Below are 72,089 nucleotides of genomic sequence, written 5' to 3' on the forward strand. Positions count from 1 at the left end.
TTTGTTACACCACATCGAGCCTACACTGACTGTGGGGAGGGTCATCACTAATAGCCTCTGTGTTATTGCTATGTGCTTATGTAATATCTCCCATGCTGATGGGTGTGTGCATACCTGTTTCTAATAAGACCCTTCAGCTCAGAAACCCGCTAGCAACCCCCACTATCCTTTGATGCTTTTCATCTCCCTTCCTGAGATGTCAGGGCGCACATGATTATCTCCTTTTTAGTGCTTTCACCTCCCTTCCTGAGAAGTCACCAGGATCACCTCCCCTTGGGGGCTCTGACCTCCCTGAGGAGTCAGGGATGGCATGACCACCTGTGTTCTAAAACAAAAGAAAGCGGGAGATGTAATGGGCTGAGGCTCGAGTTGATGCACTGAGGTCCCAAGCACGTGAGGCTAAATTATATTTGGATCATACTCTATTAATATATATGCTTGGAGAAAGAATGGCCCTGCCACTTTTTGTGCAAGTCCTGATGTGTTATATAGGAAAAGACAATTTTGGTGGGTGGAGGCAGGGGAGTGAAAAGGGAAACAGAAAGAGAGACTGCTGGCTGGCGTCCTGTCACAGCTGCTCGCATTGCTATCACGACCGCCCTTCACCTCCAATCCCTACTTCACCTGCAATCCCCCTTCATCTCTGCTAGCTGGCTTCCTGTCATAGCTGCCCATGTTGCTATCACAATCCTTCTTCATCTCTACTGATAATAAAGATTGAAGATTTTTCCCTTAACCTGAATTCCTGACTCTGGCTGGTTTTAAATATGTGGTCATCACAGCAATTCATGAAATTATTTACTAAAATAATATGGAGATATTCTGCTCTGTGCTACTAAACAAGGATTTAAATAAATTTTGATACAATGATGTAATTAGAAAAAACTATATTATAAGATGAGAAATGATCCATGTCATTGGAAATGAGGAAAGTCAGTACATTGATGTCACTGTTCATACTCTTATTAAATTATTGGCATTCTTGATAAAATTAGATATGAGTTTTCATTGATAAAATAATCATAATTTTGGAACATAGAAAATCACAAGAAGGTCGCATAGTCTTTCCTTATCAGTAAATAACACCTATTCTAAAGGATATTTATGCCTTCATGAATCCTTTATTCTAGAGCATCTGTTCATGTCTGGATAATGAATCAGCATGTTCAATATTAAGGTGTTTCAAATTGTGTAGGTGGCTTCAATTAATTGGGAATTTAGCTGCTAATCATTTCATGTTTATATTGTATTTTGGTAATTATGAACTGAACTCAGAGGGGTTTTGTCAATGGTAACATTAAAAATCAATAAGTGAATAAATTGATATAATGATTTTTATTTAAAAGATGTTACCATAAGCTTTCAATTAAATACATTAAGACAATTTTCAAGGCAATAAGATAACTGGAATAATATGTGATCCTTTAATATATGTTTTAAAATATTAAAATAAACTTTTCCTGAATCATCATTTGGTTGCAATAAGAAATATACATATATCTAGATCTATGCATGTGTAAACTAATTCATGAGGATTTGATAATTTTAATAATGACACTGACATAATAAATTTCATATTAATTATTGAAAATAATATTTTTATTATTTTTGCCTCATCTTCTTTGAAACATAAATAAGACTGTCAAAATATAAATTGTGTTCAGATTTGTTTTCTACCACAGCAGACTTATTATATCATGTCTCATGAAGGCAGTTCTTAGAGAGAGTATGATTTTTACCTCTTTTGAAAAACTTTTCAAGAAGATAGAAATTATGCTTATGCATCATGGTAATATTTTTTGTTGTCAATTACTTGGTAATCAGTCACCCAACTAGCATTTATCAAGCACCTACTATGTGCTAGATACAGTATTGCATTATGGAGATACTATTATCAATGCATATTCTGAGTAAACCCAGTATCACATTAATTCTTTTTACAAAAACATAGTTTCAAAAACCATAACATGGAACAGCTATGTGGTGTAGTGGATAGAGCACCAGCCCTGAAGTCAGGAGGACCTGAGTCCAAATCTGGCCTCAGACACTTAATATTTCCTAGCTGTGTGACCTTAGGCAAGTCACTTAACTCTAATTGCTTCAGCAAAATAAAACAAAACAAGCAAACAAACAAAAAACATAACAGTCCCTGGATTTATACTATGAATAATATTTAAAAATCATTACATATTTGTGTATTCCTTTAAGTTCTTTGGATCATAAATGGTCAAAGAATATGAACAGATAATTCTCAGATGAAGAAATTGAAACTATTTCCAGCCATATGAAAAGATGCTCCAAGTCATTATTAATCAGAGAAATGCAAATTAAAACAACTCTGAAGTACCACTACACACCTGTCAGATTGGCTATAATAACAGGGAAAGATAATGTGGAATGTTGGAGGGGATGTGGGAAAACTGGAACACTGATACATTGTTGGTGGAATTGTGAATACATCCAGCCATTCTGGAGAGCAATTTGTAACCATGCCCCAAAAGTTATCAAACTGTGCATACCCTTTGATCCAGCAGTGTTTCTACTGGGCTTATATTCCAAAGACATTTTAAAGAAGGGAAAGGGCCTGTATGTGCAAGAATGTTTGTGGCAGCCCTCTTTGTAGTGGCCAGAAAATGGAAACTGAGTGGATGTCCATCAATTGGAGAATGGCTGAATAAATTGTGATATATGAATATTATGGAATATTATTATTCGTTAAGAAGTGACCAATGGTTGAAATATATGAACTTTGATGTCTATTCTAGTTGTAGATCTTTAAATTCGTGAATATAGTAATTCTACTTGTGCTAGAATATATTTTTTAAAAGACCTGGATTAGGAATCAGGAATCAAATCATAGCTATAGCTATGTTACTTTGGAGAAGCTACTTCTCTCTACAGCCATATATTATCTGTAAAATGAGGTTTAAGTTACTTGACTTCTAAATTTCCTTTTGAAAAATGTAAACCATGGCTCTATTTATCTGGAAACTTCATTTATCTAGAACATAGCTAGAAACCAGGAACCTAGCAGATAAAGGTGTTGAAGAAGTAAAGAAAAAAATAAAGACAGGACAATAAAATGTTTCTAAGATAATAAAACTTACTCAAATTAATCATCAGGCAACTTCTTAAGCATTGCATGAAGACTATTTGCCCTTCCTTTGCAAATATTTGTAACCAATAATGTTCATCTGATTACCAGCAGAGTAGAAAAAGGAAAGATATTGGATGAAGACAGGATGGAAATATCAAGAAATAATAACTGACAGCTTACACTTCTATATGCAAACAATTACTGTGGGCTTCACTATATTTAAAGAATAGCATAAGAATGAAGGCAGCTATATGGCACAGTAAATAGTACTCTGATCATAAGGCAGGAACACCTGAATTGAAATCTGGCCTGAGATACTGATTACCTGGACAACTCACTTAACTTTCTTTGCCTTAGTTCTTCATCTGTAAAATGAACTGAAGAAGGAAATAGCAAACCATTCCAACTCTTTCCAAAACCTCAAAGTGGATCAGAGACAATTGAACATTACTGAAATGACAACAACAATATAATAGCTGCTATTCATAATGATAGTCATGAATTATCATGAAAAGATTAGTTGTATTTAATATCCTTGATTAAATGTTAGGAAAATATGTAATATATTTTACTATATCTACAGTAATTATGCTCACATATACATAACACTTATATAAATAACACATATTTTATATATACACATATATACAATATACATATATATACATATAAATATATGAATGCATACAATACATTATATATGTATTTAAATTTTTGTTACTTTATGTGGACAAAACTTCATTAGGCATCTACTAAGCACAAAACTGTAACTAGGTATTATAAATATGAAAGATAATACAATATGTTTATATGGTATTTTGGATATAGATAGATGAAGCTTTAGTCTTCTGGCAAATCTAGCTATGGATTTATCTAGTAGCCTTAGATATTATATCCTTAATCTCCTTTCCAGATGCCCTTTCTTGTCTCTCTTGTTATTGATGTCAGATTATATTGCAAACATATATAGGTCTCTATTTGCTCTGCACTGCCAGAGTAAAGTACATTAACCTAATGGAGTAGAGATTGAATCTTATAGAAAAACAATTCTATTGTGCAGGGCAGATTTTTGTCCCAATATGGTTTACATGGAAAGTCTTAGAAAGTTGATTGTCTAGCAGGAATGTGAAATAAAAATGCTCATAATTTAGCCCATTGAAGAAAACATTCAGTCTGAATATTTCTGTTGATAATTTTTGTTGCTGTTTTTAGTTTTTTACTAAACTAAAACAAACAAACAAAAAACCACTTCATTTAGTGACCAACTTTGTGAATGGACAGTTCCACTGATTGTGAAATATTATATAATTATGATAACAAAAATATCTTAAATCAGGATATTTTAACCCAAGACATGACCATTCTCAGAAGTATAGGCAATTTCCTAATTTGGCTCTTCTGAACACTTGGGAGAATAAATAATTAAGGGATATATAAGGGAAATAATTAAGGAAATAATTTGGGGTAAGTATAATAAAGCAATGAGATCAACAGGAGATTCTAGGGTAAAATTTAGACAATGTTAGAGTAAAGTTATTTGATTAATTCCTGCAGGACTTTTTTGTCCAGAACATTGGCAGCATGGAACATTGGGAAAAGTAAATCCCTCAGCTAGTTATCTCCTTAAATTTGATTCAATGTCATTTAACAATATAGAAAATGTAATTCACTATTAGATCCCTTTTATACAACTCAGTTGCAATACATTGCATAAATCCTCCATTTCAATAAATAATGAGACTTAGTTAAGACAATTTGATGATTATATATCTCTATAGTCATTAGAGAAATAAGCTATAATGTCAAAAATTCAAGTTTATATTTTAATAACATTTCTGATATTATTTTAAAATATAAAATTCTGATATATAATATATACATATATACACATATTTATATACAAGTACACACATACACATGCACATATTATATATATATATATATATACATATATATATATATTACAGAGATAAAGACAGAGAGAGTTTATGAAATAATGTAGAGATATGATTTCAAATCAGAAAGTCCAAGGTATAAACTTTATTTCTAATCCATAATAACCCTTTGTGATCCTAAGCAACTTGTTTCATTTTTTAAAATACCCAGATAATACTCTAAGAACATTTTAAAAAACATATTATTCTAAATGTATTTGCCATAAAGACAAATCTGTGACTTCATTCATTAAAGAAATATGTAAATAGTTAGGTAATAGGTGACAAGTAGATAGGTGGATGATGGAAAGATAGGAATATAGGGAGAAAGAAAGAAAACTACATCAAATGTTTGATCGTATTGTATTGGTAAAGGGAATATCAAGACGTCCATAAATAGATGCATATCGGCAACTTATCTAAAATATATAATCTTAGAGTTTTCTATGATAAGAGTAAAGCTTAAAGCTTGGCTAACTTGTTCATTGTCTTAAATTGAGTTTTTGTTCTCAGGAGAACTTTTTAAACTAGATAAAAATAAACAGTATATTTGGCAAAAACTCTAATTTGTAATTAGAAAGTACTTCAGTAAAAACTAACTGCAAAGAAAAAAAAATAGTATATGTGTGTACTACATACATATTTACACACAAATATATATGTGTGTGTGTCTCAGGAGTACAAAGTGAATATATTATATGCATTATATGTCTATGTGTATATAGAAATAACAATTAACTATGAGGTAATTTGTGAGGGAAATTACTAAGGTGTGGAGGGATCCAGAAAGTCTTCAAACAGAACACTGCTTGAGCAGCATTTTAAAGGAACAGAAAGAATACTACTAAAGATAAGGCAAGAAGAGTGCATTGCAGGCATATGAGATAGCCAGTACAAAGATAAAAGAGGAAGTTTCATCTATGAGGAACAGAGAAAAGACAAGTTTATCTGATTCTCAGAGTGCAAAAGGAAGAATAACATCCAATGAGCCTGGAAAGCTAGGGTAGCATCAGGTTATGAAGGGCTTTAAATTTTTATCAAAGGAGTTGACATATTAACCTAGTCAATGGGAAATCAGTGAAGTTGAATGCATAAGGGACTCACATGGACAGGACTTTGATTGAGAATAATTACTTTGGGAGAATTTGATAGAAGTGACTGAAATGGTGAAAGATCTTATAGAAGGAAATCATTTAGGGACAGTTTTGATAATCTAGATGATAACTGATAAAGATCAGGGTCAAAGTGGTAACTGTGTTAGTAGAAAGAAGGTACATGATGGAAATAGTTTGGTTTGATATGTGAGGTGAGGCAGAATGAGTAATAAAGAAGGATGTGAAGGTTACATATCTGGAAAATGGAAAAGATAATAATACTTTCAACAGAAGCAGAGAAAATTTAGGACAAGGGAATGTTTGGGGAAAGAAAATAATGAGTTCATTTTTATGTGGGTTTTCTTTCTGCATTTTAAATTCACCATTATTAAGAATAGCAATGTTGATTTGACATCTGTTCTCTGAAATAATATGGAAATGGTGGGCATGTAGAGCTATATGTCAAGATGACATGGAGCTGACCAGGGAATGTTGTTTTATATTTAGGTATGGAAATGTATATGGTGAATGGTCGCTAATCAGATTACAGCATCTATCAAATAGGGTCTTTAGTTTTGGCTAGAAATAGAAACTGATGGTCAGTAATATCCTAATTGTAGTTATAGAGAAATTTCCCAGGCACACCACAATGCTAGTACTATTCTTTTACTCGGTCAACACCCTACTATTATTGCTATTACTTTATTCTTATTTAAATCACTCTATCTATCCATTTAACATTAAAGTTGTCCTTTTCACAAAGGTATAGTAACCCCACAAAAAATGGAAATACCGTATAAAAATTTTGCCCTCAGAAAAGAACTCTGAATTATTATAGTATTAAAATATGATATATGTTGTTATTATACAATACCATACATATATGTTTTGTGACTTTCTGAGTGTCTAAACTTTTCCTTTTTTTGTCTGCTGACCTTCATGTGTTGTCTGTGGATTCCACAAAACTCCCCCCAAATTCCCATTTATTTTTGTATGCTTACTTATGATATATCAGAAACATTATGAGGAAAGCTGCAATGTAGAAGGCATAACTGTACCCTTCCTTATAGGATATAGGATGGAAGCTTGTTAGACTAAATCTATTATATTGTAAGATCATTGGAAATAGATATCACTTCATTCTTGTATTTGTGCTTCAAGAATTTTAACACAATATTAGGAGCATAACAGGAATTTAATAAATGAATGAATGGGTGCAGCTCTGTGTGTGTGTGTGTGTGTGTGTGTGTGTGTGTGTGTGTGTGTATGCATGCATGTAAACACAGGGAGTTCCTTAGTCTAATGGGTAGTCAATGGGAGTCTGTAGTAGTAAGCAAACTAGTCTGTAAGACTAAACAAAAATGGTTTTATACATTAAATAAGTAGAGGCCTTACATTAAGGCTATACATTAAATAAGTAGAATCCTTTGAAAGGATTCTAAAACATGTTTAGAGTAATATTTTGAGATGTAAATATGTGATTTGTGGGGATTTTTTTATACTAAGAATATCAAAAGAAATGCATTTCACTTTGAAAACTAGCTTCCCACATTAAATTATTTGGTGATTCAACAAATAAATAAACCTGAACCAATATCAGTCATCTTCCAGGGTGGGAAGCAGCATCTAGGCTGACAACCTGTGTTTCAAGTTTCAGACCAATGCAATTTGAAATGGTTGAGATATTAAACTCTGACGATTAGCTATGGCAGCCCTGCTAGATGTCACCAGAGTGAAGATTTGATCTGTAAATAAATTCAAATTACTTGCTTTCAGAGTGTGCCTGGACTTCCAGTAATCTGTTTTTCCTCCCCCTTTATGCATACTTAGTATCCAAAGTGATATTGCAAACCTATTTTTTTCTTTTTTTCTTTTGATGTGATGGCTTATATTTCATCACTTCTCATTATTATGTGCTAGGAGTTAATGTGTTAAGACACAGCATCCTGTGCTATTTGTGCCTCCCCCAGATGCTACTGTGCCCCACCTATCAGAATCAAATTAAAAGGACATGCCATATTTCTACTGGTGTTTGGTTTTGTTGATTAAATATGACTAATGAAAGGGCTGTTATAAGCCATACCCAAAGTACTCTGTAGAAATGTTTTCTAAAGCAAGATTTTTCTCTTGTATTAATATGTTGTTCACATCCAATAAGAGTTCATTTACTTTTTCTAAGAAACTGTATTTTTTTGTGTCTATTTACATTTAGTTGAGTCCTAAGGGCCTGTTTGTTTGAAAAATAGACTTTTGTTCTCTTCAAAATAGAGGAAATTCACTTATTGGCTGCAAGCCTCACTTTACAATCAGATTTAGTCATATTCTTAGGTCTACAGTCAGATTCTTGGCAAATTCAAGCCATATTCATCTACTGAGAGAAAAGAGACCATAGGTTAGCATGCTCTAATTCATTTCATTTTTTTTCTATTTTTTTATGTTGGTTAAGGACATGGTAAATATCAGCTATCAGGACAGTTAGGTGACCTACTTTTAGAAGCTGTAATGGCTGACTTCCTTTCCCTCTTTTTTTTTTCCCTCTCCTTCTCCCTTTCCACTTCACTCTCCGTTTCCTTCTCTCTGTCTCTTCATTTCTCTTTCTATCTTTGTGTCTCTGTGTCTCTCTCTGAGTGTCTCTGTCTCCCTGTGTTTGTTTCTCTGGCTTTGTCTGTCTTTATCTTTGTATATTCCTGTCTCCCTGTTTCTGTTTCTGTCTCTCTTATGTCTCTGTCTCTTTATCTCTGTCTTTTCTTCTCTGTCTCTGCTTGTCTCTCTATTTGTATGCCTGTGTATTTCTGTCTCTGCTTCTCTTAATCTCTGTCTCTTAGTCTTTCTCTTTAATTACTGAGTACAACTGTCTTTTTTTCTGAAAATGACCAAACATTAGATGTGAAATTGTCTAAGAGGATGCAGCAATAACAGTTGCATTCCCTGGATAAGATCATATGAATTAAACATCAAATAGGATTATCCAGTGTCTAGAACATTAAACTCTCAAGTTCTCAGCCGAAGGATTTTGTAATTTTTTCAGATATCTTTATTCTATTTATGTACCAAGCCAGTTCATAATAATTGCAGAATGCAATGATATTTCTGGGTTACTAATAAGGCTAGGAACATGTCCTGTATGTCATTGATATATAGAACTCCTACAAAAAAAAAATCCTTTACTAATACAAATCAGCATCTTCTTGTCAACTGAGAATCTTAGAAAATTGCTTAGATCACAAAGCATAAAGGACTTGTCTAGGGTCACAAACCTAGGCTATATCAGAGTCAGGGTTTGAAACAAGGTTGTTTAAGTAACAGGGCTAATACTTTATCCAGTTTGCCAATTCACTTCTCAATTCTGAATTATTTATATGAAATATGTTATTTCCCCCTTCCTCTACTAAAATTCTATTTTGTTTCTCTAAGTCATTTCCTATACAAGTTCAGGTAAAAATGAATCAAAATTGAAAGACTATGAATATATATCTGGTATCTATCATGTTATACCCATTCCAATTCAGTTCAAGAAATTCAATAAATGGCAGGGAGCAGAGCCAAGATAGTAGAGAAGATACAGGTTTCCTTCTGACCTTCTTCCATGACACACAGGCTAATTAGCAAATCTAGCCTCTGAATTAGTTCTGGACTTGCAGAATCCACAAATATTGGGAATGCAATAAATTACCAGCAGAAGGTAATTTTGAAGCTCTGTAGAAAAGGTTTGTTTCAATTGGGCATGGAGGGAGATGGGCCAAGTGCAAGCAGGCTGAGCACAGACACTTCAGGGCAGGCTCTGCACTGAAAAATTTACAGGGAGGAATCTACAGCAGTTTTGGCTACTTTGCCCTAGTTGCAAGCCAGTAGATCATCAGAGAAGTTATAAAACATCCAATACAAATACAAACAGTAAATAGTGAGCCCTGAAATGTCAAAATTCCACAAGACCTGGCCACACCCACCCAGCATCTGAAGTCAGTCAGCAAAGCCACAGGAAGCTTGGATAATCTCCCTTGCCCTAAAAGCAGATCTCAACTTTCCAAAAAAAAAAAAAAAAAAAAGTAAGATAAAAAGCAGAAAGAACACTGATCATAGTTTTTATGGTGAAAGAGAGGAAGAGATTTTAAGCACTGGAGGAGACTAAAAGCAGTTTGTCTTCAGATGAAGCCTCAAGGGGTGATATAAATTGGTCCCTATAACACAAAGCTCTCTTAGAAGAAATTATAAAAGATCTTAAAAGAGAGCTGGGGGAAAAATGCAGAAAGGAAATGAGAACTCTACAAGAGGGTTTGGAAAGGAAAACACAGAAATTATCTGAAGAAAATTCATTTCAAAATAGTGAAATGGAAAAAGCATATAACTCACTAAAATCGATTTGACAAAATGGAAAAGAAAGCAACCCCTTGAAAAACAGAATTTGTGAAATAGAAAAAAAGTAACTCCTTAAAAAAATAGAATATGTGAAATGGAAAAAGAAAATAACCCCTTAAAAAACAGAATGTGTGAAAGGAAAAAAAAATCCATAGAACAAAACAACTCATTTAAAAATTCAATTGAACAAATACAAAAAGAAATAAAAAAGTAAATAAGAAAATAATCAAGAATCAGTCAAGCAAAATCAAAGGAAAAAAAAAGAAAATAAAATGGAAAATACCTACTTGGAAAAACAACTGACCTGGAAAATAGATCTAGGAGAGACAATTTAAGGAATTTTTGGACTTTCTGAAAACGATCATGAAAAAAATAGTCCAGATATTATTTTTCAGGAAATCATCAAAGAGAATTGCCCTGATTAGTCTAATCAGAAGGTAAAATAGCCATTGAGAGAATTCACTGAAAACCTCCCAAAACCTAAAATTTAAACTCCAAGGAATATCATGGCTAAATTTTAGAACTATTGGTACAAGGAAAAAATATTGCAAGCAGCCAGAAAGAAACAATTAAAACACCAAGAACCCAAAATAAGGATTACACAGGACATAGCAGCTTCCACATTAAAGGATTAAAGGGCCTGGAATCTGATATTCCAAAAGTTAAAGGAACTTGGAATGCAGCCAGGAATAAATTACCATGCTAAACTAAGCATTTTCTTTCAGGGAAGAAAATGGACATTCTATGAATTCAATTTATTTCTGATGAAAAGCCCAGAGCTGAACATAAAAAAAAAAAATTGGCTTCAAAATAATAGAATTCAAGAAAAGCATATAAGATAATAATAATAAAAAAAAGAATTATTGAGAACAATATCTCATAAATACATAAATGGGTATACATAAATAATGCATATATAATTTTATTTTACTGTATAAACAGTAAACTAGAGGTGGAAATGGGATTATATCAGAAAAAGGGGAAAGTGGAGGTAAAGGAAATTACATCTCACTAAGAGGCAAAGAAAGGTTATTATAATTGAGACAAAGAAGGGAGGTGGATGAACATTGTGTGAATCTAAGTCTCATCAGGTTTGGCTCAAAGAGAGAATATTAGACATATTTGGTTACAAAGAGAAAGTTCAATCACCTTATAGGAAAGGGGGATGGGAAAGGGGAAAAGGGAAGACAAAGGCTAGTAGAAGGGAAAAACAGAAATAGTAGGGGAAAAGTATAAGAGGGAGGGGTTCCAAAGAGGAAGAGCTATTTGAGGCAAGTAGTGCTCTTAAGTAAAATACTGGGGAGGAGGGAAAGGGGAAAAGAACATTGAAAAGTATAATTTGGGATAAATAAGATGGCAGGAAATACAGAATTAGTAATTTTAACCATGAATGTGAATAGGGTGGACTTTCCCATAAAGTGGAAGCAGATAGCAGACTGGATTAAAGGCCAGAACCCTACAAATATGTTGTTTACAAGAAACACATTTAAAGTAGAATGATACATACAGAGTGTAAAGATAAAAAATTGCAGCAGAATTTATTATGCTTCAGGTGAAGTTTAGAAAAAAAAAGAGCAGGGGTAGCCATCCGTATGTCAAATCAAACAAAAACAAAAATTGATCTAATTAAAAGAAATAAGGAAGGACACTACATCTTGCTAAAGAGAATCATAGATAATGAAGCAATATCAATACCAAACATGTATGCACTGAGTGGAATAGCATCTAAATTCCTAAAGAATTTAAAAGAGCCTCAAGAAGAAGTAGACATACAAAATAAACCCACATAAGTCATCCGCATTCTTATATATCACTACCAAAACCCAACAGTTAGAGTTACAAAGAAAAATTCCATTTAAAGTAACTACTGATTGCATAAAATATTTAGGAATCTATCTGACAAGGGAAAATCAGAAACTTTATAAGCAAAACTGCAAAACGCTTTCCACACAAATTAAGTCTGATCTAACCAACTGGAAAAATATTAAATGCTCTTGGACTGGGCGAGCAAATATAATAAAGATGACAATACTACCTAAACTAATCTATTTATTTAGTGCTATACCAATCAGACTCCCAAAAAACTATTTTAATGACCTAGAAAAAATAACAACAAAGTTCATATGGAAAAACAAAAGGTCAAGAATTTCAAGGGAATTAATGAAAAAAAAAATCAAATGAAGGTGGCCTAGCTGTACCAGATCTAAAATTATATTATAAAGCAGCAGTTACTAAAACCATCTGGTATTGGCTAAGAAATAGACTAGTTGATCAATAGAATAGGTTAGGTTCAAAGGACAAAACAGTCAATAACTTTAATAATCTAGTGTTTGACAAATCCAAAGACCCCAGTTTTTGAGATAAGAATGCATTATTTGAGAAAAATTGCTGGGGAAATTGGAAATTAGTATAGCAGAAACTAGACATTGACCCACACTTAACACCGTATACCAAAATAAGGTCAAAATGGGTTCATGACCTAGGCATAAAAAATGAAATTATAAATAAATTGGAAGAGAATAGCATAGTTTATCTCTCAGACCTGTAGAAGGGGAAGGCATTTATGACCAAAGAGGAACTAGAGATCACTATTGACTACAAAATAGAAAATTTTGATAATATCAAATTGAAAAGTTTTTGTACACACAAAACTAATGCAGACAAGATTAGAAGAGAAACAATAAACTGGGAAAACATTTTTTACAGTCAAAGGTTCTGATAAAGGCCTCATTTCCAAAATATATAGATAATTGACTCTAATTTATAAGAAATCAAGCCATTTTCCAATTGATAAATGGCCAAAGGATATGAACAGACAATTCTAAAGCAAAGAAATTGAAACTATTTCTAGTCATATGAAAATATGCTTCAAGTCATTATTAATCAGAGAAATGCAAATTAAGACAATTCTGAGATACCACTACACACTGTCAGATTAGCTAGAATGACAGGGAAAGATAATGCGGAATGTTGGAGGGGATGTGGGAAAACAGGGACACTGATACATTGTTGGTGGAATTGTGAATACAACAAGGCATTCTGGAGAGCAATTTGGAACTATGCTCAAAAAGTTATCAAACTGTGCATACCCTTTGATCCAGCAGTGTTTCTACTGGACTTATACCCCAAAGAAATACTAAAGAAGGGAAAGGGAACTGTATGTGCCAAACTGTTTGTGGCAGCCCTGTTTGTAGTGGCTAGAAGCTGGAAAATGAATAGATGCCCATCAATTAGAGAATGGTTGAGTAAATTGTGGTATATGAATGTTATGGAATATTATTGTTCTATAAGAAATGACCAGCAGGATGAATACAGAGCCGATTGACGAGACTTACATGAACTGATGCTAAGTGAAATGAGCAGAACCAGGAGATCATTATATACCTCAACAACTGTATGAGGAGGTATTCTGATGGAAATGGATTTCTTTGACAAAAAGAATATCTAACACAGTTTCAATTGATCAAGGATAGACAGAAGCAGCTACCCCCAAAGAAAGAACACTGGGAAATGAATGAAAACTGCTTGCATTTTTGTCTTTCTTCCCAGGTTATTTTTACCTTCTTAATCCAATTCTTCCTGTTCAACAAGAGAACTGCTCGGTTCTGCACACATATATTGTTAGGATACACTGCGACATATTTAACTTGTATAGGACTGCTTGCCATATCGGGGAGTGAAGGGAGGGAGGGGAAAAATCAGAACAGAAGTGAATGCAAGGGATAATGTTGTAAAAAAAATTACCCAGGCATGGGCTCTGTCAATAAAAAGTTATTAAAAAAAAAAAAGAAGTAGACAGAAAAACTATAATAGTGGGGGATTTCAAAATTGCGCTCTCACATGTGGTACCTCCCACATGCTGTGAACTGCATTCCTTGTTCCCAGAGGCTTTGTAACCCTTACACAGGGGGAAATGTGATACTAATACGTTGTTGGTGAAACTGAAAACAGATCCAACCAGTTTGGGGAACAATTTGGAACTATGCTCAAAAAGTTGTCAAACTGTGCATACGCTTTGATCCAGCAGTGTTATTACTGGGCTTATATCCCAAAAAGATATTAAATAAGGGAAAGGGATCTGTATGTGCAAAAATGTTTGTGGTAGGCCTTTTTGTAGTGGCAAGAAACTGGAAATTGAATGGATGCCCATCAATTGAAGAATGGCTGAATAAATTATAGTATATTAATGTTCTGGAATATTATTCTTTAAGAAATGACCAGTAGGAAGATTTCAGAGAGGAATGGAGAAACTTATATGAACTAATGCTAATTGAAATTACCAGAACCAGGAGATCATTATATACTGGGAGAAGAAGATTATATGATGATCAAAACTGATGGACATGGCTCTCTTCAAAAATGAGATGATTCAAACTAGTTCCAATTGTTCAGTGATGAACAGCCATCTACATCCAGAGAGAGGACAGTGGGAACTTACTGTGGTTCACAATATAGCATTTTCACTCTTTTTGTCTTCTTGCTGTTGTTTGCTTGCATTTTACTTTGCTTCTATTTTTTTTTCTTATGTGGCACTATAACTGTATAAAGATATATGCATATATTGGATTTAACATATATTTCTACCATATTTAACATATATTGGACTAATTGCCATTTAGGGGATGGCATGAGGAAAGGGGCCAAATTGGAACATAGGGTTTTGCAAGGACTAATGTTGAAGAATTGTCCACTGTTTTGAAAAATAAAAAAGTTTTAATTTAAAAAAATTAAATAATGAAATGGTTGGCCATGGTGTAAGTATTTTTATCTTATAAAAAGATGTATTTAAATGGTCTGCTAGGGACAGAGTTGCTCTTATGTGTGTCAGAGTAAAGGAAAAGTCTGTCCCATAACTTGATCAAATTTTCAAGCATTCAAAAAGTATTTGATATTAAATGTAAAGCAAATTTGATGTTTAAAGTGTATGATACTAAATTTGATACTATTTGATATTATTCTATATCTCAAATGAGACTAAATGGTAAACCAAATGGTGACCTCCTAGCTCAAATTGGATCATTGTAGTTTTACTAAGCCTTTAATTTATTCTTAAATTTTGTTTAGGTGGGAAGACATGAGAAATATAATTGTTTCATAGGCACTCTTGCTAGTTTTTTTTTTTTTCAACCTTGTCTTGAGGGAATTTGGTGCTTTGAGGATAAACTACCAGGTTGTTTCCTCATGGAAATATGTCTCAGTATTTTTTTCCCTTTTGTGATGATGGAGTATCCACTTAGTGGCCACCAAGAAGAAGGAGGTGATAACTAAATAGAGCTAGAAACAAAATGGAGTGACTATACTCTTAGTAGCTCTTCTTTTTTAATCCTTTATGTAACATCATGTAAGTCTGAATACCTCATTGGTCATGAAGTATCAACCCCTTTATCCCAACAATAGTATTAAGGTGAGATTAATAGTATAAATGAAAAAATCACAATAAACAATCATAAATACTTATTCTGAAATTATAATGTGTAAGTTTAGCTCAAAGAATATATATGAGAATGGATCTCCGCCTCTTCTTTGCAGAGGTGGAAGATTATGAATACAAAATGTTTTACTTGATTGATATGTTAGTTAATTTTGTTTGGCTCTCTGGGAGAGTATGAAAAGAAAAAGCTGTTTATCAGAAGATGCACACAATATTTTTTTTCCTTAAATGGCTTTAAATTTTAATTAGAAAATTACATATATATGTATATATGTACACATATATAGATGTATATGTAAATATAAATATGTTATATACATTGGATTTTGGTGGTCCTAAACAATACAGACAATACAAAATACATTCTATACTCTAGTTCAGAATATTACTTTTTTTTTTTCATTTCTGGGAGAAAAAGAGCTCTCTCAGAAAAAAAAAATAACATGATCTCTTTTCTGTTTTATTTTGTCAAAATAAGAACCATGTTCAAATACCTGAAAGTTTGACTAGTAACAAAAAGAATATAGTTACTAGATTTAGCTAAGGCAGTAGAAAACTATGAGGCAAATACTCCTAACCATTGCTCAGAACACATGGCTGGAAATAATTCAGGAAATAAATCAATCACTGGGAGAATTCAAGAAACATAGGAAAGCAGAATCCAATTGTTAGGCCATTTTCAAGAGGAAAGGAAGAATCAAAGAATTAGGGATACAAAGCCTGGGAACTTTGATATAAAGATGAAACCAGTTAATGCAGTTCAAAGAAAATCACAGAGTAAGAAACAACAAATGGTTGGGGTTAAAACTAGAAGGATTCTATTAGGAGAATCAAAACTAGGAGTTGTCCCAGAAGAGACAACTTTGACTGTGGTACAATACACATAGCTATGGTCTGCTCAGGATTCTCCACTTATCCATTCTACCTTTTAAAGGGCTTTATCCATTCTGGGCTCTTGGGAAAATTGCAGCACCTTTGTGTTATGGACCTTTGATCCATTAGCTTTATAGCTCTAGGGAATTAAAGAATCAGCTTGTTCTTAACTGTGTTTTACTCACCACATTGTACAGGAAAATTTAATATTTTAAAACTGAATATATTTCTTCCCTCTGATCTCCAACCCTCTCAAGCTCTCTATATTATATGTAGATCACAAAACCCCTCAGGAATTTGCCCTGCAAAAAATGACAGAATCTTGCCATTTCTCACATTCCAGCAGTTGGGAGAATGGGCAAGAAGACAACTCTAGGGTTATATGAAAAGGTAAAAAAGCAAGCTTATCAAGGAAGAAATATTCTAGTTTGTACATTATTATGTTGTAGTTATCTTAGTACCTAGATGGTTCATTTTCCTTCTTGTTTGGGATGAGGGTTAGAGAGAGTGGTTGAACTTGCAGAGAAACTACCTTTACTATATGGAATGAGTTTCAGCGCTCTTGTTCATTTATTAGCTTAATTTTAGAGGGGTACAAAGCTGGAGTAAATGAGCAAAATTAACTTCATTTTCTCTTTCTTATTCTGACCACTCCTTTACTAACTTCCCTTTTCCTCCCCTTAAAATTTTGTCATTTCTTTGGTTTCTGTTCTTTAAAAAAAATCTATACTTTATCCTTTGATGATCTTGTGTATTTCCACAGATACAATTCATAAATCTCTGTTGATGATTTCTCTAACAAAGCAATAAAGATTGACAGAAAAGAGTTTGGGGCTTGGAGTCAGGAAGTACACATTCAAATTTTGCTTTGCCACAGATTAACCTGGGTGACTGAGGCAAGTCATTAATTTCACAAAGGTTCAGTTCTGTTATTATAGAAAATAGAGATATTATTTAGGAGACCTATCTTTTTAGCTTGTTGTAAAGATAAGTTTATATATATATATATATATATATATATATATATATATATATATATATATATATATATATATATGTCACATTACATATACTGTATAATATGTAATACATAAGCTTTGAAGTGAGATACAAACATTTCTTTTTCTTCTTCCTCTGCCTTTTACAACTACTATTGCTACTATTATGACTACTGTTCTTGAATCAGTATGTCCAGTTCTGAGTTCCAAAGTCACGATCCCAGGTACTTGCAAGTAATCTCCATTTGGATAAATAAGAGGAAGTTCAAATTCAGTATGTCTAAAACTGATTTCCTCATTAGAAATGACTTTCAAATATTAGCAAATAGATTACAGGAAATCATCCCCAGGATAATATACCACGACCAAGTAGGATTTATATCAGGAATATAAGTCTGGTTGAATATTAGGAAAATTATTAACATAATTGACTATATAACAACCAAATTAACAAAAAAAAGTATGATTATCTCAATAGATGGAGAAAAGCATTTGATAAAATCCAATACCCATTCCTATTAAAAACACTAGAGAGTATAGGAATAAATGAACTTTTCCTTAAAATAGTCAGCAGCATCTATTTAAAACCATCAGTAAGCATCATATGTAATGGGGATAAACTGGAACTATTCCCAATAAGATCAGGAATGAAACAAGGTTGCCCACTATCACCATTACTATTCAAAATTGCATTAGAAATGCTAGCTTTGATAATAAGAGATAAAAAAAAGAGATTAAAGGAATAGAGTAGGTAATGAGGAAACCAAATTATCAGTCCTTGCAGATGATATGATGGTATACTTAGAGAATGCCAAAGAATCTACTAAAAAGCTATTAGAAATAATCCACAACTTTAGCAAAGTTGCAGGATACAAAATAAATCCAAAAAATCATCAGCATTTTTACATATCACTAACAAAATCCAACAGTAAGAGATACAAAGAGAAATTCCTTTCAAAATAATTGTCGATAGCATAAAATATTTGGGAATCTATCTTCCAAAGGAAAGTCAGGAATTATATGAGCAAAACTACAAAACACTTTCCACACAAATAAAGTCAGATATAAACAACTGGAAAAATATTAAGTGCTTTTGGATAGGACAAGTAAATATAACAAAAATGGCAATACTAGCTAAACTAATATATTTATTTAGTACTATACCAATCAGACTCCCAAGAAACTATTTTACTGACAAAAAAAAAAAAAAAATTTATCTGGAAGAACAAAAGGTCAAGAATTTCAAGAGAACTAATGAAAAAAAAATCAAATGAAAGTGTTATATTATAAAGCAGCAGTCATCAAACCATTTGGTACTGGCTAAGAAATAGACTAATTGAACAGTGGAATAGGTTAGGTTCACAGGGCAAAATAGTCAATAACTACAGCAATCTAGTGTTTGACAAACCCAAAGATACCAGCTTTGGGGACAAGAATTCACTATATGATAAAAAAAATTTCTGAGAAAATTGGAAACTAGTATGGCAGAAACTACGCATTGAACCACACTTAACACTATATACCAAGATAAGGTCAAAGAATGAGAATATAAATAAGTTAGAAGAACACTGGATAGTTTACTTCTCAGACTGTGGAGGAGGAAGGAATTTGTGACTAAAGAACTAAAGACCTTTATTGATCACAAAAGAGAAAATTTTGATTATATTAAGTTGAAAAGTTTTTATAAAAAACGAATGCAGATAAAATCAGAAGGAAAGCAATAAACTGGGAAAACATTTTTACAGTCAAAGGTTCTGATAACGGCTTCATTTATAAAATATTTAGAGAATTGACTAATTTATAAGAAATCAAGTCATTCTCCAATTGATAAATGGTCAAAGGATATGAACAATTTTCAGATGAAAAAATTGAAACTATTTTGGTCACATGAAAAGAGGTTCCAAATCATTATTGATCAGAAAAATGGAAACGAGGACAACACAGAGACACCACTATAAGTCTCTCAGATTGGCTAAGATGACAGGAAAAGATGATGATGAATGTTGGAGGGGATGTGGGAAAATTGGGACATTGATGCATTTTTGTTGGAACTGTGAACTGATCTAACTACTCTGGAGAGCAATTTGGAACTATGCTCAAAAAGTTATCAAACTGTGCATACCCTTTGATCTAGCAGTGTTATTACTGAGGTTATATCACAAAGAGATCTTAAAGAAGGGAAAGAGACCTGTATGTGCAAAAATGTTTGTTGCAGCTCTTTTTGTAATAGTTAGAAACTGGAAATTGAATGGATGTCCATCAATTGGAGAATGGTTGAATAAATTGTGGTATATGAGTATTATGGAATATTATTGTTCTGTAAGAAATAACCAGCAGGATGATTTCAGAGACACTTGGAGAGACTCATATGAACTGGTGCTAAGTGAAATTAGCAGAACCAGGAGATCATTATATAGGCAACAAGATTGTATGATGATCAATCTGATGGATGTGTGTCTCTCGTCAACAATGACATGATTCAAACCAATCTCAGTTGTTCAGTAATAAAGAGAATCACCTTACACCCAGAGAGAGAACTATGGGAAATGAGTGTGGACCACAACATAGTATTTCTACTCTTTCTGTTATTACGTGCTTGCATTTTTGTTTTCCTTTTCAGTTTTTTTCTTTCTAGATCCAATTTTTCTTCTTTAGCAAGATAACTATACAAATATGTATGCATATATCAGATTTAACATATATTTTAAGATATTTAATATGTATTGGACTACCTGCCATCTAGGAGAGGGGTCGGGGGAGGAGGGAAAAAGTTGGAATAGAAGATTTTGCAGAGGTCAATGTTGAAAAATTACCCATGTATATATTTTATAAATAAAAAGCCATTAAAAAAGAGAAAAAAAATTCTACCAAAAAAACAAAGCAAAACAAAACTTCCATTTCTTATATGTTCCCCTTCTTTCAATAATGTTCATTTTAAATGTCTACATTTTTTTTTTAATAATCGTAAGCCTTATCCTTAAGGACTTAAGGAATGTGTATTCATATTTGAGGAGGAATAAAGCGATTAGTGAAGAAGAAAATAAAAACAAACAAACAACAAAACCAAGTAAACCATGATATAAAGGAGAATGGGATTAAAGTAAAGAGAGACAAAGTACTCTAAGGCATTACTATAGAAAGAAACTTTTTTTTATTTATCCTTTCAAGGAAGGATGAATAGAGGAAGTTGCAATTGAGCTGAGATTTAAAGGATGGGATAAGGCAGATAAGTAGAGAGAGTTAATTAGAGATGGGGGGACAGAAAAGTCAAGATGGCAGGGGGAGAGAGAGGAGACTCACGAAAGGAAAGAGAGAAAGAATAGTCAGAATAGTCATCATTCAACGAAAGGAAAGAGAGAAAGAATAGTCAGAATAGTCATTATTCAAGAATACTGAAGGTTTTTTTTAATATCTCAAGTTTGGTAATAAGCTACCTTCATCTCCACCACTGCATACATTCTGACCAACAAAGGAAAAAGAATGAAGAAAATAGTTTGGATCCAAAAAGATTCAAATTAATTTACTGATTCTATATGATTCTGATTTTACTGTCTTTGTTACTCTGGACACATTGTTTAATTTCTCAGTGTTGTCAGGTAACTTTCTAACATAGTAAGTTGCAGAATAGCTATTATTCTGTATCTTAGAGATCATAATTCCCTATAGCAATCAAATTATAGGATTCTCAGAAAAGTGTGCTATTTGGGGTAGTTAAAGAGGTAGAGAAGAAAACTAGTAGGCATGGGTTTTAATTATGATTAGGTTGTGTGAATTAAAGGAAACAGATAAAAATATTTTTCTAGTATTCTTTCTAAAAATAATTTATTAAGAGCATATGATATACAAGGTGCTGCAATAAATGCCTTAGAATAACAGTAGAGATGAAGCTGAGGTTAAATGGTACAAATGTGAATCATAATTAGTCAGCCCTATTCCTCAGCAGTAGATGGAGTAGAATAGAAAATCCACATTCAGCATAAGTTGAGCATTTAAAGAAATATTTGAAGGAAAATGAAATGGTGAATTAAAGGTTATGTAAGACTGCTTTCTTGAAATGACTAGAGAGTCAAGAATGTGAAGGTTGGGATGTTAAACCAGATTCCTAGTGATGAAAAAGTATAATATATTGGAGCTGAGGAACTAGAGATCATGAAAGGGATCAAGCATAACTTCAGGAGAATTTGAGAGACATTAAAGGACAGGAAACTGTGATCAGTGTAGAAATACTCAGGAGTCAATATTTAAAAGGATCAGTTGTAGTAATTATGATAGAAGATCAAAAGTGCTTTCTTAACACCCTTTTTGAATAGTTGAAACTACTTATTCATACTCAAATCCTCAAAATTAATCTGACCCATTCATCTTCTTCAACTACTAATCCCTAAATTAACCAATTTTAAATCCTGATAATTCTATCTCTCCAGTAGTTGTTAGAAGTAGACTATCCTTTGTTCTTTTAATTTGCTTGTATCACTCTTTATCTCAAAATCATGAATCCATTTTAATCTTACCTTGGTATAGTGTGTCAGGTGATGTTCGATGCTTAATTTTTGGCATAGTATTTTCCAATTTTCTCAGCAATTTTTAGCAAATAGTGAGTTCTTATCCCAGGAGCTGGGTAATTTGGGTTTATCAAACAATAGATTGCTATAGTCATTGACCATTTTATCTTTTGTACCTAAAATATTCCATTGATAAACTACTCTATTTCTTAGCCAGTACCAAATAATTTTCAAGACCACTGTTTTACAACATAATTTTAGGTCTGGTATAGCTAGGCCACTTTCACTTGCATTCATTCCTTTGAAATTCCTGACCTTTTATTGCTCCAGATAAAATTTGTTATTATTTTTTTCTAGCTCTGTAAAATAACATCTTAACAGTTTGATGGGTATGGCATTGAATAAGCAGATTAATTTAGGTAGAATTGTTATTTTTATTGTATTAGCTTGATGTATCTGTGAGTACTTGAAATGCTTCCAGTTTAGATCTAATTTTACATGTGTAGAAAGTGCTTTGTAATTGTGTTTATATAGGGCCTGACTTTGTCTTGGTATATCTATTCCCAAATATTTTATATTATCTACTCTTATTTTAAATTAAATTTTTCTTTATATTTCTTCCTGTTGTATTTTGTTGGTAACATATAGCAATGCAGATGATTTATGTGGATTTATTTTGTATCCTGCAACTTTGCTAAAGTTGTTAACTTCTTTTAGTAGTTTTTTAGCTGATTCTCTAGAATTCTCTAAGTATACTATCATATAATCCGCAAAGAGTGATAATTTGGTTTCCTAATATCTAGTCTAATTCCTTTAATCTTTTTTTTTCTTCTCTTATTGCCAAAGCTAGCATTTCTAATACAATATTGAATAGTAATAGTGATAGTGGGCAACCATGTTTCACCTCTAATATTATAGGGAATGGTTCCAGTTTATCCTCATTATATATGACACTTGATGATGGCTTTAGATAAATGCTACTGATCTTTTAAAGGAAAATTATTCATTTCTATGCTCTCTAGAATGGGTACTATATTTTGTCAAAAACTTTTTCTGCATCTATTAAGATCATCACATGATTTCTATTGGTTTTGTTATTAATATCATTTATTATGGTAATAACTTTCTTGATATGGAACCAATTCTGCATTCCTGGTATAAATCCCACTAGGTGATAGTGTATTACCCTGCTGATAAATTGCCATAATCTCTTTGCTAATATTTTATTTTAAATTGTTGCATCAATAATCATTTGGGAAATTGGTCTGTAATTTTCTTTCTCTGTTTTGGTTTTTCATGGTTTAGGTATCAATACTATATTTGTGTCACAGAAGGAATTTTGCAGGGTTCCTTTTTTGACCTATTTTTCTAAATAGTTTACATAGTATTGGAATTAACTATTCTTTAAATGTTTGGTAGAATTCATTTGTGAATCCATTGGGCCCTGAAGATTTTTTTTTCCTTAGGGAATTCATGAATGGACTTTCAATTTCTTTTTCTAAAATAGGACTATTTAAGAAATTTATTTCCTTTTCTGATAATCTGGGCAATTTATATTTTTATAAATATTCATCCATTTCAATTCCGTTGTCAGATTTGTTGCCAAATAGTAGGGCAAAATAGCTCCTAATTATTGATTTAATTTCTTTACATTAGTGGTTATGTTCCCTTTTAATTTTTGACACTGGTGATCCTTTTTTTTTCTTTCATTAATCAAATTAACCAAAAGTTCGTCTATTTTGTTGTTGTTGTTGTTGTTTTTAATAAAATCAACTCTTAGTTTTATTTATTAGTTCAATAGTTTTCAATTTTATTAATCTCTCCTTTGATTTTCAAAATTTCTAATTTGGTATTTAATTGGAGGGTTTTAATTTGTTTTTTTTTCAAGTTTTTTGAGTTGCATACATGATTCATTAATCTTTTCCTGCTCTATTTTATTCAAGTAAGCATCTAAAGATTTAAAATTTACCCTAAGAACTGCTTTGGTTTCATTCCATAAATTTTGGTATGTTGTCTCATTGTCATTCTCTTGGATGAATTTTTGATTGTTTCTACAATTTGTTGTTTCACACAGTTGTTCTTTAGGATTAGATTATGATGTTTCCATTTTTTTCCTATTTTTCCTCAGCCCTTTATTACATGTAATTTTTATTGCATCATGATTTAAAAGATCCTTTTTGAATTCTTTCAAAAGAGCTTTTTGTGATGGAGACCAACTTATATCACCCTTTGAAGGTTCATTGGGAGACATTTTGCCTTTAGTGTCTTCAGCATTTGAGTTATATTTTTCCCTATCTCCATAATAGCTATTTGTGGCCACAGGTATTTTTGCTGTTTTGATTCATTTTTAAAGGTTGAAGTCTGCTCTTAGTACAAAGGAGAGATTGTCCTAGTTCTCTCTACTAAGGACAACAGCTTCATCCTGCCCTAGGCCTGTGCTGCTGGTTCCCTTCCTGTTTTGGAAGAGCCATGTTCAACTCCTGCTTTTTATCCTGGGGTTCAAGGGATCATTATTTGCCTTCTCTCGATGTGTCGGAGGTGTCTGCAAATTCACTATCTTCTGAACTCAGACAGGGTAGAAAATGACACTGTCTTTTGGCTAAGAACCTCCCATTAGATTCCCCTGGTGAATGGATGTATCTCTGAAATTGCTTGCCTGTTTTGCACTTTTCCAGCACTGGGCTGAGGTACCTGTTGATCTGAGGGCAACCAGAAAGAGCCCAGATAAAGAACTTTATACTTTCCATCATCTTGACTTTGCCCTCTCTACTATAACACTTTTTGTATGGTTTTCTAACTTGTAGTTCTTTTCCTGTTTCAATCTATTCTCCACACTGTGACCATAATAATGCTCTGACAATACAGGTCTAATCACATTAGTTCCATGCTCAAAGACCTTCACAAATTTCTTATTAACTCTAACAAAAATATTTTGTATTCCCACCCTCCATAAGGGTATCAAACAAGTTTTTCTGGATATATCTCCCATTATTATTCCTCTTTAAATATGCTATTGCCAGAATTATTCCCTCCTTACTGAACTATACATCTCACATTATCTGTTATCCCATTAATGTGCTCTTTTTGTAGCTCCATCTGATGAAAACCTTCCTATTTTTCAAATCTTGGTTCAGATGTTACTTCCTGCTTGAAGATGCCCAAAATCCCCATTCCATGGTAGAGAATAACTCTCCCTTCTCATAGTTGTCATTTATTTATAACTCCTATAAGTATTGAGACTAGACCTATAATTTCATTGGTAAAGGTAACGTCTAGGTGAGAAAACTTGCTTTATGCACATCACTCATTACAGGAACAGAAATGTAGTCTTAGACCTATAGTTAGTTGATTAGTCAACTTGTATTCATTCAGTGCTTACAGTGTACCAGATACAGCAGTAAGATGTGAAAAAAAAAAGACAAAACATGATCCCTGCTCTAAATGAGAGCACATTTTAATGGAGGAGACAATTTGCAAATATATTTAGACATACCAGATACATACAGTGTAAAAGGAAGGTAATCTTAAGGTATACACAATATAAATAATTTCATAAAAAGAAGGCACGAGCAGTGGACAGGATAAGGAAGGACTTCCTGAAAGTGAAATTTGACATGAGTATTTTAAAAATTTTTTAACATTATTACTTTTATTAGTATTTTATTTTTTTCCAAATAACCTGCAAAGATAGTTTTCAACATTTACCTTTGCAAAATTTTGTGTTTTAAATTTTTCTTCCCCTCTTCCTTGCTTTCCTGTTCCCAAAACAGCAAGTAATCTGATAAAGGTGAAATGTGAAATTTTGAGAGGAATACTAAAGAAAGTTAGGGAAACTAGAAATTGGAGATGTGGAGCAAAAGCATTCCAGACATGAGATACAGCCAGTACAAATGCATGGAACTGGGAGATGTAGAAAGAGCATCAAGCATGCTGAACCAAACAAGTATAACCAGGAATACATTGTACACAATAACAACAAGATTGTGTGATGATCAACTATGAAAGGTTTAGTTCTTCTCAGTAGTTCAGTGATCCAAAGCAATCCCAATAGACTTTAGATAGAAAAATCCAACTGCATCGAGAAAAAGTACTATGGAAACAATATAAATCAACACATGCTATGCTCACTTTTTCTTTAATCTCTCTCATGGTTTTCCCTTTTGCTCTGATTTTTTCTCCCAACATAATTCATAAAAAAAAGTATATTAAAAATGAATAATCTAAAAAAAAAGAAAAAGCATCAAGCAGATTAATGTGTCATTATTGTAGGATGCATGAAAAGGAATAGTGCAGTGTGAGGACAGTTTGACTATAAAAAGTGTGAAAGGAAAGACTTTACTTCAGGTCTTCCTGGCTACAAAAGACACTCTTTACAAACTATACCAGGCCACCTCTCTAAATTTTGGGGCCATCGTTCAGTCTGTGTTTCAGATGTATGTGATGTTATGTGATCCCTTGGATTTTCTTGGCAAAGATACTGGAAATGTTTGCCATTTCCTTCTGTACTTCATCTTACAGATGAGGAAACTGAGCAAACAGGGTTAAGTTGCCCAGGCAAATATATTTTAAAATGTATTATAAACATTACACTATATTAGACTTATAACAACAATAAGAACAACTTTAAAATTCAAATTTATATAGCAATTTAGTATTTCCCTTTATTAGAGTATAAACTTATTCAGCCTAAGGGGTTTATTTATCTCTATCTCATTTGATAAGATACAATATTTCATATTATAGACACTCAATATTTTCTGATTTGAATACATATAGCTGGAATCATAAGATTAGAAAATTATAACATAGTATGAAGGAAAATATCAGTACAGTCAGGATGGCTTTATTTGCATGGATGGGATCATATTATAATAATCAAAACCAGAGAATAAATAAGATGCCTGCACTGAACCATATTTAACTGTCTGTGAATTGGTATATTCCAGAATTACCTCTGTTCTATAGGAGCACAAGGTGAAATCCAGTAGTTCTCTGGGTCCTTCTGGTACATCCTAAAGTCTCTATTTGTTCAGTGTAATTGTCTCTGAATAATCTGTCAAAGAATTCTACCTTACCAACAACCATTTTACTCACAAGTATCTTTGCCTTTCCATTTCATTTGGAAAGTTTGGGCATTGAGAGATGAAATAAAGAACTAAAAGGAGACATTTCTTGCTTGGATTTAGTCCTCTAGCCAAAAGAGAAAAGTTTTAAAGCTGGGCTATACAATAAATTACAATGTTCTGGAATTCAGGAATTGCTTAGTGGGTGATAACTCTAGAGCTATTACGAACATTCTAAGTCAAGTTACTAAATAAGTATGGGGGAAATTTAAATATACATTTAAAGAATTAATTTTTTGAATGTGTTTTCTGCTCATTTCTCATCATTTGGTGTTTTTGTATTTATGATAAATAAATATAAACTAAACAAAATTAACAATTTCAGTCCTATTATTGAATCAGGCATCCACATGTCAAAGCAAAGATAAATGGCCAATCAGAGAATATATCTATTTGTCTATCTATCTATATCTACACAGATACATAGGTATATATTGATATAAATAAAGTACTATTTTATGTATAGTATACTACATAGAGAAGAATTATATTTTAAAAATACACTTATGTTGCATATTTCTTCATCTATTTATTCATAATAAGGCACACTATTTATATCATACAAGTTATAATATCTATTCTTGAGGCTGAATCCAAAATATTCATTACTATTAAAACTTTCAGTATAGCTGTCTTAACATCTGTGTCAGAAACAAAGATAACACCTGCACTATAGATTTCCCGTATTGTAATGATGGATAACACAAAGAGTATACACTAGAGACCGAACTTAGCCCACAATGTGGACAGGTCTGTAGTAAAAAAGGAAAATTTCATCAAAATGAGATTTTGTTATATTATGATAATCTATAACTTTGATGGCTCTGACATGAATAGATTTTTATTTTTAGTTGGACAAAGTTTTTGATTGTAAGGATGTGAATAGAGTTTAAATGGACTTATACCTTTATTTCTATTCTAAAATTACACTCTTGGAAAGCAAAACTCTAGCCTAATTGGGTCATAGGGGATTGTTGCCAATTACTATGAAGACCTATTTGATTTTGTTCATAAATTTTCAGTAAATTAAGTTGAAAAGTACAAGGAAGATGCAGATATTCTAGAATTTCATTTGCATTTTTATAAGTGGCCATTTTTGCAGCACTTACTCTGAAATCTTAAAAGTTCATATTTTTGTCTGTAACACATTCAGAAAAAAAATGTTTAGCTCTATTTTTATAACTTGCTATATTCTATATAAATGCTTTCATTTTAAATACTAATCTTATGAAAAGAGCCATAGTTCCATTAAAATAAGACAATTTGTATCTAGGATTTTCTAATCATGTGATCTGGAAGTCAGTGAAAAGAAGATCAATATTATATAAAATTCTAAATGCCTACTAAGGAGAGGAAGCTTAGAAGGTACTAGTGAATTTCCTATAAAATTGTTTTTCATTTAGGAAGAAAAACTATCAATTTTCATACATGCCACAGTAAAAAGCTCTGTGTGTGTGTGTGTGTGTGTGTGTGTGTGTGTGTGTGTGTGTGTGAGAGAGAGAGAGAGAGAGAGAGAGAGAGAGAGAGAGAGAGAGAGAAGAGAGAGAGAAGTCCAGGGTCACATAGCTTATATGTATCTAAGGCTAGATTTGAAATCAAGAAATTGAATCATCCCTCTCTCTACTGTGCAAGCCCAGCTGTTCAATATATGTAAGCACCCAAATAAATAAGCATTATACTTTGAGGTATATGAAAATTCACAACAACATGTAATATATGTCACATAACATGCACATATATATGTGTATATATCTATATATGTGAAGATATATCTATATGTGCATATAGATATATATTCTTCCTAGCATACAGAGACAAGACACTTGACCCTGTTTGCCTCATTTTTTTTTTCATCTGTAAAGTGAATTAGAAAAGGAAAATGACAAATTACACCTGTATTTTTGACAAGAAAACATAAACAAGTTCAGGAAGAATTAGACATAATTAAAAAACAACTGAATAACAAACAATATATTATATACATACATATACAAAAATACTTAAATACATGCATATTTGCATACATACATACACACACAATCTTATTTTTCTTGCTTGAATACTGTGTAGTTTTGTGAGATGGGAAATGTCTCTGAACTTCTGATTTCCTTTACTGGAAAATAATAAAATCACAAAATCCAGAGTTGGAAGAAATCTTCAATACCATTTAATATAAGCCAAATAAGATTAAGAATTCACACCAGGATAGACTAAACAATTGATTATTCAGTATTTACTGATGGTCTTTAATAAGAAGATACCTGGTGCTTGGACTCTATAAGTAAATTGCCCAAATGACAAAGAATTTAAGTGGCATAGCCTGACTTCAAACCCTTGTCTTCAGATTCCTGCATCCTTAATACTACATTGTCTATACAGGGGTCCTCAAACTTTTTAAATAGGGGGCCAGTTCACTGTCCCTCAGATTGTTGGAGGACTGGATTATAGTAAAAACAAAAACTTTGTTTTGTGGGTCTTTAAATAAAGAAACTTCATAGCCATGGGTGAGAGGGATAATCATCCTCAGCTGCCACATCTGGCATTCCAGCTGTAGTTTGAGGACTCCTGGATTACCTTTTATCTCTTTCCCTGTTCAGAGAAATGGTTAAGAGTTAGGCTAAAATGAAGAAGAACCAATATTCCTCATTTTGACTGGGGCATTTTAACTCTCCCTATTCTGATGGAACTCTGCATTCTTATTCATTTTAGAGGATAGAGAGCAGAATTAATGGTTTTTCATTTTCTGATTCTTTGATGTTCTTCATTTAGAAAGAATGTGGTAAACATATGCACATGGGCTAGTAAACTAAGGATATAAATGCTTGCACCCTAATCTTATATTTGCATTAAATTATATGCACAATCATAGGAACTTGTGTGGGCTATCATTTTAGACAGTTTCAAAAAAGAAACTTCTTGTGTCTGGAAATAAAGGGAATTCCACAAATAAGGCAGTGTGACTTCAAAACTTTTTTTTTTAATTGGGGTAAGGAAGACAAAAAAAAAAAATCATGATAGTTATTTTTGGAACAATGTGGCATTTTGTATGAAAATCACTGTTCTTTTATGCTAAACAAGTTTTACAATTCATTTGCATTCTTTCTACATTTTAGCAACATTATATTTTCAGGAATTTCATGTTATGACTAATTTCATTCCCATCAAGGAAAATATGTAGGTTTCATGCAAAGAAATAAAAGCTTTGCCTAGTGGAATGCTAAAATACAAACTCTGGTTTTGACCTTATATATGCCATTGTTTGAGATGGCTAAGATTATGACCAGGGGTTTGGTGCTATTTGAGAAGTGACTAGATATCTGTGTAAAAAATAAATACTAAACAAAAAGGTGGCTGAGCCAAACAAAACCAAATGTAGCCAAGATTAGAAGGGAAGCAGAAAGATGAGAAACAATTTTTATAGCCAGTATTTCAGATAAAGGCCTCATTTCTAAAATATATAGAGAACTGAATTATATTAAGAAAAATACAAGTCATTTCCTAATTGATAAATGGTCAAAAGACATGAAAAGTTCATGAACAGTAATGAAGAAATTAAAGATATATATAATCATACATCACTACTAAACTAGAGAAATACAAATTAAAGCCACTCTGATGTATCCCCCCTCATATTTGTCAGGTTTGCTAAGATTAAAAAAAATGGTAAATGTTGGAGGGAATATAGGAAAACTGATATTATGAATTCTTGGTGTAGTTGTGAATGGAACCAGTCATTTTGGAGAACAATATGGAATTATGCCCAAAGATCTATGAAATTATACATAACCTTTGATCCAAAAATACCAATACTGGATCTGTATTCCAAAAAAAGGTCACAAAAAGGATAAAAAGAGTCACATGTGGACACTATTTGTGCAAATCTTTAATAATGGCATTGATTGGAAATTGGGGAGATATCCATCAATTGGGAAATGGCTGAATAAGTAGTGGTATATTAACATAATAGAATTCAATTGTTCTGTAAGTAATTATGAGCAGGTAAATTTCAGAAAAACTGGGACAGATAGATATATAAACAAATGCTGAATGGAAGTCAGGAGGACCAGGAGAGTTTTGTGCACAGCAACAGCAACATGATATGATTATCAACTAGGGTATATGTAACACTTCTCAGTAATATAGTAATCCAAGAAAATTACAGGAGAATTATATTGGAAAAAGCAATCCACATTTAGAGCAAGAACTATGGGGACTAAATACAAATCAAAGTATACTATTTTTTTTTCTTTCTCATGATTTTTCCTTTTTGTGTTGATTTTTCTATCACAACATGATTAATATGGAAATATGTTTAAAATGATTATGCATGTATAGTCTATATCAGATTATTTGCTGTTTTGAGAGAGGCATAAGAAGAGGAGGGAGGGAAAAATTTTAGAACTGAAAATGTTGCAAAAACAAATGTTGAAAATTATCTTTACATGTAATTGGAAAAAGAAGAATATAGATAAGGGGGTTGAAGGAAGATTAGATCTAGGAAAATTAGGGAACTAAGAACATTTTTACTTGATGTCCCACTTTCATGTCTTTGGTGGTCTTCCTTTAAGTACTATTCACAATGTCACCTCAAAGATACATGGTATTGTCATTCTATCTTGCTGATCACCTTGAATCTACCATATACTGTCATACATCATTCATTAGAGCTAAATATTCCCTTTCTACAGCATTTATTTAGGAGTTAGAAATTAATCAATCTGATTTAATTAATGTATGCTAATAAGTAAATGACCTAAAGCTGGCTTGATATATTAGCTATTCAATTCAAATTTTAAAAAAAGTTCAGGGGTAAAGTCCTTTTCCAAAATATGTACAGAATTGGCTCAAATTTATGAGAAATTTTTATTACTATTGCAGGACTTCAAAACTTGCAGGAATCATTGGATTCCCTACACAATGAAGTAATGGACAATAGATTCCTTTTGGACTATTTCTAGGACTTATGGATATGTATAAATCCTCATGTTAATTTATGCTATTTGTCACATCACTACTAGCCTGTGTTACTCTGTGCTTATGTAATTTATGTAATTATGTGTAATTCCTCCCATGTTGATGGATTTATGTATACATGTTTCAAGTGAGACCCTTCAAAAACCCACTAATCTGATTTGATTTCCCATTTCTTTTGGTGTTTTCATTTCCCTTCCTAAGATATCAGAGAGGGTGTGATCATCTCCTTATATGGTGTTTTTACCCTTTTTTTGAGGAATCAGTGAAGGCATGATCACCTCCTTTTTTTGGGTTCTCTCCTCCTTAAGAAGTCAGGGAGGTCATGACCACCTATGTTCTAAAAACAAAAGAAAGCAGGAGATGTTATGAGGCAGAACTTGAAACAAGGTATTAAGTGGAATTGAGGAGACAATGGTTAAATCTAATTTAGCATTGATTTAATCCTATAACAAATAATGGTTTCCTAGTGATGTAATAATTGGTTTATACTCTGCATGGCACATAGAAGCAGGGATTGAGAGCCACAGAGAAGAAACTGGCAGAGACAGAGAAGACAAAGGACAGGCAGCATGTGCTCAAGCTCTCAGAACCAAGGAGAGAGGTAGGTCTCTAAGAAAGCTAACCAGGCCCCAGGAAAGAAGATAAGACTTTGAAAGAGATAATAACGGATTTGGACTTTAACCCCTGGCTACTCATGTGATGATTACTGAACTGAAACAAAGGCTGCTCCCAAGACTCCCAGAGACCCCCAAGAAAACCAACCAAAGAGAACACTACAAGAAATCAAGCCATTCTCCAATTGATAAGTGCTCAAAGGATATGAACAGAAAATTTTCAGATGAAGAAATTGAAACTATTTTGGTTACATGAAAAGGTGCTCCAAATCATTATTGATCAGAGAAATGGAAATTAGGAAATCTGAGATACCACTACACACCTCTCAGATTGGCTATAATGACAGGAAAAGACATTGATGAATGCTGGAGGAGATGTGGGAAAATTGGGACACTGATACATTGTTGGTGAAATTGTGAATGGATGCAGCCATTCTGGAGAGCAATTTGGAACTATGCTCAAAATGTTATCAAACTGAGCATACCCTTTGATCCAGCAGTGTTATTACAAAGAGATCTTAAAGAAGGGAAAGAGCCCTGTATGTGCAAAAATGTTTGTGGTAGCCCTTTTTGTAGTAGGTAGAAATTGGAAACCGAATGGATGCCCATCACGTGGAGAATGGCTGAATAAATTGTGGTGTATGAATGCTATAGAATATTATTGTTCTGTAAGAAATGATCAGCAGGATGATTTCAGAGAGGCCTGAAGAGATTTATATGAACTGGTGCTAACTAAGTGAAATGAACAGAACCAGATCATTATACACTTCAACAATACTATATGATGATCAATTCTGATGGACGTGGCTCTCTTCAACAATGAGATGATTCAAATCAGTTCCAATTGTTCACTAATGAAGAGATGAGCTATACCCAGAAAGAGAACTGTGGGAAATGAGTGTGGACCACAACATAGCATTTCCATTCTTTCTATTTTTGTTTGCTTGCATTTTTGTTTTCCTTCTCAGGTTTTTTTTTTTTTTAATACCTTCTTTCTAGATCTGATTTTATGCAAATTTTCTTCTGCAGCAAGAAAACTATATAAATATGTATGTATATATGGATTTAACATATATTTTAACATATTTAACATGTCATCTAGGGGAGGAGGTGGGGGGAAGGAGGGGAAAAGTTGGAACAGAAGATTTTGCAGGGGTCAATGTTGAAAAATTACCCACAAATATGTTTTGTAAATAAAAACTATATTTGAAAAAAAAAATAAAAGGTTCAGGGGGAGAATTCTGTGAGAATGGCTGAGTAGATTGTTAAATTTCAAGATCTCCAGATTTCCTCTACAAATAGAATAGATTTGCTCCTCTGGGTGAACATATACTGGTGAAAAGTCAAGAATATTTGACACAAAACAAGGGTCCTCCTGATATAAACCAAGAATATATGAAAAATGACTGGAGGGTTGGGGATTAACCCTTGTGAAGTGCAAACACCTTTAGGCTAGCTCTGTATAATCACAAAGTGAGAAGCCCTGGGTCTAGCTAGGTCTGTCTTATGCCTCTGTAGGAGCCACAGAAACTTTCACCTTCTGAACAGTTTATGTAGTTTGGGACTGAGTTCAGGAAGACTGGGGAAACTTCAATTGATTGGGAACGCCATGCTCAAGTGTGCTGCAAAGATATGGTACTGGGCGGGAGGAAATTGCACACCTATGAATGCACAGGCAATGGGGCAGGGACTCTGATGGCTTTAGGCACTTATTAGAGGGTGGAGCTCCTTTTTTTTTTTTTTTTTGGGTTCTGGGTTATAGATGAGAGCTGAGGTCAAGCCATAAGCACCATCCTCCTCCAACCTCCCCCACCCCCAGTGTGGTGTTCTTTTTCTTCTTTAAAATATATAATATGATGGTTCTCTCTGGGAGAAGGTAGGTTTCTCTGGGAGGTTTTCTTGAGGCAGCCTTAGTATCAGTTCAGATCAATAATTACCCCAAATGCAGCCAGCTGGTAAAAATACAAATGTTTATTTCTCCTTCCAAGTCTTGTCTCTTTCCTTGGGCCCGGATAGCTAGATTCTTAGAGACCTATCTCTCTGCTTGGTTCCAAGCGCTCCCTCCGAATGTCTCCAAATCCAAAGATTTGTCCTTCAGCCTCTGCCTCTGCTTTCTTCAGCCTCCAGCCAGCACAAAGATGGAATGAATCTCTTATCTCCTTCACTTGGGGCTCGGCTAGCTTTCTGGTGAGTCTTTCAGACCAGCTTAGTCTCAGTGGGGGGCGTGCAGGAGTCCAGCCATCACAGTGGTGTGAGATGAAGATGAATCTGGTTGTGCCTCTGAGAGAGCCTTCTCAATCTTCAGTTCAGCTCCGACTCGTGGCTTCTTCTGACTTGACACTCTTCTCTTCATGTAATTTGGCTGAATTCTGTCTGAGAGCCTCTGTCTGTATCTTATATATGAGAGAGAGGAATTGTGGGATGTGAGAGAGAGGGATTATGGGTATCTCCCATAGTGCTCTCTGGCCCTAAGAGCTTCAAGGGAGATATGAATTCACAAAGTTACAAAGTTTACTTTGTGAATCTCCCATACTTGTGAATTTCAATGAGTAAAAGTGTAAACACAAGCATTGTATTAATTAGTTCTACTTAGTACCTTGTTTTGGGTTCTGGCCCAAAACATCTTCTTGTAAAATCAGATCAATAATCTATCAACTCTAATGAGTTAGCAGTTTGTAAAGATTCCAACATCCAGGATTAGAGATGCTTACACTAATACTTGTTATAAAAAAAAAAAATGAAACAGAAAAGAAGAAAACAACCCCACCATAGAAACATAGTCTGGGAACAAGGAAGACTTGGAACAGGGAAGAATGGGCTTCATCTTCAGAGGAGGACACCAAAATAAAAATAGTTTTTACTGCAAAGAGTAATGTGAAATGGCTCCCTGCACAGAGAGAATTTATAGAATAACTCAAAAAATAATTCAAAAATCAAATGTGAGACCTTGAGGAACAAATAAAAAATAAAAAACCATCCAAGAAAAGCAAGAAGTTTGTAGGGGGAAAAAAGGTAACCAACCAGAAAATAAGATATAGAGCCTCAAAGATGAAAATAACTCTTTGAAAATTAGAGTTGGGCAAGGGGAAGACAGTAAAGCTATGAGAGACAAGAAATAGCAAAACAGATGATAAAGAATGAAAAAATAGAACAGAATATCAAACATAAGAAAAATGACAGATCTGGAGAAAAGATCAAGAAGAGAAAATATAAAAATAATTGAACTGCCTGAAAGTTCAAAAAAGAAGCTTGACACAATAATCCAAGAAATAACTCAAGAAAATTGTCCAAGATAGATAAAATATGAGGAGAAAATAGAAATAGGAAAAAAAAATTCACTAATCACCACCTCAATGAGATCCTTTGTGGAAATCACATAGGAACATTATTGCCAAATTTTGAAACCCCCAGTTGAAGAAAAAAAAATTGCAAGAAACAAAAACAAAAACAAAAAAAATTCAAATACTCTGGAGCTACAATTAGAATTGTACAGGATTTATCAGCAGCCACAATAAAAGATTACAGGTTCTGGAATCACATCTACCAAAAATCAAAAGAACTAGGCCTATGGACAAAAATATCATATCAAGAAAAATTATCTATATTATTGAACAAAAACTGGACATTCAATGAACTTGCAGATTTTCAAGAGTTTCTATCTACCAAACCTGAACATAATAGAAAATTTAACATATAAGATCCAATACCAAAACATCACTTATAAGGAACTCAGGACAAATTGTTCATGTTTTTTGTAAATTAAAAATGAAAACCATATATTTAAGATTGTCACAGATAATAGGGTAGCTCAAAAGAAAGATTGGAGCAGAGTAAAGGCAAAAATGCTAATTCTACAAATAAGGTACACAGAAAGAATCAACATAGAGGTATTAAGGGGGGAGGAGAGCTCATAGTTCTGAAAACCTTGGGAAGTGTTAAATAGGCAACACTATATAGCAAGCTCCAAAAATCTATAAAGAAATAAGGGGGTGGCATATGAATATTATGGAATATTATTGTTCTGTAAGAAATGACCAACAGGATGAATACAGAGAGGCTTGGAGAGACTTACATGAACTGATGCTAAGTAAAATGAGCAGAACCAGGAAATCATTATATACTTCAACAATGATACTATATGAAGATATATTCTGATGGAAGTGGATTTCTTCAACAAAGAGATCTAACTCAGTTTCAGTTGATCAATGATGGACAGAAGCAGCTACACACAAAGAAAAAACACTGGGAAATGAATGTAAACTGTTTGCATTTGTGTTTTTCTTCCCGGGTTATTTTTACCTTCTGAATCCAATTCTTCCTGTGCAACAAGAGAACTGTTCAGTTCTGCATGCACACATATATTGTATCTAGGATATACTGTAACATATTTAATATGTGTAGGACTGCTTTGCCATCTGGGGGAAGGGTGAAGGGAGAGAGGGGAAAAGTTGGAACAGAAGTGAGCTCAAAGGATAATGTTGTAAAAAATTACCCAGGCATGGGTTCTGTCAATAAAAAGTTATAATTATGAAAAAAAAAAAAGAAATAAGGGGGGAGGAATGGGCAGCTTGGAAAGCAATGGGTGTGGGAAGAAGACAAATATATGTATGTAAACTTAAATATATCCTTTCTTAACTTAGCCTGCTTGGTATTAGGGGGATAAAAAGGGTTAAAAAGAATAAAATAGAAAAGATGAGCAGCAGAGAACAAAAGAGCAATTTACAAGGAAGCAAAGAAAAGATGGACAACTTATGAATATATTTTTTCTACTAATATTTATATTTTCTTGATCTGGTCATTTGTTGTTATATATTTTGAATCTTCTCTGATGTTTTTTTCTGAGCACATGACAATGTTCTCTTTTTTTTTAATTTTGTTTTGTATTTTTTTGTTTTCCTTTTTATTATTTTTTTAAAATAAAACAAATTATTAAAAAAAAAAAGAAAAAAAAAACCTTTCAAGTTTGAGGATAGGCTATTCCAAGATAATTTAAGAATCACAGGTCATTTAGGAAAACATGATGAAGAAAAAAAGTCCGAAATCCATGGAATCCACATATAACCAAGCCTCTGGACAGAGTATGATGGAATGAAACAACTCTCCAGCTCAAAATAGAGTAGAAAAACTTCAAGAAAGGTCAGTCTCACAGAAGTGAAAGTGGTATTCACCTAAGCTCAGATAATATCTAGTAAAGTTAGTGAAGGGCCCTTAATCACAGCAGCTCAACAACTAAGACTCTCCATCCTGGATCAGTAGTAAAGCAGACCAATGGGGCAGCCTCCCAGTTCAAGATCAGGAAGCAAATTGCATGGAAAGAGAAAGTAAAGATACCCCCTGCTGTGAGCAAAGACAAAGGGCCTTGTGCTCAAGACCAAGGTTCAGAGATATACAAAAAGCTTGGCACAGTGCCCCCTGTACTCCAAGAGCAAAGGTGGAACATAAAATTCACAAAATAGGGAAAAGAAATCAAATGAGCAAGAAACAGAAAAGAACATTTACCATAAAAAGTTACTATTGTGAAAGGGAAGATCAAAACAGCAATTCAGATGACAAAATGCCCACAAAGAAATCTTAAAGAGTTCTATAAAGTGGCCTCAAGTCTAAAGAGGCTTCTTAGAAGTACTTATAAAAGATTTTAGAAGACAAATCAGAGAGGAAAAACAAAAAAATATATAAAAGAAACAAGAGATAGGGAAGAGAGGGTCAACAGTTTAGAAAAGGAAGAACAAAAATTGACTGAAGAAAATGATACCTTAAAAAAATACAATTGTTCAAATGCAAAAAAAAGAAAAAATCCACTTAAGAAAACAACACCTTGAAAAATCAAACTGAAAAAGAGATACAAAAGCTAACTGAAGAAAGCCACACATTTAAAATTAGAATGGGGCAAATGGAAGCCAATGATTCTATGAGACTTCAGGAATCAGTCAAAGAAACTAAAAAGAGTGAAAAAAATGGAAGAAAATGTAAAATACCTCACTAGAAAAACAACTGACCAGGAAAATAGAACTAGGAAAGACAATTTTAAAATTATTGGTTTACTGGAAGGCCATGACCAAAAAAAGAGCCTGGATAGCATTATTCAAGAGATCATCAAGGAAAATGACTCTGATATATTAGGAATAGAGGGTAAAATAATAATTGAAAAAATCCATTGAACACCTCTGGAAAGAGATGCCACAAGGAAAACTACAAGGGAAATTGTTGCAAAACTCAAGAATTATAATGTCAAGGAAAAAAATACCACAAGCTGCCAGACAAAAGCAATTCAAATATTGTGGAACAGCAGTCAAGATTACCCAGGATCTGACAGCTTCTACAATAAAAATTCATAGGACCTGGAATATATTCTGGAAAGATGAAGAACCCGGAACAACAGTTATACAATTTAAAAGTTAAATTGTATACATTCCTAGATGGGAAAATGATATTTGTAACTCTTGAAAAGTATATCTGTTACTGAGGCAGTTAGAAAAGTCATACATGCATGGAAGGTGTGGATAGGAATAGATTCTGAAAAAGATGATTGTACTGAAAGAAGAGGAAAGAGGAGGTAAAATAGGATCCAAATTAGATCACAGGAAAAGGAAAAAAAAAAAAAAAGACCTATTAAAATAGAGGGGGAAAAGGAAAGGGATTGAGCATTGTCTGAAATTTAATCTCATCACTTTTGGCTGAAAGTGAAAATAACAATCACTCAATTGGCTATAGAAATTTAGTTTACCCTATAAGGAAGCAGGAGAAAGGGAAAGAAAAGGGATAGAAGGGAGCACAGAAACACTAAGAGAAAGGATAAGAGAAGGGAAGGCAGGAAGAGGATGGAGTAGGTTAGAAACAAAACACTATTAAGGAAGGATAGGGTGGAAAGAGAGTACAAAATTATATACAGGGAGAAAATAGAATGGAGGAAAATATGGAGCTGGTAATTATAACTGTAAATTTGAATGGGATGATCCCTCCCATAAAATGGAAGTAAATATCATAGGGTATTAAAAACCAGAATCCTAAAATGTGTTGTTTAAAAGGAAGACATTTGAAACAGAGATACATATAGAGTAAGGGTAAAAGGCTGGAGAAAAATTTATCATGCCTCAGTCAAAGCAAAACAAAGCAGAGATAGCAATTTTGATCTCAAATAAATCAAAAGTAAAAATAGACCTAATTAAAACAGATAAGGAAGGAAAATATATCTAGTTAAAGAGTACCATAAACAATGAAGTAGGATAGATACGAAATGTATAGGTACCAAGTGACAGATCACCTAGATTCTCTGGGAATAAGTTAAGCTATTTACAGGAAAAATTAGACAGCAAAACTATATTAGTGGGGGACCTCAACATCCCCTTCTCATAATTAGATAAATCTAACCACAGAATTAGCCAAAAAACAACTAGGAAAGTTAATAGAATCCTAGAAACTCTAGCTTTTGGAATAAGAACTCACTCTTTGACAAAAATTTCTGGGAAAAGTGAAAAATAATATGTCAGAAACTCAGCACAGAACTACATCTCACATCTCATACCAAAATAAGATCAATACGAATACATGATTTAGGTATAAAGAATGATGCCAAAGTAAATTAGGAGAGCAAGGAATCATTTACCTATCAGATCTTTGGAGAAGGAGAAGTTTATGATGAAAGAAAGAGTGTATATTATGAAATACAAAATGGATAGCTTTGATAACATTAAATTAAAAAGGTTTTCATGAAAAAAAACCAACACAGCCAAGATTAGAAGAGAAGCACAAAGGTGGGAGAAATTGTTTACAGTCAGTGTTTCTGATAAAAGCCTCATCTTTAAAATATATAAAGAATTGTATCAAAGTTATAAGAATCCAAGGCATCACCCAATTGATAAATAGTTAAAGGATGTGAACAAATGATTTTCAGATGAAGAAATTAAAACCATTTCTAGTCATATGAAAAAATGCTCTAACTATTGATCAGAAAAATACAAATTAAGACACACCTCTCAGATTGGCTAAAATGAGAGGAAAAGATAATGATAAATGTTGAAGGAGATTTTGTTAAACTGTAACACGAATGCATTGTTGGTGGAATTGTGAAATGATCCAAACATTCTGAAGACTATTGTCTGGAGATATTTGAAAATATGTCTAAAAAGCTATAAAACTGTGCATACTCTTTGATCCAGCAGTGCCATTAGTGGGGGTTTGTGTTCCAAGGAAATCATAAATTAGGAAAAGGACCCACATGTGCAAAAATGTTTGTAGCAGCTCTTTATGTGCTGGAAAAGAATTGGAAAATGGGTTGCTGCCCATCAATTGGGGAATGGTATGTTATGAAAAGAAACAGAACAAGCTATTAATCAACTCCCTAAAAAAAAAAAAACCCGGACCAGATGGATTTACATGTGAATTCTACCAAACATTCAAAGAACAATTAGCCCCAATACTTTATAAACTATTTGAAAAAATAGGGAATGAAGGAGTCCTACCAAACTCCTTTTATGACACAGACATGGTACTGATACCTAAACCAGGTAGGTTGAAAACAGAGAAAGAAAATTATAGACCAATCTCCCTAATGAATCTTGATGCTAAAATCTTAAATAAGATATTAGCAAAAAGACTACAGAAAATCATCCCCAGGATAATACACCACAATCAAGTAGGATTTACACCAGGAATGCAGGGCTGGTTCAATATTAGGAAAACTATCAGTATAATTGGCCATATTAATAATCAAATTAACAAAAACCATATGATCATCTCAATAGATGCAGAAAAAGCATCTGATAAAATCCAACATCAATTCCTATTAAAAACTCTTGAGAGTATAGGAATAAATGGACTTTTCTTTAAAATAATCAGTAGCATCTATTTAAAACCAACAGTAAGCATCATATGTAATGGGGACAAACTACAACCATTCCCAGTAAGATCAGGAGTGAAAAAGGTTTCCCACTATCACTGTTACTATTTAATATTGTATTAGAAATGCTAGCTTTGGCAATAAGAGTTGAGAAAGAGATTAAAGGAATGGTATGTTATAGAATATAATGGTATATTATTGTTCTATAAAAATGATTTTAGAAAGGCCTGGAAAGATTTTATGAACTATGGCTGAGCTAAACAAGCAGAATCAGTAATACACTGTAAATAGTAACAGCAAGATTGTGCATTGATCAACTATGAAAAACTTCATTCTCAACAGTTCAGTAATCCAAGAAATTTTTATAAATTTTGGATGGAAACTGCCTTCTGCATCTAAAAAGAGTACTATGGAGGCTGTGGGGGACTATGGAGACTGAATGTAAATCAAGAAGTGTTTCTCCCTTTTTCTTGTTTTTTTTTCCTTTTGTTTTCATTTTTGTCTCCCAACATGAATCATGAGGAAATGTGCTTTTTAAAATGATTGTAGATATATAATCAGAAAAATATTTTAAAAATAAAAATTAATTAAAAAGTATAATGCTCTTTCCACTTAAAAAAAATAGTTAAATCAAAGTGTCAATTAGAAAGAATAGCTACTTAAAATTACTTTTTAATCTGAGGCATTGTAGGATAAGGGTCTTTTTGGCAATGCTTCAAATTATAAAATATCCAATCTAAGAAAAAGAAAAGCTAACAACTATGTAGCAGATAGATAATTACTTTCAGACTCATCAAAGCAATATGCCAATTTTGGTTCATCTACTTATTATTATGTATACTTTGGTGAGTCATTTTATTTTTTCTTGACTTTTTACACTGCCTTTAAAATAATAATACTTGCTTTTGTTTACATTTCTGTACCGCATTAAGCTTTACAATGCAGATTATATACATTATTTTTCTTGTTTCTAAGAATATCTCTGCCTCAGCATGTTTTTTTTTAATTTGCAAAAATAGACATAATAATAGTACCAACCCCTCTCAAGTGTTGTGAAATTCCAAAAGAGGTTTATACATATGTATATGTGTACACACATGCATATATGTGTACATATGTATAGATATAGCTATATATACATGTGCATGCACATATATATTACATGCATGCTTGTGTGTGTACTTGAAGTTTTTAATCTAAAAGCACAATATAAATGCTATTTGTTATTATTGCCATTATAGGAAGCATTAAAAACAATAACAAAAAGTACATTTTTAAAAATTTAGCCATTTATTAGCTGGGTAACTCTAACCACTTTGGACCCAAGTGTCCTGATATGTTCAGGGGACTGGCCTATGTGAATTTTGAAGTCCCTTCAAGCTCTAAAACTTTGTTCCAATTTTCCAACAAACTTAATCATATAGTTTTTTAGGCCCTCAGGGCCAGGTGAATAAAGCATAATAAACATAAAATCTTTTCACATATAAATGCTTAATGCTTATAAGGATTTTTTGAAATGATTATTGTAAATACTATTTTCCAGATTTTTCAGATAAAGAAATTGATTACCATTAAGTGGTTAAATGGCCTGTCTTTGGACTTACATATTTACAAATGACATATCCAGAATACAAATTCCTATCTTCAAGATGAGGAGACTTTTCATTACACACTTCCCTCTTTCTCTATCCAGTCCATTCTGGATCTTTCTTATCCATTTAGGGTATGTTGTGGGGCTCGTGTTTTTCTCATTAACCTCTTATGAACTTTATTAAAATCTGGTTATTCATCAAAACCCATTTTTGAGGCTTAAACCCAAGAGAATTTAATTTTTTTTCTTACAATTCTACATCTTCCTAAAGTATTTACTTAAGAACATTTCACTATTCAAAGTGGTCATTATTTAAGTTACTGATTTATATGTGCATTTTCTTGGTGATATTGCATGTGACCCTAATGCATTCTATTAATCTGGCTCTTTAAATTATAAATGCATTAACTTTATCAGAAAAGATGGTAATGATGTAATAGGACTCTTTGTTCCCCTGATATTTGTGAGGGACCTGGGTCAGAAAACCAGAATCTTCTGATTCTGGCTCAACTCCATCCCCACCCTTAAATCACCAGGTTTTGGGATTCCTAAAAAAAATTCCTAAAATAATCTCTACCTTTAATTCATTTGGATATCACTCTTTAGTTTCTTGCCTCTTCCCACCCTTAATTCATCTGGAAATTATTCCCTAGACCACCACCCTTCATTCACCTACAGATCACTCCCTGGCCCCAGGCTATAAGAGATTAAATAAAATTAAACTCTGTCTTCTGATTCCATGCTAATTTCCTAATCAGGAGACTGAGATCCCTCAGTGTCAATAAGTCCTCTTTTGCCAAACCTTAAACATGGAGACTGAAACTGAGACACCAGCCTGGGAACCCCTAAACATGGTTAAGGTGTCTCAGCCCTCAACAGAATGGTCTACATTTTTTTTTTTGTTTCTTATTTTTTCTTTTTATTTATTTATATACTTTTTTTTTCATCTTCCCCAGTTACACATAAAACTTTTTTTTAAAATTATTATACATTTACTTTTTTTTTTTTTTTTTTTTTTACACATTATGAATCATGGGAGAGAACAATCAGGATAAAAGGGAAAAAAAAACCATGAAAGGAGAAAAAAAAAGAAAATGGAAAAAAGTGAGCATAAAATATGCTTTTTAATACTCAGTTCCAATAGATCTTTCTCTGGATGCAGATGGCATTTTCCATCCAAAGTTTATTGGGATTGCCTTGGATGACTGAACCACTGAGAGGAATCAAATCTGTTTTAGTTGATTATAACATAATCTTGCTGTTGCTGTGTACAATGTATTCCTGATTCTGCTTGTTATGCTCAGCATTAGTTCATGTAAATCATTCCAGTCCTTTATAAAATTAGCTTGTTTATCATTTTTTTGTAATAATATTCCATTACTTTCATATACTATAACTTATGTGGCCATTTTCTCAAGTGATATGAATTTACCCATTTTCCAATTTTTTGTTACCACAAAAAGAGTTGGTACAAAAAAAGCTGCACAAGTGATTTTTTTTCTCTTTTATGATTTCCTTGGAATACAGACCCAGTAGTGGCACTGCTGTATCAAAAGGTACGCATAGTTTTATAGCCCTTTGGACATAATTCCAAATTGCTCTTCATAATGATTGGATCATTTCACAACTTCATCAACAATGCATTAGTGTCCCAGTTTTCCCACATTCACTGCAACATTCATCATCATCTTTTCCTGTCATCTTAGCCAACTTGAGAGGTGTGAAGTGACACTTCAGAGTTGTTTTAATTTGCATTTCTCTAATCAATAATGATTTGGGCCATTTTTCATATGACCATAGATGGCTTTAATGTTTTTATCTGGAAATTGTCTGTTCATATCCTTTAACCATTTGTCAATTGGGGAATGACTTGAATTCTTATAAATTTGACACAGTTCTTCATATTTTTTAGAAATAAGGCCTTCATTGGAAACACTATCTATAAAATTTATTCCCATATTTGTGCTTTCCTTTTAATGTTGTTTGGGTTTTGTTTGTGCAAAAACTTTTTTTTAATTTAATGTATTCAAAGTTATTCATTTTGCATTCATAATGTTTGTCACTTCTCCTTTGGCCATAAATTCCTCCTTTCTCCAAAGATTTAATAAGTAAATTATATGTTGCCTTTCTAATTTGCTTATAATGTCTTTTTTTACAACTAAATCATGTATCCATTTTGATCTTATTTTGGTATGGAGTGTGAGATATAGGTCTATGCTTAGTTTCTGGCATGTTCTTTTCCAGTTTTCATGGAAATGTTTGGTAAATAATGAGTTCTCATATTGTATTGTCAAATATGTTGAAGCTACTAGAATGAAGGTTCTATCTTTGTAATATGGAACACAAAAGTAAAATTTATTTCTCTTCAGATTGCAGAGACAACTTGAGAATTTGTAGCAATATCCATATAAATTGCTTCAGATTTTTAGAACTCAGGGAAATCTTAGATGTCTTCCAATCCAATCCATGTCGGTTGACCCTTATCCTTATTGTTAATTATTTTGTCTTATTCATCTGAGGATTTCTTGACAAAGATAGTGGAGTGCTTTTCTATTTCCTTTTCCAATTCATTTCACAGATGAGGAAACTGAGGTAAACATAATTAAGTGACATGTCCAGGTTCACATAGCTAGTATTTGTCTGAAGCTATATTTGAACTCATTTTCCTCACTCCAGAAAAACCTTACTGTCTCCTAACCTTTATTTTATTCTCTAATGAATTTTATATATGACAAACTTGAGAAACATAGAGTTTTCAATTACCATCAAATTATTTATCCCATCTTTTCTAACTTGTTTTGTTGGTTTTTTTTTTTTCCTATTTTACAATTTACAGATTTCCATTGGAATGTTGGAATTCCATTGGAATACCAATAGAATAGACTTGATGAATGTAAGTCAAAAGTGTGACAATGGCATCCAAAAAAGATAATATTTCCCCAGAGGTATTAATAGAACATAATATCATGAAAAATGGAGTTGAAAATACCATTGTTCTCTGCCCATGCCAAATTGTATTTGTGTAATACTGTATTTCATTCTTTAGCTTTATTTTGGGAAGGGAAAAGTTAGAATATGCCCCTCCTCCCCCAAAAGCAGGTAAGTTGTGAATAAATGAAAAACAATTAAACAAACATTTATTAAATGTTTACTGACAATTTTTTTTAATTGGAAGCTCAATTCCTCTTTTTATTAAGATATTATATAATAAGAAAATATAATCAGCAGTATTTCTCTTTTGTTATTATATTGGTAATTATATTTAATATATTTATATTTATGTTATGAATAGTTTTATATATTTATATTAGATTTGTAATATTTATTCAATATCTTAATTTTACCCTTATTCATTTTCATCAATTCATCTAAATGCTCATACTATCATCCTCAGAACCATTTAAATATCTGATATTTCCAAATTTCTGAATTCCAAAATCCCACTCTTCTACACCATATTTAATTCTTTATTCCTCACCTTTACTCATACTACTAAACTTTGCTTTTAGGACTCACTATGTCTTCTATTCCATCAATTGCCAGGTATTCCTATCTTTCTTCACCTTCACTTGTCTGCATATATGGTCTGTGAGGAAAATTTGAGATGCAACAAAAATGACATATTGATAACTATTTGAAATTGTACTTAAAGGATTAAAAAAACATACACACATATTCATATCAATGAAATTGGTTGTGGTATATTATTATACCACATTATAATATAAATATAGTATTATAATAAAAATATCTAACATGATAAAAACTGTTTCTTCTTATGCTCCATCTACTTTAATCACTTTGTATCATTTAAGTTTTTGACTGTTCTTCCTTCTGGATACTTCTAGATAGATCATACTTCTCCTACTTTCAATGCTTTATACTCTCTGGATTCTCCTATCACCTTCCTTATTATCTAATATTCTTTCTTTGATTGCTCTTCTTCCCCAAAACTTAACCCTGGTGTTCTCCAATTTCTTGTCTCCCATCCTCTTTCCCACTATGGAATTTCCATTTACTCTGAGGCAATAAATAAAACCTCCACTCAGATAAATTAGTTTATTAGTTATCAAGATGAGGATTTCAATCAGTCAAAAGACATTTATTAAATATTCAATATAAACCAAGCACTGTGCTAGGCCCAATAAATATAGATATAAGGAATAAAATGATCCCTGATCTCAAACAGTTGACACTTAAGCATGATCCTAAGAGAATGGAGCAGACAATGGATAAACTATGATAATAAAACCATGTGAAAAGAAAGTTCAGAAATTAAAAGGCTTAGCCTGGAGGGACATCACAGTAGAGAAGTCTGAGGAGATAAGATAACTTTATAACTACACACAATACCTGGGATAAATAATGTAACTAATATAATAGAGTATTTTAGGTGATATATTATATTGTATATTTACATAAATTATGTATAATTAAATGTATATATGTTATTATGCATATTTCAGCAAGATTTTTTTTATATATTTAAAAAGATTATTCTGAATTCATAGATGTTTCTAGCTAAAAAAAAAAAGTTCATAGAAACTCTTGTTTTTAACCTTAAAATATTTCTATATTTCTGTAATTTCATGTTAGTAGAAAAATAGTTCCTGACTCAGCCAGACTTTCATTCCTCATCAAGTAAAATATTAATGGAGGTTATTTTAATAGCTTCTGGCTATTCTATATAAAGCAGCACTAACATAGTACCTACCCAACTCTCAGTAGCCAAATCATTTAGAGGATCTCTATCATAATTCATACACACACATATCCACCCTCACATCCCCACACACAAATAAGGTAAATCATCATTGTGTAAATTATTTTTCTGAACTTTCTGGTGTCAAATATCCAGGAGGATAAATAATGAAATGATGAAAAACAAAAACAAAAACAAATCAAGTATATATGAGTGGTCTTTAGACAAAAATTTGGTAAACAAAACAATTGATATTAATAAAATATGATTTATATTCGGAATTTTAAAACAATCTTTAACTCCATTTAGTGACATGACTAAGAGATATAGGAGATATTTTAGAAGAAATAATTTTCAAAATTTATAAAATTATTTCTTATATTTAATGTGCATGACAATATAATACTAAATCAGGATACTTCATAGGTTCATAAATTTTAAATCAAAATGTTTATATATACAGAGATTTTTATTAAAGACCAAAACAAAAACAAAAACAAAATATTGTCCTCTGTCACATAAGGGTAGGAATGGATACAACATAAGCATCTGAGAAAAGGACATGTGGGTGTCTTGGAATAGAGTGGAATGAGGGCCAAATATGCTGACAAAGTATTAAAACATGAAAAACTCATTTAACTATCTTGATGTCAGGCAAGATGCTTTTGTGTAATAATGTTCATCTTCATAAGGCTTTCTTTAGATAGATGATATAAAAACTATTTCAATGAAACCATGGGGAAGTAGCATGATTAGAAATGCTGACATTTCAGGGAATAAACAAATTGTAGTAAGTTTAAACAGACAAATGTGCTCACTTGCCTTTAGGAAGCATCCTCCCCATGGTTTTTGCAGATGGAGGTTATGATAGAAATGAAGAAAAAGTGAAAGATTACATGGTTTCCTAAGAACTTTTCCTCCAAAATGAATTCTTTAGGAATATTAGGGTCATACAAATATGTTATAGGATTTGAAATCTAACTTCAATAATAAATTGACTCATAGTGATTAGGCCTCCCCATTCAATTCAGTAGACAAAATGGTGTCTATGATTTCATTCTACTTATGGAAAAAAAACTGAAAGCATGTATCTTATGACTCATAATAGCAATGATCACTTAATATATATATATATATATATATATATAAATAATTTATCTTACAGGATATGCAAAATGATTCACAGATTTAAAAAAAAATAGGAATTGCTTTTCAATACTGAAATGAGCACAACTTTGAAAGACATGTCCAAGAACATACTATAATCATGAGAATATTTCTGAATTCATGTCAACTGTAAGAGATAGGAGGAACTAGAACAGTAATTTCATTTGTATAGACAATCTTTATCAATGTTGATTGTTACCTTCTCTGTAATATATAATCCTGGAAAATTTCTTAGATTAGTGAGAAGCTAAGTGACTGTCATTTCTTTGGATCTTGCCTAATAAGAATATGTCTAAAAAATAAAATGAAAACTCTATCAGCTAGATGTTAAAACTGTGGAATTCACTTATACTTATAACAGCATTTCCAGATAGTATTTTAGACTGACTTTTTTTTGAGAAAGAATGCAAATCTCTAATGACCAATTATGCTAAGAATTAAAGTCCAATATATTTAGACTATTCTGTGGCAACATCTATGAGGCATTAAGTGGTTTCAGGAAACTGACATTTATTTTGACTGAAGAGAAACTGGGAACTTTTTTTTTTCCATATGATACAAATGTGATAAGTAAAGAATAAGAATAACAGATGTTATGCTTTCTTGTGTGTTCTGAATTTTGTTTCTGTGTTGCAGAGAAATGAGAAACAAAAAGGAAGGGAAAGAAGAGAGAGAGGAGGGAGTAGAAAAATAGGAGGAGGAGAGAGTCACAAAAAGAAAGAGACAGACAGATTGAGACGGTCAGAATGAGAGACAGAAAGAGAGAGAATGGAATGCAGTTTCAGAAATTTCAAATTCTACATAAGCTTCTGGTGTCCCCCAATTTTTCCATTATCATCAAAATAATCTACTACAGAGTTTCATTGTCTTACTGCAATATCACACAATTTGGGACTCTTGAAAATTAGAGAAAAGTTATAAAGAATTGATTAAAACTCTTTTTTGCCCCTTTGTTTAAGTGAGAATGATTTAAGGAGACCTACAATTAAATATTTAAAGTTTCTCTTCAGTGTTCAGAAAAATAAAAATTTCTTTTTTTCCCACAATCCAATAATCTTTTATTGCTTTATTTAATAGCCATTTATGCAGTGAATTTGTAGGGGATCAGTTCCAGCACCTCAGGCTACTTGTCACTGGTTTTTAAAAAGTGGCTTCTCTGGATGGAGTAGGGTGACATTTTAGTTGAATCCAAGTCTTTTTCTTTTATTTCCTTCTTCTTCTGATCATTTTCCTTTACCTGCTTCAGGAAGCTATTTATACTCTCATAGTGCTTAATATGCTCCATACATATGTACATTAATTCTCTTGGATAAAATTGTGCCCTTAACTTGTTTGTATAAAGCAATGCCTATAGCATGTTGAATATTATTATAGATCCATCCAGTCTTGCCATGGAAACATTTATTGGTCATTTCTGGCTGAAATGTGCTCATTCTTTTGATATCTGCAATATCTCTTTCCTTACATATTTGCATATATGTAGCCAAAGGGACAACACCGTGCTTTTGAAAAGGCCTATTTTATCCCTCTCCTTTTTTTCTTTTGTGTTTGGAGGAAGGTAGAGAAGGTAAATATGAAATGTAAAGTTAGCATAGTTTTGTAATATTAAAGCACTAGAAATAAAGTGGATACACAATTACTGAAACATGATTAATCAACTCTTGCAACACAAGTGTAATGAATTATTTGAGTGCCACAAGAAATATTCAATATTAAGAAAAATAGAGAAGCCTGAGGTGACTTATGTGAATGAATTCAAAGTGAAGTAAGCAGAACAAGGTATATAATATAAGCAATGATTATAACAGTGGGAATTGGAGATAATAAAAATAGCAGATCTGGAAAGAAAACAACATTGAATTACACAGAAAGAAATTAACCCCAGTTAAGAGAATGAGAATCCAATTCTTTCTCTTTTTGTTTCATCAATCACAATCATGTCTAATATATAAGAGGTGATAAATAAATGTTTGTTACTTGATTAATTTGCAGAGACAGGACACTATTGATGTGCACTATTGCACAAACTATAGGCATAAATCATGTGTTGGGTAATTTTGCTAAATTATTTTTTCTTTTTACATTTATTCTTCATAATAATAAAAACCATGAAGATAATGATGGTGGTGGTGGTAGTTATGATAACGGTGAGGAAGAAGGCATATAAGATTTATTTAAGATGGCAAGTAGAGTTTAGAGTCAGAAAGACCTGAAATCAAATTTAGTCTCAGACACTTCCTGGATGGGGTTTCTTTGGTAAGGCATTTAACTCTATTTGCCTCAGTTTCTTCATCTGTAAAGTTATCATGAGAAGGAATTACCAAACTAATCTAATATCTTTGCCAAGAAAATGGGCTTAGATTCAGATGTGACTGAAAAACAACTGAACAATGACATTTGTGGCTTGTGAAGTGATACATAGGCACACAAACAGACAATCATATACTATTCATATATGCCTACACATGTTATATATATTTGTATGTATAAAATACATATTCTCATGTGTAAAACCTATCATCTCGTACTTGATTATTTAACATTAAATACATTTTATTTATACTATTTTTTCTGATATTTAAGAGCATATGCTCACATCTAATGTATAATTAAGTAATATTTTATTGAATGATATTAGAAGGGATACAATGTAAGAGGAGACTAGATAGGAGAAGGGGATAGAAATATTAGGAAATCAAATTATATAAAAGCTATCAGTGAATTTTCAAATATTAAATAAAATATAAAGTTTATTTATTATCCATATAAAAATGATCTCAAACTTCCTATACATATATCATTAAATTTTATATTTTTCATGCATCAAGCAGAATGGAAATTTGAAGGAGTAAAGTGGTAATTAGCAACTCATATTTAACATAAGGAAACTTGTAAAGAAAATTAAAAATCTATAGATTATAAAAACCTTTCCCACTAAAGTCTTATTCATTATGGCACAAGATGAATTTAGATTGTCCAAGGCTATGCCAGTTCAGCTTAATTTCTCCAAAATTTTTCTAAGGTGAAGGGCTCCTAATATAGGATTAGCAAGAGACTGAATTTTTTTTAATTTTTTTAAAGGACCTTACAATGTTCAAAAAAACTTCATCCCCAAGGATTAAGTTTCAGGTGATTTATTTTGTTAGTCACAGAAATTTATGAAGTCAATGACTAAGATGTGGGAAGATTAAAATCTATGTCAGGAAAGGAAACATCCAAAAATATTAAAGTCCATAGATAGAGATAATTTATTTATTTTACTTTAAAATAGCTCTCCATTCAATTCCTATCCCAGTGACTCATCATGACATGATATTGACTTCAGATTCTTAAAGACTAGTCAGATCCAACTCTTCATTGGGAAGTCTTGGAATTCAGAGCTGGACATAAACTCTACATCTATAATTTGAGGATCATCCAGAGGAGGATACCTCCTTCCAAGGAATTAGGATTATGATTTTTTTTTTTTTTTTGGAGAGGGACCTACGTAAATCAAAATGGTCATAAGATATTTAAGATTATATATTTAGACTTAGTTGAAAAACAACTCCTTGAAATAATGAAGTATTTTGAACAATATTTATTAATAATTACTACTTGGATCATATTCAATAATGATATTTGGTAAGACATTTTGGCAAAATTTGGGGAAATGTTCAAAGTAAGTCAAAATTTGAGGTACTATGTGAGGACCCCATCATACAATATTCATGGACATGACAGATTATCTGCATTCTTGGAGTAAAAATCTCTTATTCTCTACATAGGAGTGTCTTTATTTTTTTAACTATCACTTACAGACTTTACAGAAACATAATAGGGGAGATGGAAGAAATGATAATAGATGTAATATGCTTTGTTACTTTTTGAAAGGGAGTTAGTAAATATAACAATAATATCTTGGTCTAATTTTAAGAGGCATTTCTAACTGTGTTTATAGGATACATAAGCATATGTTTCTTATGATGGATAACAACAAAGACAATATTTTTATCAAGTTTGAGAAGAATATACAATTGAGATGGGTGGCTATATACTAGGGAATCGAGATCAATATATCAAAAATGTCTTATTAGGCAAGATCATGGACTAAATCAGATAAAATCAAATTATGAATATCAATAACATATTTAAACTGTTACATTTGTGTTTTAAAAAATGCAGGAACCACATAGAAGAGACATAACATATAATAGTTTAAGTTATCATGATAAAAAAGAAATCCATAGTTGACATAAAAATTAGAAGGAAATTCAGTTAAGGATGCGAATTCTTTTTATAAGTCATGATAAAGATAGCTAAATTAATGAAAGCATTCCTCTGTCAGCCAAGTCAGCTCTGTACGTAGATGGTTTCCTATCAATGTGTATGTGTAGAGATACACATATTCACAGAAATGCTCATTTATACACATATGTATGTACATGTATACAGAACACATGCTATATATGTATATATGCATGTACACATACAATTATATATGTATGTGTATACACATATATACATATACGTGCGCGCGCGCGCGTGTGTGTGTGTGTGTGTGTGTGGAGAGACAGAGAGAAAATAAATAGAACATGTTAGCCCAGATTTCTGGCTCATCTTGCAGAAACAAAAAGGAAACTTCATTTTTATGTTCTCTGCTCATTTGTATACTGGGAAATGATTAACAGCTAGGCTATTTTGAGGAACAATATGGACATGCATATTTTCATGTTTGATCTACCTTTTAATATTGTCTATGATTAATCAATGAAATTCTCTATCTGTAGCAATTGCTGGTTTTTGAGTTGTACATTTTCATACTGAAAAATTTAACAACTTCCTATTAGAGCTGATTACAGTATATACCTGATTATTGTTAACACAGGGAACCAAGTGAAAAAAAAAATAAGTAGAACTTAGTAAACATGTCCACAAATTTTATACTGAAATGGGTACATTTTTAATGATGGGATCACTTATTCCAAGAGAAAGAAGATTCAGATCCTCTCTCTAATTACCTCCATAGACCAACAAAACATTTTAGTAGAATGCAAGTTTAATATTGAATAAGTATGTAATATCAAAAAGAAGCTTGATTGGAGCGAGAGGGGTTTGGATTAGAACTAAGTATTTCAATTGAAAACTATAATTTGGGATAAATTAAACTTTTCTGGCATTCAATTTATTCATATTTATATGAGGTCTTTAAGTAACATCGCCTTAATTGTCCCCTTTTACTTTAAATCTTGATACTTTGAGACCAACTGGCTAATTTGGAAGTTTTATATGACAATGATTTTAATTCATATTAAAAAAAATTATGGTGTCAAGAATCATGGCAATGGGAGAACTGCTATAACCTTCCAAGTCATATCTTAAAAATTATACAGGATTATAATTTTAATTCTCTAATTTAATTTTTCAACTCCATAAATTTTAGCAGATATTGTAGATTTTTTCATAAGCTATTTAACACATTTAGATTTATAAAATAATTAATTAATCTATAAACATTTATTGAGAGTCCTACTATGTGCCAGTCATCATACTGACTTCTCCAAATTCAAAAAATAAAACATCGAAATAGTTCTTTTCATTCAAGGATCTAATATTCTGTCAGGAGGAACAAATTTCTATATACGTTAGCATAATCTATAAAAAATATGTTCAAAATCATGACAAGATAATTTTTGAGAGAGAGGGCAAAGCATCTGGATGACATGGAGAATGCCTTGTGACATCATTTAAGCTGAATTGAAGGACATTAAGACTTCTGAAAGTCAGAGCTGAGGAGGGAGGGTATATGTCAGCCATGGGGCATAGCCTGTACGGCAGCATGCATAACAGAGAAGAAAATGAAAAAAGATCAACTTGAATACCTGAAGAATAATAATATGTAATAAGATTGGAATGTTATATTACAGGTAAATTGTTGAGAGGTGATGGGGAGTCATTAAAGTTACTTGAGTAGCTATAAAATAAACATATGGTAGCATTTAAAGAAATATTTCCCACTTCCTTTCATAACAGTAAAATTAACTTTTGAAAAGATTTGAGTTTTTTTTCCCTTCCAGATATAGATGAGATCATGATATAAATCTTAAATACATTAAACAAATACATTTTCAGATATGTAAGACCTCGGGTCCCATTAAATCCACAATTTATACTAAATGAATAACTTAAAGAATGTTTCATTTAGTTAAATAAAATGGCTAGAAAATAAATGTGAAATTATGCTTAATTTTAAGTAAAATTATAAAGATGCAACTCTCTAAGTATGTGGGGAAAATTTGCATGTGGGTTGAAAGGCAAATCTGTTCCTTATATACTCGGTAAATTGGTTTACAATATGTAAACATTCTGTATCTGGAAGCAGGGAAATATGTATCATCTCATGTATTAACTGTTTAACCCTAGTCATATCACTTAATCTTTGTTTACCTCAGTTTCCTCTTTATAAAAGAGAAAAATAACATGCATACTTCTCAGGATTGTTGTGTGGATATTGTGAAACTTATAAAGGTTTTTGCAAATCTTAAAACATTATATAAATGCTATATATCATCATCAATCAATCACTCTTTTCATTATCAACATCATCAATCAAAGTAGTAATTTTTCTTCAAAAAATTAATTGGTTTGGCTTCTTGTTTTAGGGATAATAGCTTAGATTTTTTTAGTACTTGAAGTTTTCAAAGGCTCTTATATCAAACATATGTATCGGGTAGCAATGGCTGCCATATACCACATTTGTATTTTTTTTTTTACTTTGCCAAATATGATAAAAGTCAATGAGGAGTTCATTTATACAAGCAAGAAATTCCTATTGAAATGATTTGAAGATACACTAATAGCTCATATTTTCATTTTTTAATATTTTAATCTACAGTAGTCTTAGAATTCTTAATATGTAGTAGAAATGAATTCTTATGAACAAAAATCTTGAAGTTTATTGCTTATTAACAGCAGTAATATTATTTCTTTCACACATATTTCAATAATTAAGAGGAGGGTAGATGGATATTTTACTGCAAATATAACTTCTATGAAAATGGCTGTCATTTTTTTAGATTCATCTAACACCTGACTAAGATCCATTTAATAGTAGCACATTTTAGACCAAGATAGAGTGTAATTTTCTATAATCAGTGTAACTGTGCTTAAAGCTCAGTCAGTCAATATGATCTTTCAAAACAACATTTCCAAAGGCCACTAGCAGATTCAGAGTTCTCTTTGGATGTTTGGTCCTTTGCACTTTTTCATCTAAGCTTTTTCATTTTCTGGGTGACTGTCCCGGACAATGCATAGCTTCAGAATATATTCTAAAAACTACTCATCTGTGTTGTCACTTTGGTGTCATTGACTTTATCTGACATTTCATGACTTAAATCCAAATATGATCCCTGAAGCTTCTGTCATTGTTAGACTTTGAGGTCACTACCCAAATTTATTTGTATAAAATTCAGTATCTCCATCCATCACTTATCAGAATAACTAGAAATAATGCAATTTGTCTACTGAAAAAAAAATTAAAGCAAAAATCTTAATTAGCTAGTTTCATAAAATCCCAAATAGGTATTCAGTTTTCTGGCCATTCTGTTAGTGTCACATTATAATAGGAAAAAGTGCTTAATTTGATTTTCAGTCTATAGAAAAAACAAAACAAAACCTTAATATTTAAAAATCTCTAGAATGCCAGTCTGGCAATATTATTTCCAATGGGTGTATAAAACTTTGTTGTAGTAAACAATAGTTTATATAGCAGCACTTGGCATGGTGCTAAGAATATGATAGGTAGGTGTATGTTCATGTGTATTGATTGACAATTATTATTACAAAATTGAAAGGGTATTGTAAGGAAAACAGAATAACTAACAAGTCTACAAAATAGAATGCTACTAGGTGATTAATAAATATACTGAATAATGTTGAAGTTGCATGCAGCTTTAATGATTTTTTTTTCTTTTTTATGAACAGATCACCAAGTCTTCTACAGACAAGGAAAAATTATGATTGTACTAGGGCTTAAAATCAGTCAACAATCATTTATTAATGCTTCATGTCAGGGAGACTGTTAAAATTCTGGAGACACAAATAAAGGTGGAAATGTTAACCCACTACTCAAGGAACTCACATTCTAATAAAAGAGACAAGACAGAAAGGGACCAAAAATATAACATCATTATTATTTGCATTAGCATTTTCTGCTAATCTGGGGGAGAGGAAAGGCAACATAGGTGAATCTACATCATTTCAAAACTGGATATTGAGAAGACAACAGGGAGAAAATTCCTACTACAAGAGCCAAAGGAAAAGTTATGCTAATTTTATAAAAGACTCTGATTCTTTTCTTCATGTCACAGAATGTAGGTCACATTGACCTGATATAATGGCTATTTGAACATAAACACTAGGTATCACTCACCCATCTTTTTTAGTTCATAGATTTCTTCCCTATAGATCTTTTCTTTCTCAACATTTATTCCTTTCATTTCTAAGATTTTTTAAAAAGTTTATATACATAATAACAAAGATTACTCTTTCATGTAACCTTTAACACAAATGCTGCTATTATCAAGATAATCTCTCTCTGTGTTAAAAAGCAATAGAACAGTAATTGAATAATAGTCCAACTAGCATGTCTTAAATATGAAAATAAGAGTCTACCAATATCACTGAAGTGTGACAATTATATGAAGCCTAGGAAAAGTAATGGCATATAATAAATGTAATGTAGCTCTTGGAATCCTATAAAATGGGCTTTTTAACATCTCTAGGTAAGGAAATTTCAGAAAATGGAAAGGCATATGAGGAGGGGGTTCAGATTATCTTCAATCTGACAGAACAATAAAACAAGAAAATGTGGCAACAGCCCTTATCTAAATTAAGATGAATATGATTTTACAGCTTCATCATTTCTTAAGATTCCTGACCTTGAAATACCACTTGAGTTTTATCACTTTTTATGTATATTAAAGAGATCAACACAATCTATAATACTGTACATACTAATTTTATTTTTAATTACTAAAAATTATCTCCTCACCATAGTAACACTTTCTTCAATTATTTCCTCTGGAAACATAAATGTCATGTCCATTGAACTATTAAGGGATAAAATTCTTTTGTTATAATCAGACCACATAACTCTTTATTAAATCTAAAATGTAAATATCCAAATATATAAAATCAATAAATAAAGCATTGAGTCATATTAAAAAAGAACATAAAGCAAAATCATCACAAGGTGAATAAAAAACTTGACAACATCCCCACATGTAATAAAATATCATTTGATTTATAACTGACTTTTTCAGGAAGAAATCTTCATATGAGAGTTTTCAGTATCCACAATTCCATAGAATCTGCTCCAATTTGGCATCTGCTGTGTTCAAAGACAATGCTACTGATGTTGTTGGTATCTATGTAACCAGGGGGAATAAAGAGACTAACATCCAACCAGTGGCAGATGTTTGAAATAGGAAGAATGGGGTTCATACCGAATCAGATGGGAGTAGAATAGAAAGTGTAGAACACAGCTGGAATGAAATTTATCTACACTATCTATTGCAAGTTTAATGATATTTTATTTGTCATATTACTGTCTAAAAAGTCTTATAAATTTAACTTTCCTACCATGTCTTATCCACCATTATCTTAACAAACTTATAAAAGAATATGCTTCTAAATGACAGAAAATGTTTATTTGAATGTCTTTAGTAAATAGTACATCCTACTTTATGTAATTATTAGTCATAATTTCCCCTCAGAAAGAGTAATGCAGCTTAAATAATTCCATTAAAATCTGAAGTTTTTCCCAGAAGAAAAAAAAAAAAAAAACCTAAGTAGCTTATTTGGATTTAATGAGTTTTCATTAGAGAAATAAAGTTTTAAAAGGTTTTAAAGATAAAGACACTATAAAATTAAAATGATATTTTGTTAATAGTTTAAGTCATTTCTTTTCATTTGATGTAATTGAATTTTTTCTCTTTCTAAGTGTGTGACTACGAGTCATTATATGTGGAATATAAATGATTTTTTTTTCAATAAAAGGAACTGAGAAATTCCCTCTTTAATGTAAAAATGTTAGTCTAGTGACTGCTTTTCAAATGATCACATGTCAAACAGAATTCTATTAGTTGTACACATATCTAATTGCAATGTTTAACCCTTTATCTTGAAATTTCTTTAACACTGACTACAAAACAAGCTATCACTCAAAGCAATGGGCTTAAAGCAATTTAAATTCAACAAAATTTATTAATTACTTATTATGTGCAAGGCACTATGTTAGGCTTTGGGGCTACAATGACACAAATTAAGTATTCATGATCTCAGAATTTTAAATGCTACTAAATGATACAAATATATACAAAATATACAAAGTAATTGGAGAGGAATTTAAACATGGGCAGAGGAAGATCAATAGGACTGGCAGGATTAGGAAAGGATTGACACACATAGTGGCATTTTGTGTTGAGTTTTGAAGTGAGGCAGGAATTCCCCCAATCTGAGGTGAAAATGGTAAAACACTGTAGTCTTGAGATGACTGGGGAGAAAGTCTCCATTACAAAGAGAAAATACTTTTTTTTTTCCTATTATATGTCCTTATCTTTGAGAAAAATATGCAATTATCTACTTGTAAAACGGACTGGGAGCACCTGAGATATTTAAATGAGAGGCTCACTGGAGAAGCCTCAGCCTATTATAGGATACAGAAACCAAATGTAGGATACATTGAACCATTTAGGTATTCTAAAGATTATGGGTAGAATTTCTTTTAAAACTGATAAACTAAATATTAACAACTACATGGCACAATGGATAGAATTCAGAGACTTAAATCAGGAAGACTCATTTTCTGAGTTTAAACCTGGACTCAGACTCTTACTAGCTGTGTGGCTCTGGATAAGTCACTTAACTCTATTTGCCTTAATTTCCTCATCTGTCAAATGAGTTGGAGAAAAAAAATGGCACTCCACTATGTTTGCCAAGAAGGTCACAAAGTGTTGAATGCATCTGAATAATAATATTCTCTTTAGATCAAGGAATTTACTTTCTTAATGATGCAGGTAGTCAAAGTCTATAAATATAGGTATTTTCTTCTTCTTCTATTATTTATAATTTACAAATTTGGAAAATGTTCTAAACAAAAGGGTGTATATGTGATTAAGTTTTAGGAATTTATAAATTTAATAAGTAGTATTCCAATCATTAGCAGTCAATTAAGAGATTAAGAAGGATGAGGGGGAAATTCCTTTAAAGACTAAATGAAAATAAACTTGTTGATTTTGTCAATGCCCAGGTAACCATAAATTTATTCTTTGTCAACATATTTTAGCCTTTGTGTATCCTTTCGATTAGCTATATAGGAGAATTAATTGTCCTTGCATGTACTTATCAATGTAGGCACCCTACTATCTTCATTTTCAGGAATAATCCTCCTTTCAAGAAAAGAAAGTCTCCATTACAAAGAGAAAATACTTTTTTTTTTCAGATTTTATGCCCTTATCTTTGAGAAAAATATGCAGTTATTATCTGCTTGTAAAACAGACAGGGAATATCTGAGATATTTAAATGAGAGGCTCACTGGAGAAGCCTCAGAGTAAATGACAAATATTTTTACTTTGGGCCACTATGCACATAAGAGAATGAGGGAGCAGGTAAGGAGGAAGGATAAATCTGTCCAAATACATTTGGTTATCAGGATAAGCTGTATAAAGATGCCACTAGTTTCCTGGAAATCAATTCCCTAGTTTTCCATAAATTCAATGTAGCAGATATTTACTAAATTTCAAAGACTCAAAGGGATTGTTCTAAATGAAGGAAATAGCCTCAAATGTGGGCTTCATTCATAGTAGAGGATCAATAAATAGCTTATGATTGATTTATTTATAGGTGATAAAGGAACTTGAGAGGAGAGAAGAGATGGAAAAAAACATTTGCTTGTCCAAGAGGAATATTCTTTCAAATTCAAAAGTACACAAATTTAACTCTTTCCTATACTTTAAGGTGTCTTTGGTTTCCAGGAAGAGGACTGGGTAAGGAGCAAAATCCTGTTTTGTCTTTGGCTTCTCTGGACACACAGTAGCTCCTTTTCCCCTAGTGCAAATATACTGAATATTGTAGCCATCGCCAACATTTGTGAAAGTTACACAAGTTTCATGCTGTGCCGACAAGGCCATGATCACATTGTGCCATTTAAAGCTATTCCATTTAAATTATGTAGCAATTTTGGATATATAGCATATAGATGCAAAACAAACATACTCTTAAATTAGGAACGTGACTTAGATTCTATCAGGCCCTGACAGCTTAATATGCTGAAAATAGTGGGGTAAATTTTCAAAGCTGCCTGCTCTAATTTAGCCATACAGCTCATGTTTATTTTAATGGGAGTTACATAGGGAAATTGCTGCAAAATACTTTGCACATTTACTCAACTGTCTCCAACAAAGGCAAATGAACATTAATTGAACTAAAAAAGAGAATTACTATTTAACCTTGGCCAGAGAGGATATGGGTAAATGCTCAATGTATTTCTGACTTCTATATGCCATGGCTTTAAATTTTTCTTATTATCTTCCTTTTGCAGTATGACACTTGAGAGATAGTTTTAGGGCAAAATAGAAAGAAATCTGGTGATAAATATTTTTTTCTAATGACTTCTCAGATTATAAAAAAAAAAGAAATATAACTAAAAGAAGACACCAAAAAGCCTCATTACTGTACTGAACTACACATGGGATCATCTTTTTTTTTTTTTTCCAGTTAAAATGCTTAATAAAATAATTATGGTTATTTGAATACCAGAAATTTGCTGATACAAAAATCTGGACCTTCACAAATGGTCTGCTCAGAAACCTATTAACATCATATCACAGGCAAAATGTATTAATCTATGCAGAGTTTTAAAAAATGGATAGGATCTACAGTATCTGAGCTAATGATTCATAAAATGATCCGTAGCTATTAGTCAATAAGGATAAGTGCTATGAGTGCTTTTATTTCACTGCTTGGTGTGGTACCATCAATTTAAAATCTATCTAGTGTGTTAGATTTATGTATATAACAGATTACATACAAGTCCTGTCAGGATTTTGCAATTTGGATTACTATGTGCTATTATAAGTGTCACAATATGAAATAACAATGGCAGGCATTTAAGCATGAATTCTCTTGAAAAGTTTTCCAACTCCCTATGTTAAAATGTGTCTGCTTAATTAAGAATCCTATAAAAGCCTATGAATGTTTTTCTTAATAAAAATATCATTTTACATAATGTTAATAAGTTTGTTTCTTTAATGACTACATGCCCACTAAAAAACTAACCAGTATTAAGCTGAAATAAAATGGTTAATAGACAATTGTGGGTAGATATTAGTATTAATATACATATGGTAAAAAGTCATATGGTCTTTCTACTTTTCATTTTGATATGAAGAAATGAACTTAAAAAAATTTGTTGCACTAATGAACGTGTAAAAATATTTTACAGATTTTAGTTTACTAGTCTTCACAATACTAGTCTTATGAAAACAAATATCATCCAAATGCAAATGATTATAGATCACATTAAAAATACTGAAGAAATGTACACACAAATTACTTAAAATGATGTCCATTTCCACCGAGACTTAACATGATTTTTGTCTCTCAGATATGTTTGATGTTATGAATACTGTTAGTAAATGCAACCAGGTTATAAAGGACTACTTATATTATCAATATTCTCCTTAGGAAAGATAAACTACTACACAAAGTGGAATGAAGAAATAATGTGAGAGAAGCACCAGACTTTGAAGTAGTAACTGAGTACTTATTTTCTATATGATATTGGATGTATGAAAGTGTCTCTTTAACTCTTTCCTCAGAAGAGATTACACTAAATAATACTTAAAGTTCCTTTTAGCTTTAGTATTCTATGACACATTAAAATTAATTAGTAGTCATAGCCTGCCTTTTAGAGTAATGTTCCCTTCTTTTCACACGTTCATTAGTGCAACAAATAATGTAGCTGGATGATTTAGGATAGTTATAAGAAGGATTCACCCAATGAGAGTGTACTTTAATATTATAATTCAATCTGCACACATTCTTTACTATGGAGTAATTGTAATTACTTGTAGGGGAAATGGTATGTCAAGTTCAGCTTTCTTTTTTGATTTTGGAAACCCTTAGATACCAACTTGAGTTACTAGTAGTAGAACATCTAGACATAGGATACTTGAAGAGAGTGACCTAATTGACTGTGTACCATGTTGATCTTAAGGTTGGTTGCCACACAAACTACTAGCATTCCTTGAAAACATCATATAAACTACCATAGTTCATCATGACAGATAAGAGATACTGTCTATGACATTTGTCATAGATTTAAGTGTAAAAGGAAATTTAGACATCATCTACTACAACCTCTTCATGCTACAGATGAAGAAACAGATGCTCAGAGAGATTATACGACAATTCTAGTCCATACATCTAATAAGTGGAAGTAAAAATTTGAACTCAAGTCCTTTGAATCCAAATTCAGTCTTCTACTGTACTACACTATTCATAATAGAAGAATGATAGGCCATAAGTTAATGCTAAGAATAATTATTATAATATGATATGATATAATATAATATAATAATAACAAGAATCCTCCTAAATAGCCACATTTATCGACAATTTAATTCTAGAATCCTCTCACTCCCTCAATATTGGACAAAATAGTATTGAATTATATGACTCTAAACTCCATGAGGGCCAGAATTACATATCTCACATCATACCTGGCACAGTGTTTCCAATATAATAGATTCTCAAATATTTATTGAGTTAATAAATATTGGCCCTAGACATTAATGAGACTTAATTCAAATTGTTTGCTCTATTGAGAACAAATTCCCATACTCTGAACTGTAATTCTCCACTGACTTCACTGACATGGCTTATTTTTTCCCTCAACTGTTGACTTGCTTTTTCACTTTTAAAGTGATTGCTTCTTACTATTTCCTCCCCAGAGCAATAAATTAGTGACTATTGAAGTACAATGACAACTTTGATTTATGTTGCCACAATTTACATTTTATTTTTTTCCCTTCAATTCCTGAAATTACCTACATACTGAGTTCTCAATATTTTCACTGTGCTTTCTTTAATGCTGGAGGAATAAATAGGGTGTGAAACCCCAGGTTTTGCCACAAGATATAAAAAATGTAGAGAGCTCCTTCAGGAAGTAGAATCAACTGAACTTAGTACCTGGTTAGGAGGAATAATTATTTAAACTATTCCCCAGTCCAGCCACATTTTGTTTTCTCTTCTAGAAGTATCTCACTTGTCTCTATTAGTCTACCAAAAGAAGATAATATTTTAAAATATAATAAGGTTTTTTTTTAATTTTTCAAAATACACACAAAGATAATTTGCAATATTCACCCTTGCAAAACCTTATGTGCCAATTTTTTCTCCTTCCTCCTTCCCCTCCCTTTTTCCCTAGACAGAAAGTAATCCAATATAGGTTAAACATGTGTAATTCTTCTAAATATATTTCCACATTTATCATGCAGCACAAGAAAAATCTGATCAAAGTGGGGAAAATGAGAAAGAAAAACAAAAGCAAACAAACAAATGGAAAAAATGACAAAAGTGAAAATACTATGTTATGATGCAATTCAGTCCCCATAATTCTTTCTCTATATGCAGATGGATCTCTCCATCACAAGTCTATTGGAACTGGTCTGAATCACGTTACTGTTGTAGAGATTCAAGTCCAGCCCAGTTGATCTTCACATAATCTTGTTGTTGTGTATAATGTGCTCTTGGTTCTACTCACTTTGCTTAGCATGAGTTAATGTAAGTGTCTCCAGGCAAAAAGTAGGTAATGTTTATTTGCTATGGAGCATTGTCATGGATTCTTCTTCCCCATTAAAACTGAAGGCCCAAGATATTTGTTGTTTTTTCCCCTTGAAAGTATGTCCCTAACTGTACCTATCCAGATAACTTCTAAATAAAACTTAACAGAATTTTTTTTTTTATTTGATTGCTGGGCACATGTCTCCATTCTGATTATCTAATCCTACCATCCACTTTTTCTAATACTGATATATGCATTTATGTTAGGGGTTATATCCTTTCTCCTGACCATTCCCATCCAATGCTAAGAAGACCATACTTAAGCACATCTAAGCACAAGGTATCTATGGTTCCTGAGTTCAAAAGCTTGTTGTTGTTGTTGTTGTTGTTGTTGCTGTTGTTTTATCATGGTACCTTTAGCACTTTGTCCTGTGCCATTAGGCTAGTGTATTAAGAAAAATACATGGTTTAGAGTTGTGGATGGGAATTAAGATGCCATAAGATCAAATTCTGCCTTGGATAAATTACAAATTGTATTACTATGGGTAGTTCACTTATTTTTTTTTTAAATCTTGGTTTACTACTCTATAGAAAATGTAGGAGTAATCCCACCTACATCAACATAAATGACATGATGATGGAGCAAGGATGATGATGATAATAACTAGAAAAGACTGTTAAAAGTGACATAATTTGAGAAATGTAGAAACTAATGAAAGTAAAAAAGAAGAGATATAATTAAAGGTATACAAAGAGCTGGCATAGCTACAATAAATTTGCTTTTATTTGCCATGTCTAACATAGGGCATTTGGCTTAAAAACACAGAATTTAGGAGGGCAGAGCCAAGATGGCTGAGACAACACACATTTCTTTCTGACCTTCTCTACAACTCTCACATTAATTATGAAATCCAGCCTCTGATTTAGCTCTGGACCAGCAGAACCCACAAATATTAGGAGTGCAACAAATTATCAGTAGAAAATAATTTCAAAGATTGCCAAAAAAGGTCTGTTTCTTTCTCTTTTTTTTAAATAGCTTTTTATTTACAAATTACATGCATGGGTAATTTTACAGCATTGACAATTCCCAAACCTTTTGTTCCAATTTTTCCCTTCCTTCCTCCCACCCTCTCCTCTAGATGGCAGGATCAAAAAGGTCTGTTTCAATTGGAAATGGGAGGGAGACAGCCAGCATAAGTAGCTGAGTACAAATGCTAGTGCAGACAGTGTAGGGTTCCAGGCAGTGCAGACTCCATGGGCAGTGCAGTCTCCTTGGATGATTTCTACTCAGTATAGTGGAGAAGCTACAGAGAGAAAACAGACCAGAAAAGGTCTGTTTCAATTGGAAACAGGAAGGAGACAGTGAAGCACAAGCAGCTGAGTACAATTGCCAGCACAAACAGTGTAGATTTCCAGGGCAGTGCAGACTCCATGGGCAGTGCAGACTTCATGTGGCAGAGAATCTACAGGGAGGAATATACAGGAATCCACAACAGTGTTGGCCATTGTGCCCTGGTTGCAAGCCAGTAGATCAGCAGAGAAGTTATAAAACATCCAAAACAAACACAAAAAAATCAGTAGTGAACCTTGAAATGCCAGAATCTCACAGGACTTGGCCACACCCACCCAGCACCAAGAGAGAATCAGCACTAACCCAGCACAGCTGTAGCAACTGGGAAAATCTCCCCAACCCTGAAGGCAGACTTTAACTTTAAAAAAAAATGACTAAAAAAGTAAAGAGGACTCTGATAACAGACAGCTTTTATGGCTAAAGAGAAGAGCAGATTTCAAAACCTGAGGAGATTAAAGGCAGATTGTCTCCAGATGAAGCCCCAAAAGGTGATATAACCTGTTCCCATCACACAAGGCTCTCCTAGAAGACATTAAATAGGATCTTAAAAGAGAGCTAAAAGAAAAATGGGGAAAGGAAATTAAAACTTTGCAAGAGGGTTTGGAAAAGGCATATAACTCACTAAAAGATAGATTTGATAAAATGGAAAAATAAAACAACTCTCGGAAAAACAGAATTGACAGAAAAAGAAAATAACTCTTTAGAAAACAGAATTTGTGAAATGGAAAAAAAAATTCCATAGGGGGAAAGAAAACCACAACTCATTAAAAATTCAATGGGACAAATAAAAAAAGAAGTTAAAAAAAAAGTAAATGAAGAAAATAATTCACTAAATTTCAGAACAGATGGAAATGAATGACTCAATGAGACAATAAGAATCAGTCAAGCAAAACCAAAAAAAAAAAAAAAAAAAAAAAAAAAGAAAAAAAAAAAAGAAAAAAATGTAAAATACCTAATTGAGAAAACAACCAATCTGGAAAATAGATCTAGGAGAGACAATATAAGGATTACTGGACTCCCTGAAATACATAATGAAAAAAAGAGCCTAGACACAATCTTTCAGGATATCATTCAAGAGAACTGCCTGCATATCACAGAATCAGAAAGTAAAATGATCATTGGAAGAATTCACCAAATGCCTCCTGAAAGATACCCCAAAATTAAAACCCCAAAAAATATTGTAGTTAAATTTGAGAACTATGGGGCCAAGGAAAAAATATTGCAAGCAGCCAGAAAGAAATAATTCAAATACCGAGGAGCCACAATATGGATTATTCAGGACCTAGCAGCTTTCATGTTAAAGGAATGAAGGTCCTGGAATCTGATATTCTGAAAGGTGAAGAAACTTTGAATGCAACCAAGAATAAATTACCCTGCTAAACTGAACGTTTTCTTTCAGGGAAGAAGATGGATAATCAATGAAACTGGTGAATTTCATGTATTTTTGATGAAAAGACTAGAGCTAAGCAAAAATATAGCTCTCAAGAGAAACATAAAAAAAGTAAAAAGAAAAAAAAAACTCTTGAGAACTGTATTTTTGTAATGGATATACATTGAGAATACATGTATAATCTGATTTTACTGTGATAATATGAAAAAGAAACTAGAGTTGGAAAGGGGATTGTAATAAAAAAAAGGGGGGGGGGAAGTAGAGGTAAAATGAGGAAAATTATATCTCGGGAAGTGGCCAAAAAAAAAAAATACTATAATTGAGGGAAAGAAGGGAGGATAATGGATATTGTGTGAATCTTACTCTCATCAGATTAGGCCCAAAGAAAGAATATTAGATATATAAGGTTTCACCCAGAAACATCTCTCATCTTATGGAAAAGTGGGAGGGGAAAGGGGAAAAGGGAAGGGGTAAGCAAATAGAAGAGAAAAGAGAAATAGTAGGGGAAAGGTATAGGAAAAGGGAAGTACTTCTAAAGGCGGAGTACTGCTTGAGGCAAATAGTGCTCATAAGTAAAATACTGGGGAAGAGGGAAAGGGAAAAAGGAAAGAGAAAAGCATAATTTGGGGATAAGAAGATGGCAGGAAATACACAATTAGTAGTTTTAAATGAAAATGTGAATTGGGTAAACTCTCCCATAAAGTGAAACCTGATAGCAGACTGGATTAAAAGACAGAATCCTATAATATGTTGTTTACAAGAAATACATTTAAAGCAGAGTGATGCATACAGAGTAAATGTAAAAGGGTGGAGCAGAATCTATTATGCTTCATGTAAAGTAAAAAAAAAAAAAAAAAAAAAAAAAAGCAAGAGTAGCCATGCTGATCTCAGATCAAGCAAAAGCAAAAATTGACCTAATTAAAAGAGATAAGGAAGGAAATTATATCTTACTAAAGGATACTATAGATAATGAAGCAATATCAACATCAAACATATATGCACCAAGTTCTGTAGCATCTAAATTCCTAAAGGAGAAGTTAAGAGAGTTGCAAGAAGGAATATGCAGCAAAACTATAATAGTGGGAGATCTCAACCTTGTTCTCAGATAACTAAGATAACTAAGATAAAGCAGAACTAGATAAATCAACTACAAAATAAATAAGAAAGAAGTTAAAGAAGTAAATAGAATATTAGAAAAACTAGATATGATAGATCTTTGGGAAAAAAATAACTGAATGGAGACAGAAAGAAGTACATTTTCTTCTTGGCAGTTCATTGAACTTATACAAAAACTGACCATATATTAGGACATAAAGACCTCAAAACCAAATGCAGAAAAGCAGAAATAGTAAGTTCATTCTTTTCACATCACAATGCAATTTAAAAATACATTCAATAAAAGGCCAGGGGAAAATAGACCAAAAAGAAATTGGAAACTAAATAATCTCATCCCAACAAATGAATGGGTGAAACAGCAAATCATAGACACAATCAATAACTTCATCCAGGAGAATGACAATAATGAGACAACACACCAAATTTGTGGGATGCACTCAAAGTGGTAATAAGGGGAAAATTTATATCTCTAGATGCTTACTTGCATAAAATAGATAAAGAGAAGATCAATAAATTGGGCTTGTAATTTCAAAAACTAGAAAAAAAAAAAATTAATCCCCCCCAATCAAATACCAAACTTCAATTTCTAAAAATAAAAGGAGAGATCAATAAAATTGAAACTAAAAGAATTATTGAATTAATAAATAAAACTAAGAGTTGGTTTTATGAAAAAATCAACAAAACAGATAAACCTTTAGTTAGTTTGATTTGAAAAAGGAAAGAGAAAAATGCAATTGTTAGTCTCAAAAATGAAAAGGGAGAACTATCCACCAATGAAGAGGAAACTAGAGCAATTATCAGGACTTATTTTGCCCAACTTTATGGCAATAAATTTAACAACCTAAGTGAAATGCAGGAATATCTACAAAAAATACAAATTGCCCAGATTAACAGAAGAGGAAATAAATTACTTAAATAGTCCCATTTTAGAAAAAAAAAAAAAAGTAGAACCAGCTATTAATCAACTCCCTAAGAAAAAATCCCCAGGACCAGATGGATTCACATGTGAATTTTACCAAGCATTTAAAGAACAATTAACTCCAATACTATATAAACTATTTGAAAAAATAGGGAACGAAGGACTCCTATCAAATTCCTTTTAAGAGATCAGCATGATACTGCTAGCTAAACTAGGTAGAACAAAAACAGAGAAAGGAAATTATAGACCAATCTCCCTTAAAAATATTGATGTAAAAATCTTATATAAAATACTAGCAAAGAAATTACAGATAATAATCCCTAGAATAATACATCACAACCAAGTAGGATTTATATTAGTAATGCAGGGCTAGTTCAATATTAGAAAAACTGTTAGCATAATTGACTATATCAATAATCAAATTAATAAAAACCATATGATAATCTCAATGGATGCAGAAAAATTGTTTGATAAAATGCAACACCAATTGCTATTAAAAACACTAGAGAATATAGGAATAAATTGACTTTTCCTTAAAATAGTCAGTAGAATCTATTTAAAACCATCAGCAAGTGCCATATGTAATGGTTATAAACTAGAACCATTCCCAATAAGATCAGGGGTAAAACAAGGTTGCCTACTATCACTATTGCTATTCAATATTGTATTAGAAATGCTAGCCTTTGCAAAAAGAGAAGAAAAAGAGATTAAAGGAACTAGAATAGGCAATGAGGAAACCAAATTATCCCTCTTTGCAGATGATATAATGGTATACTTAGAGAACCCTAGAGAATCAACTAAAAAGCTATTAGAAATAATCCACAATTTTAGCAAAGTTGCAGGATATAAAATAAATCCACAGAAATCATCAGCATTATTATGCATTACTAAAAAAATCCAACAGCAAGAGATGCAAAGAGAAATTCCATTTAAAATAACTGTTGGTAGTATAAAATATTTGTGAATTTATCTGCCAAGGGAATGTCAGGAAATATATAAACAAAACTACAAAACACTTTCCACACAAATGAAGTCAGATCTAAGTAATTCAAAAAAAATTAAGTGCTTGTGGATACATTGAGCGAATATAATAAAGATAACATCCCTAAACTAATCTATTTATTTAGTGCTATACTAATCAATCTTCTAAGAAACTATTTTACTGAACTAGAAAAAATAACAACAAAATCCATCTGGAAGAATAAAAGATCAAGAATTTCAAAGGGATTAATAAAGATTAAGACAAATGAAGGTTGTCTAGCTGTACCAGATCTAAAACTATATTCTAAAGCAGCAGTCATCAAAACCATTTGGTACTGGTTAAGAAATAGAGAAGTTGATGAGTGGAATAGGTTAGGTTCACAGAACAAAATAACCAATGACTAAAAGAATCTGGTATTTGGCCAACCCAAAGGCCTCACCTTTTGGGATAAGAATTCACTATTTGACAAAAACTGCTGGGAAAATTGGAAACTAGTATGGCACAAAGTAGGCATAGACCCACAAACCTAACACCATATAGCAAGATAAGGTGGAAATTGGTTCATTAACTATACATAAATAATGGTATTATAAACAAATTAGAAGAACATAGGGTAGCTAACCTTTCAGGCCTGTGGAGGAAGAAGGAATTTATGACCAAAGAAGAACTAGAGATCATTATTGATCACAAAATATATAATAGATATATTGTTAAAAAGTTTTATTCAAACAAAAGTAAAGCAGACTAGATTGAAGGGAAGCAATAAACTGGGAAAACATTTTTACATCCAAAGGATCTAATAAAGGTCTCATTTCTAAAATATATAGAGAATTGATTCAAATTTATAATAGTTCAAGTCATTCTTCAATTGATAAATGACCAAAGGATATGAACAAACAATTTTCAGATGAAGAAATTGAAATTATCTTCAATTAGCCACATGAAAAGGTGCTCCAAATCACTATTTATCAGAGAAATGCAAATTAAAGCAACTCTGAGATACCATTACACACCTGTCAGATAAGCTAAGATGACAGGAAAAGATAATGTGAAATGTTGGAGGAGATTGTGGAAACCTGGGACACTGATACATTGTTGGTGGTACTGTGAATGGATCCAATTATTCTGGAAATCAATTTGGAACTATGATCAAAAAGTTATCAAACTGTGCATACCTTTGATCCAGCAGTGTTTCTACTGGGATTATATCTGAA

The sequence above is a fragment of the Antechinus flavipes genome, chromosome 3 (assembly GCF_016432865.1).
Source record: "Antechinus flavipes isolate AdamAnt ecotype Samford, QLD, Australia chromosome 3, AdamAnt_v2, whole genome shotgun sequence".
NCBI classification, from domain to species: domain Eukaryota; kingdom Metazoa; phylum Chordata; class Mammalia; order Dasyuromorphia; family Dasyuridae; genus Antechinus; species Antechinus flavipes.